This window comes from Castor canadensis, chromosome 7 (assembly GCF_047511655.1).
Source record: "Castor canadensis chromosome 7, mCasCan1.hap1v2, whole genome shotgun sequence".
NCBI classification, from domain to species: domain Eukaryota; kingdom Metazoa; phylum Chordata; class Mammalia; order Rodentia; family Castoridae; genus Castor; species Castor canadensis.
Genome location: NC_133392.1, coordinates 1,259,236 through 1,311,838, shown reverse-complemented (window position 1 = coordinate 1,311,838; position 52,603 = coordinate 1,259,236). Strand labels below are relative to the sequence as shown.

The following is a 52,603-nucleotide window of genomic DNA, read 5'->3' as shown; positions in this document are numbered from 1 at the left end:
GTATGTCCGAAGAGTCCCCTGCGATCGTGTGCAGGGCCTGCGGATACCCCAGACCCCGTCTCTGCTCCTGAGTGAGGTAGCTGACTGGGTTCATGACTCAGAGCCTAACCCCTTCAGCAAAAGGTCGTCCAGGCGAACGCCCAGCCTCTACTCAGGACATATTTTTCCCAAAAAAATCAGTGAATTTCCTAATTGTAATACCCTTTGCAACCTAGATTATTTGAGGCCAAGAGGCTCTTGAATAACTAAGTGCTAGCCTGTTTTTGCTTAATGGATCTTTACTTTTCTCTTTCCTGTGCATTTTACCCTAAGCAGTGAGAAACCAGCCCACACCTATAACACTTGGTCTGGAAGACTCCTCAACTAAATATCCAAGATCTTCACCCACAAGTTCTACTTTCCACCCAACCATTCGTTCCAGATTTCTGCCCTGTCATAATGGGGAAACATTTCCTCCAGTTTTCTACTGAAAATTTCCTCATTTTCACCCTGCCCGTGTCCCCACTACCCATCTCTTTCAGGCCTTTCAACTGATTGAATGAGGCTCACCCAGAATATCAGAGATCATCTCCTTTACTCAGTCAACTGAATGTAGGTGTTAGACCTGCAAAATGCCTTTACCGCAGCACCTAGACTATTGTTTGACTAAGCAACTCCTAGACAAGTGGACACACAGACCCATCCTACACGTGGTAAAGGACCAGCAGCACCTCAGGGAGGATGGGCACTTTGCCACGCAGATGGGAGCATTTGGATGGGCCCAGAGGAGGCCAAAAACTTTCAGCCTCCAAATCTGCCTTCCACAGAAGAAAGCTGGACTCCAGAAGGAGCGAGCCTTCCTGGACAGAGCGTTTCCATGACTGTGCCTGGGGCAGACACCTCTCAATGTCCCACCCCTCCAGGAGTGAGAGCTCAGAGGATGAGAGGGTGGCCTGTGGGCGGAGGTGGAGACAGCATTGCTGCTGAAAGAGATAGAAGCAGATGGAAGTGGATTCCGGAAGCGCTGGTCCAGGAAGAGTACCAGACCCGTTACTGTTGGTGCACACACGGGAATCTAGTGTAATGACTCAGGCACCAGGAGGTGGCAGTAGTCATCAGCCAGGCTGGCTCAGAGAAAGTGCGACTCCATGGAAAGCAACAGTCTATTAAGCCAAGAGGCCAGGATTTCCCGGCCATGGGCACAGCCTTGCTCCTCACCAGGTGGTCCCTGTGGGAACTTGCTAGAAATGCAGACTCAGGCCAACTACCAGATCCATGGAGTCAAAATATGCACTTCAAATAAAAGGTAGAGACAGGACTGGGTAGAGAGGTGCACATCTGTAATCCCAGCTACTTGGGAGATCCCTGACAAAAAGCAGGGATACTATCTAAAAAATAAAGCAAAAACAGGCTGGTGGTATGACACAGGTGTACCTCAAAAGCTCAAGGCCCTGAGTTCAAAACCTAGTACAGCCAAAAAATGAATAAATAAGTAAGATAGAAGGCAGAGACGACCAGACTGGACACAGTGCAGTCCCCTCATACGTGCTGTTTTAGAAAGGTGTGTCTTAAATATACAAGTGCTTGAGGCTTTAACACTAAAGCTAATTAATAAAGTCAAAAGTAAAAAGATGCAAACACGAGTCATGAGAAAGGTGACCTGGCTACAGCTACATCAGACAAAGTAGACTTCATCACAGGGATCTGTTTTCAGAGATAAATAAGGCCATTAGATAACAGCAAGATTGCCTCTTCAAGAATACATAACAATCCCATCCAAGTGCAGCGGCTCACACCCATAATCCCAGCTACTCAGGAGGCAGAAATCAGAAGGACCACAGTAGCAGGCCGGCCCAGGTTAAAAAAACTTGGAAGACTTCGTCTTAGTCAATAAATTGGGCACAGTGGCCTGAGCCTATCATCCTGATTACTCGAGAGGCTGACCCTGGGCAAAAAACATAAGATACCACCTGAAAAATAACTGAAGCAAAAAAGGGCTGGAGGTGGCTCAAGCAGCAGAGTGCCTACCTAGCAAGCTGAAAGCCCTGAGTCCAAATCCCAGTGCCATCACACACACACACACACGAATACACACACACAATGTATAGGATGCAGTGAAGTTTTAAAGCTTATATGAGAAAATTAGGAGAAATTTAAAATTGATGATCAAAGTTATGTCTTAACTAAAGAAGAAAGCAAAAAAAAAAAAAAAAAAACCAAACCAACATATCCCCAAATTACGCACAATTCTATCTATTAAACATATATAAGTTTGAAAAAGAAATTATGTACTTTAAAAATCACTACTAAAAGCCAGTATTAGAGATGAGAAGTTATAGTCAAGGCAGAAGAGACCAAAGATGAGCTTAAAAATAAAAACAAAACAAAACAAAAAAAAGAATAATGTAAACCTAATGTGAATAGAAAGGGGAAAGAGAACATAAATGATACAGAAAATCAAGAAATCATTGGTCCTTTTAAAAATCTATGAAATGAAAACCCTAGCCTTACAGAATAACAAGAAAGAGAAAGAAGACTCCAAAGTCAGAAACGATGGAAGAAGCAGTACCCAAGACCCTAAAGATATCCAGGGGTAACAGCAGGGTATCGTGAACACTTTGAACTCTTGTGCTCCCGGCTCAGACAAAACAGACTACAATTTGTCAAAGCTAACAGGATGGGAAACACGAAGAGCCCCATGGTGTGAGTTGTGCACAAAGCTCCCCCATGTTGAAGGCTGCTCGCCAGCTGGAGGACCCATCCTTGAGCCGCTATGGAACTAGGTCACGAAGGTCTGACTCCAAGGGCAGCTTGCCCTGGCCGCTCCCTGTCTGTCTTTGCTCCCTGGCACCCTGAGGAGAGCGGCTGTGCTCCACCATGTACCTCTGCCATCGTGATAGTCAGCCTCCACTCAGGCTCAAAGCATGGAGCCCGCGGACGATGGGCTGAAACCAAGAGCCAAAGTGACTCCTTCCTCCTTTAACTTGATGTTTCTCAAGTATTTGCCCCAGTGATGAAAAAAAACACAAAAAACTGGCAACAAAAGAAGTTCTACAATTCAGCCAGGCATAGCAGCCTATGCCTGTGACCTCAGTATTCCAGAGGCTGAGGCAGGCTTGTAAGCTCAAGGCCAACCTGGGCTGTGTACTGAAACCCTGTCTCAAAAAAAAAAAGGCAAATCATGTCATTAAACATTCCTTTACAAAGAAGAGTGAAGTTGTTGAGATAACAGAAGCACAAATGTAGGCGCTAACACTAAAAACCTTCCAGAGGAAAGCAGAGGGGGAGTTTCCATGGTTGGGGTGAGGCAAAGTGTTATTAAATGTGACAGCAGAAGCCATTTAAAACACCCTTATAAACTGGCCTTCATTACAGTTTGAAACTTTGGAACGCCAAAAAACAGCCTCAAGAAAACAAAGACATTGCACAGGTTGGGAAAAGCATTGCCAATCACATTACTAGAACAGGACCTGAACCCAGAATGCATAAGAAAACGAACAAACAGTGGATGAAAGACTTAATGGACGTCTCACCACAGAAGGTGTACGACTGGCTAAGGCACCCACGGAATTGGGATGGACAGCAGGAATCATCAGGCCAGTGGGATTTGAAGAAAGCCACAGGAGGTGCCGCTATGCACTGTGAAATGGCTATGGCCAAAAGGACAGGCAGTGCCGTGTTGGATTGGGGCGGATCTGGTGCTCACATTTTGCTGACAGAAATGTCAAACGGTACAGCCGCTGGGGAAAACACTTACCATCTTAAAATTGTATGCATAAACTTACCATGCAACTCTGTAATTCCACTCCGAGGAATCTAAAATATAGGCCAACTCAAAGAATGAATTATTCTTTATCACATTACAGCAGCATTATTTCATAGTAACTCTAAACTAAAAATAGTCCACATGTCCATCCCCTGGCGATATGCAAGCAGCATATCCTTACCTGAAATGCTGATACCTGCTACCGAATGGGTGGACCTGAGAATCATACCAGACACATAAAGCCATGTGAAAGGTTGACATGTCACAGGACTCCATTTGTATGAAAGGTCCAGATGAGGTAAATGTGGAGACAGATGGGAGATCAGCTCGCCTGGGCTGGGGTAGGAATGGAGCTGAGTGCAGGCAGGCTGTGGGGTGCTGGGGTGGTGGAGATGCTCTGAGGCTGGACCTTGCTGACTGACACTCTACAAATGCACTGAGAATCACCAAACTGAACCTTCACAGCGCGTTCTAGACAGCAGTTTCCCTAGAGTTCATCTTTACCAAGGTTTAAGTTACATACTGTGAAACCCACACTGCAGCATGGCGGTGAGCCAGGGGGCTCTGTGGGCAGGGAGAGGACGTGCTTCTTCTGGGCAAAGTGATCCTGTCAGCTGGCTGTTCCCACAATGCCTCTACATAACAAACCGCCCCAAACTTTACCCCAGTATTACTGCTTTCACTGCACCTGCCGATGCCTATGGTTTGGCTGAGTTTGGCGGGGCTGGGCTGGACTTGGATTTAGCTCAGGTCTGTTTTGTGGCTCTCGAATTCTTTTGGGACCAGGAGGCCACGGTGTGCTTCCCATGCAATCACAACAGTGCAAGAGGGTCCACTGTGGAGGGCATTTAGGACTCATTCTGCTGGCATCTCCCCCTTTGATGTCCCACTGGCCAATCAGGACTCTTTTGCTGGGCAGCCAATATTGTACTAGCCAATCAGGACTCACTCTGCCAACATTCCACGTGCTAATATCCCATTGGCCTAAGAAGCCATAGTAATCACACACAGGTAAGGTACACTCTACCCACCATGAAGCCACAAAAAGTGTGACAATACCATTTTACTGCAAGATGGTGAAAACTTGATCCAATCTTTACAGATTTCAGAAGAGATGAGGACAGCCAGAGGCTCAAGGACAAAGCAAGAAATCACAAACAGCAGACAGGGAGCTAGCCCTCCCTGGGACAAGGGAGCTGCATTGATAGACTTCCTTGGGGGGCCTCCAAGGCACCCTCGAGCATTCATCTTGCAAGGCCAGTAGTGGAGACCTACCACCAGCTTGCCATAGCAGTCAGATCAGCCTTGCTCCCTTCCTCCACACCTGCACCTACCCGACAGGAGCTAGAGGAGAGGAGAAGTTTGGCCACAGCCTCCTGTGGCTTCCGGGGCTTCCAGGCCTGAGGTAGGGCTGCGCTAGGAGGAGGGAGGGAGGGCGGTGCAGAGTAGAGAGGGACGCTGTGCTGGTAAAACGAGTATGCTTTTGGGAGCAAAACCCACATGGCCATTCAACAGTCTGAGGGGTCTGGGAGGCTCCAGAACTGCCAGGGACTCCATCCAAGCATTGGAAGAGGGGAGCCTGGGCAATCTCACACTTCACCACAGGACACACCCCAGGCTGCAGGAGAGCAGATGGCCCCATGTTGCTGAAAGTCCCATGAAGTGTAGGAGTAGCTGGGGGCACAGAGGTGAAGACAATGAGCTGGCGACAGGGCCACCATAGGAGGACAAGGTCAGGGGATACTGTGGGATCAGAGGAACCTCATAGAGGGAGCCTGGAGTAATCACATTCTAAGATGGGGGACCACAGAAGCGAGAAGAAACACGATGTGGGGTGGAGGGTCCCAAAGTCTGCAGGCAACACAGAGCCTAGGATGCTGACCGCCACTGCACACGACAGCCCCGTCCACAGAACCCTCACGTAAGCGCCCAGAGCTCCTGTGTCAGCCATTCAAGCACAGCTGGATGGAGCAGCACACAAAGGAACCACGAGTGGACACGGTTACAGCTGGGAGGCCGATCGTGCTCCTGAGGTGGCCCAGTGGAGGATTACGGGTGAATGTGGCGCCGTGGAGCACGCTCCACCTGCTGTGAACTAGAACTGTGTCGTTTCACAGAGGGACGCAAGCATTCTCATCCTCTGGCTGGTCATGCTTCAAGGTGTTTCTTTTTCTCGCTCATATCTTAACTTGAGATGTTCCAAAGCCCAGCTCTGTCACTTAATAGCTGTGTGGCTTTGACAAGTCCCTTCACCTCCCTGAACTTGAATTACAGGAAAACGAGGTTTGAGAGCATCTCATTATTGGTCAACTAAAACAATGCTACCTGTGCTCCCGCTTCTGCCCTTAAAAAATATTTCCTTAGGGAAAAGTTCTCTAAACTCTGACTTCTGACTAAATGGCGCAATCACTGCCAGTAACAGGAACAGCCTGAGAACAGGGCGGGTCCTCCTCGGTGACAGGCTGTTCCCAATGTCCCTGTTTCACTTACTTGCCCAGTCCTCAGTTCAGCTTGACTAGTTACAGGCTGGGACGTTTGGGTTCAGAATGCCTGGGGCAGGGATCCATCCCTGTGAGGCAGCAGGCTCTGGCTGAGGATGTCTTGGTAGGGTCCTGAGGACGGCAGAGCCATCCCATCCCTCCCCAGCCTGCCTTCAAATGCCACTAAGTGTGACATCATTACAGCTCCTCAACAGAGAGGATTCCTGCTACCATTGTCGGCTTTCAAAGCGAAACCTGATTTTAAAATATCCGACCACAAACAAGCACGATCACAGACAAATTCAGATGCAGAACGTGTTTGTGACAGTGGAACCACGCTATGCAACTCAGGGAAAGAGGGGAAGGAAAAGAGAATGACAGAGCAAGACTAATATTGCATAAGATGGGAAGGTAGAGGATGTAAGGATTGGAAGCTGTTGAAAAATGGAGGGGCAGGAGGTAAAGTGGTAAGCGAGAGCAATGGAAGGGGTTGAATGTGAGTAAACTCACAGAGGGAAAATTGAGAAACCCTTTTGAACACCAACTTAAATATTTAATTATTTCATTATTAATGAAAGACAGGACTGTAAAATAGGCACAGTGTGTGTCTGGGGGGGTACTAGTGGGAAGGGGGAGGGAGAATGAAGATTAAGGTGAGGTTATATGGTTGATGGACCTCATATACTTATATGAAATAGAACAGAGAAAGTTCTTTCGATTGCCTTAAGTGGGGCAGGGAGGGACCAAGGGGGAGAAGATGGGGTGAGCTAGCCAATGTGCAATATAAGCTTAATCGGAATTGTCACTATGAATCCCCCCTGTATAACAACTACATCCTAATAAAAAATTCATAATGAAAAAAATATTTTAAAAAACACAACCACATCTTTCTGGGCACCTGCTGGATTCCAAGGTGTTTAGGTTTGGCAATTTTATCTTTCCCAGGGAAAATGTCTGCTGGCTGCCGAAACCATGATTCCCTTAGTCTGGGCTGGTCCCGAAACCATGATTCCCTCAGTCTGGGCTGGTCGCCTCTGCCAGGCACCCAAGTCTCCTTACCCACCCAGTTGCTGTGATGTGGCAGAGGTGACCAAAGCACCTTCCATAGCCATTGTCCTCTCAGGAACACCAGCCATCACTTTAAGCTAAAATTAAAGTGCACATCTTGCTGGTGGCTTGTAAGAGGTGAAGACACTTGGGGAAGAAGCCCCTCCTTGCTTAGAGGCAGCCTGTACGATTACTACCGAAATCTCTAGAAAGGGGCCAAGCCGATTTTCTGCATCTGCTAGATTTGGTTCACCAAATCCTCTTTTCAAAATAGACTTACTGTCTTCATAGCTGTCTTACTCACTTTTGAAGCCAAGAAGCAAAGGTTTTGCAGTAAAATATCAAGGAAGAACTGACCAATGGGGGGAAGTCACCTGCCTTTGCTGGGGACTCCCCAGTAGAAGCTTGCCTGGGAAGGTTTAAGTTATTTACCTAGGATACCTCCTCAGAAAGTGGGACCTTCATGCTTCCACGGTCAAGGTCAGTCCCCTCAATGACCAGTCATCCGTGTGTCCCAGATGGACCCTGCCCAGCATCCAACACCAGCGAGGCCAGTGGAACACCAGGTAGCTAAGAACCTGTCCAGGACAGAGGCACCTGTCAGGAATGGAGACAGGGCCTCAGCAATAAGGTCACTCCTGCTCCAACCTGGATTCAGGTGCTCAGTGGATCTCTGTTTGGATCAAGGGTCACAGGTGTTATTGTTATTGGTTGAGTTCCCTTATATTGTGACCTTTGCTGGTTCTGAGACTCCAGAAAGGATCCCCCTAGAGACCCTGCATCTGTACTTGAACATCTTGATGTGGTGAAAGGAGCCTTAGCTGTGCTCCTCTAAGCTGTGCTCCTCTAGGCTGTGCTCCTCTAAGCTGTGCTCCTCTAGGCTGTGCTCCTCTAAGCTGTGCTCCTCTAGGCTGTGCTCCTCTAAGCTGTGCTCCTCTAGGCTGTGCTCCTCTAAGCTGTGCTCCTCTAAGCTGTGCTCAGGGCCAGGTGAATTCCCTACTTCCTCTGCTTACTTCCAGAAGGCACTGCAGCTCACCTGTGACTGCCCTACTCACTTTATTCCTTGTAAAATCAGGACAACCCCGACTTCCTAGCATTTTTGGATGTGATGTTTGGAGCCTGCCAGGCACTGAGCTGTGCGTCGTACCTGCATTTGCTCACTCAGCCATTGTACGAAGCACCTTCATTCCCTTCCCCACTCCACAGATGAGTAGGAGGCCTGTGGGATGTGTGACTGCCAGGCTCATAGCTGTAATCTTATGAATGTGGGCTTGAAACTTGTAAACAACTAAGGGGTCTCAAGCCAGGCTCAGGAATGCAGCTGTTGGATGCTAGAACAGCTGTTCCCATTATCCCTGGCCATGTCGTAACTTTTCTTTTGTTACATCATAGTGGGTGTGCTCAAAGGGATACATGTAAGGGACCAGCTAGTCCCCTGAGCCCACTACCATGTGCCTCCTTCAGCCCAGGCTGAGTCACCATGATCAATGCAGACTGAGTGACTTTCTCAACCCCAATGTCTTTCTTCGCAGTGTGGAGGCTGTGAGGAAAGATCAGTGCGGCAGAGTTGGCTCCTCTGAGGCCTCTCCCCAGCTCACAGATGGCACCTTCTCCCTGTGACCTCACATGGTTGTCCCATGTATGTCAGTGTCCTGACTGCCTTCTCTTAAGAGGACATGTCACAGTGGATTATGGCCCACCGATATGACCTCATTTTACCTTAATGACATCTTTAATGGCCCTTGAACACAGGACAAAGAGTCTGTCTTCCACTGAACTCCATCCAGGGCCTCTTGGTCCATAAAGGCTTGAACAAACATGAACATAAGTTTCTAACAGCTCAGCCTAGGATGACCCTAAACCCCATCCCAACAGTGCCTGCCTGGGAAACCCAAGGCTGCCAGAGGAATTTCCTCTTGGCTGGAAGGGCTGCTGTCTGCCTGGCTTGCTGTGAGGCAGGAGCTGACTTCCATAGTCCAGTGAGCAAACCCTTCCCTGACTCCTCCCCAGCCCAGCTCGTCCCCTCCCTCCCCCCTCCTCTTCCTTTTATGATGAGTCACCTCCTGCAAGTCCAAGTGGACCTCAGTTGACGCTGGACACTGATCCCTACTGTGTTGATCTGCCCTAACTCCTAGCAGTATCTGACTTTGTTGTTGACAGTATGAGTTTGAGGGGGACACAATGCAGCACATAATACCAACCCTGCACTCCTCCCACCATGACCTGCCTCCCCTTTCCCCAGACTTGGATGGTGGGACAGTGTTTTAGATCACACTTGCAATCATTCAGTTTTGCTTGGTGTTAAAGGTCACGAAGGTGTGAAATGCTGTGTGAGGTCTCATGGTGTCCTGGGGTGGGGACTGTTTCTTATTTGCTCCCCACAAACATCTGCATGTCTCAGCCCTGCTCTCACTGGCCCAGGGGGCCAGTTTAGCCTCTGCCTCGTGTCTTCTGAACATACTCGATCAGTTACTAAATTTCAGTGTTCTATGAAGCCAAAAAGGGCAAACGTGAAGTTCTATCTGTAAACCCAGGTGCAATGGCTCACATCTGTAATCATAGCTGAATATTACGAGGCAGAGATCAGGAGGATGAAGTTTGATTCCAGCCCAAGCAAAAATTTATCAAGACTCCATTGCAACAAATAAGCTGAGCCTGGTGGTACATACCTACAATCCCAGCTATGCCAGAAAGGTAGGTAGAGGATCGCCATCCAAGATTGGCCCAGGGCAAGAAAATGAGACCCTATCTAGAAAAACAAAGCAAGTAAAAAGGGCTGTGGATGTGTCTCAAGAGATAGAGCACCTGCCTAGTAAGTGCAAGCACCTCAGCTCAAATCCCAGTACCTGTTCTGTGAAATGCAGACCCTCTAAAGCCCAGAGCCCAGGCAGGAGCCCCTCCTGGCTCCAGGGCTGCCCCAGGTCAGGCTGACTGCCCAATCCTTCCATGCACTAGGATTGTTCTATCCTGCTGCTTGACCCTCCTGAAATAATGACTTTCCTGATGCTTAGTATTTTTAGGGCTTGAGTCATGAATGTCACCAAAGGACTGTTCATTAAAGGCCTGTGGCACACCTGGGAGGTGAGGTAGGTGGTGGAACCTCTCAGAGGTGGGGCCTCATGGAAGGAAGCTAGGTCACTGAGGACATGCCTGTGAAGGGGGGAGTGGGACCCTGGCCCCTTTCCCTCTCTGCTTCCCACCACCATGCAGTGAGCAGCTTTGCTTCACCACTCACACCCCACCTTGACGCTCTGCCTCACCACAGGCCCGAAAGCAATGGAGCCAACCAACCAAGGACTGAAACCTCTGAAACCGTGAGCCAAAACAGACCTTTCCTCCTTTGATTTTTCTCATTTTGTCACAGTGATGGGAAGCTGAATAACACAGTTTGCACGGAAACTCCTGTGGATTTTCCCACCTCTCACAGTTTATCACCAGGTCAGTTCCTCCAGGTCCAAAGCCTGGCTTGGATCTGGAAACTGGACAGGTATTGACCATTGTTGGGTGCCTGGCCTAGGCTTCCTGCCTCCCATCATCCATTTCCCTGATCATGCAGGTTGAGTAGGCAGATGAAGACTGGGAGTTGAGTAACTCAGTCTCTCTGGGTACCTGAGATGAGTCAAGGTCACACAGCTTCATGGCAGGCCCGTGAGGAGCCAGCCATCACTGAGGCTCTACAGTAGCTCGGCTGTACTCCTTTGGTCTATGTGCTCCGTTTCCATTCCCTTGACACCGTCCATGCCTGTGCTGTGTTCACAGAGGAGAAACGCAGGCTGTCTCTTCTTCACCGTCCTAGTTCTCTTCAAGGAAGGGACCCATGAGTATTCCAGCTGTTGTGTTCATAATGACCATGAAAGCAGCCACAGCAAGCAGGCCTGCTGGGGGCATTTTGAACAGCTTCCAAAAAATAACTTTTGGCCATGTTGAAATCTGTGAAACTTAGCTAGAGATGCTTACTGCACTTATGTTCAATTTTGTTCAAGATTGGAAGTGTTTGTTAAGTAGTTGCCTTCTTTTGATGTAGAGTGTTAATTACTGGGGGAAAATATCAGTTAGCAGTTTCCTAACAAGGTATGAAACAGGAAAAACTGGATCAGAGTAAAACAGTTTATTATCTCCCTCTATTGGGAGACACTGAGTCCCTCTGGGCAGTACAGCATTGTAAGCTTGTGTTTAGGGGCTATCCCATGACCCCTCTTGTCCATAGCGGCAACAGGCAATTTTCAAAAGAAAAAATTAGAAGCCATAACATTTTCAGAACCAAAAGCAAGCTGGAAACATAAGAGAGCACACAGGGCTGAGACTTCAGCCCTGTGGAACTCTGGGTCCAGTAACAAGCAAAGGTGGCTGGGCACAGTGTCCCTGAGGAATGACAGATAAAATACCCTAGAAGGAGCAGGGGACACAGCCAAGAACATCACTTAAGGTCAATGCTGAAGCAAGTCTCCCACCTCTAGAAAAGTAAGCTGAGAAAAAATACAACTTCTGCACAACTGCCTGAGGATCAAGCTGTGGCTTCCAGGGCTGGGCCTGCAATTCCGTGTCAATGCTTGGCAGGAGCCCTGAGAACCCAGCAGGACCCTGGCACAGGACAGGGTGAGCCTATTATTACAAAACCAACTGGCTGGGGCCCTTCTGCTCTACACAGATAGCAGCTGTGGGTAGGCAAGAAGCTCCTCTAGTTATTCTGGGCCCTTGCAGTATTTGCAGGTGGCAGTCATCCCTGGGCCTTTAACAACTAGGGCGGTGGCCTTAGTTGTACAGCTCCTGCAGTGGGAGATCTTTCTACTAGACAATCCTGACCAGCTGCTGTCAGTTTTACTTTCTCTGCTGCTGGTCATTGCCGCTGCACTGCTCTGGTCAGTTTTGCCACTCTGGTAAGCAGCCTTACTGCTGCCCTGCTGCCAGGGCAGCTTCCTCCCTGCCACCCTCCTGCCTTTTCTTTTTGTTACCAGCTCAGCAAAGGTGGGCAAGATTACTTAAGAGAAAGTCTTTATTGAGACCTGATGTTATGGCTGGTGGAGTGGCTCAAGGGGTACAGCACCTGCCTAGCAATCATGAGGTTCTGAGTTCAAACTCCAGTACCACAAAAAAAAAAAACCAAAGAGAGAGAGAGAAACCCGATGGTATAACACCAAGATACAGTGACAAGAGTTATCTCCCTACTGCTCACAAGGTGAAGTGAGCACCTGCTTATATAGCCAGAAGGGGGAGGGGACAAGGTGTCTGCACCCATCACAGCACAGCCATTATACAAATGAAAGGTATATTTGTACCAATCACAGGTGTTCTTTTGGGCCCAAATCCCTAGAAGCTCCTTGCTGGGGCACTGCCTTTGGTGCTAGCATGAGGGCGGTCCAGCCGCCTGGCTGGCAGTCCTTTGCCTAAAGCATCTGGGGACCCAGAGAAGGGTCTAGCAGCTGTCAATTAGGGAGTTAAGTCTCCCTAGCCCCCAACATCTCAGCACATTTAAGGGAAAAATAGAGACTTTCAGAAGGGTATATTGTTAACAGTACCTTAACAGTATTTAACAAAAACAAACCTTTTAAAGGGTGCTTACAACAAAGGCTTATCAGTACTGTAACAATATTTAACAGTGCTCTAACAATGCTTAACTTCTGTCCCAGTGTCCCAGGGAGAGGTGGGTCTCAACCATCTGTTTCACTAGCAGAGAAACAACAGAAAGTCTGGCTGGCAGGTGAATCTTCAGGCCTCCTTTCCAAAACACATAATTAGGAGGAGATAGGTTAACAGTTTTAGCAATCAGCAGGTGAAGCCATCCCTGATGGAATGAGACCAATGGAGCAGTCTGGAAATCAAATAGGCAGAGTTTAATTATGTTTAGGATTCACATCGTAAGCAAAGAAGAGAAAACATCCATGAAAATTAAAAAGAGATTATAAAACAAAAACCAGAGGAAATGAAGTCAGAAAATTTTATATAAAAAAGTAGCTATCCTTATCTCAACTAGCAAAAAACCTTGGTCCTTCCTATGCTTATACTCTCTCTTCAACAAAATTAGAGATAAGGGCAAAATAGTTTGTCTGATAGAGAGGGGGGGTAGGGGGGGAGAGAGAGGGGATGGGGTAGGTAAGGGAGGGGGCGGGGGAAAGGGGGGAGAAATGACCCAAACATTGTATGCACATATGAATAAAAGAAAAAAAAAAGAAATACAAAAGGAAGTAATTTTAAAGGCTTAATAGATGAAGCAAACTCTGGACCCCAGTGGAGATATTTAGTGAACTGGAGGATGGAGCACACAGAACACAGAGTTTAGTTCTGAATCATGTGACTTCCACTAATATGAGAATCAAGGTCAGGGTGTAGGATGGATGTGATGACAGAAAGGCTGGGAAAAGCCCAGGACAGAGAACACAGATCTCAGAAGGCAATACAAGGGTCAGTTAGCATAACTGAAAATCAGCCTGCAGTCAGAAGAACTGTAGTGAAATTTGAGAACAACACAGAAAGAGAAGCGGGTTTCCTTCACTCAAACAGCAATTAGATTGGCAGTAACTTGCTCAGCAGTAGCCAGCGAGTCTTAAAACTTCTAATATAAAATAGCTGTCAACAAGGAACTCTGCACCAGCCAAACACTCATTCAAGAATTAGAACAAAATGAAGACTGTACATTCATAAGCTGAGACAGAATCACACAAAAATGCTTGTCAAGAGAACTAGCAGACAAGGCATTTTAGCTGGCACAGGAAATGGCAAAGTAAGTTCCTATATATAATTAACTACTGAATAAAAAGACTAATTTAGTGTTTTTAAAAAGTGAGATAAAAACTTGAGGCGAGATAATAGTAAGGGGAAATGGGACCAAATGGTTGGGAATTCTGCTTTACTTGCTGGATTTCCCCTCAGAGCTGTTCCTACCCTGTCCCCTTGCTCTGGCCCCACACACTGACCTTGAGCTCTGCTATTCCTGGCCTTGGGTCATCCTTTGGAGTGACCCCACACTGAGCAAACATGTCCATCTGGACTGTGCCTCAGCTGTTAACCCATGGCACCCTTTTTTATTAAGGGAATCTAACTCAGAGGGAAGAGCCTGAGGCCAAGAGAAATATTCCAGCCCTTGAACTCTAAGATCTTCCCCCAATTGCCTGCTGGACCTCACCTGGGCCTCTCCATTTCCTGCCTATTGACCAAGAATGTCCACAGCAATCACACTAGGCCTGTCTCTCTTCTGTAGACCACCTGGAAACTTCCTTCTGATTGCATATGTCACCATACACAAGTGGCCTGCACTTCTCTTCTGCCTTCCAAATCTCTGTAAGTACCTCTTAGCCCCAAACTTTACCAAGTGTAATCAAACAGAAAAACATTCAGGGAAACAGCCATTGACATCTCTGCAGTGCTGTTGGGGCACTGGGAAAAAAACTCAAGTGATGGTTTAGCTGACAAGAGGCCACCCAGTCATATGAATGTTAGACTCACTCACTGGGTCCCCATGCCAATGAGTTTTCAAAACTTCATCTCTTGTGTGTTTGGGGATATTTTCTTGTGACCTATTCTCCCTCCCATAAACTCTCCCTTCAGTTCTAAGTAATATGCTAGTAAGGCAATCCAATGAATTCCACCTTCGTTCCTTTTTGCAGTTTCCAGTATCATTCTTGCTTTTACTGACTTAAAACATGTTTAGTGAAATTAAAGTGCATGCTTGCTAACTTCACTATCTGGACCTCCCGGGTCAGCTTCTGTTTTCTCTGGTGTCTCTTGGTCTCGGTCACGTGTTCATATTTTCCAGCATGTGACAGTTTAGGGATGAAAAAACCGTGGGGCTCACTTCAGATCCCAGGTGATGTCTCCTTCCTCCTCCAGGAAGGTGGGAAGCCATAGGACATGCAGGTGGACTTCAGTCCTCATGAGGCCAGTCTTTGGCAGTTCACCCTCTTCCTAGAGCTCAAGGCTTTGGAGCCCCAACCCCATGCCTGGAGGTTTTCCAGCCCCTCCATCTCTGCAGCAATTTATCCCTGTAGTCATTGGTCTGCTGAGAGCCTCGCTCAATAGATGAGCCCTGGATGCCTTTTCTAGGCTGAGGCTCATGGGAGAATTCCTCAACTTTGACCTTTGACCTTGACACCATCACCTTCACTCTTTTGTGGGCCTTTGTTTCTTGTGTTCACCTGTCTAGTTTCAGTGGGAGGGCTGGTCTGAATGACCTAGCCTGTCCCTGCAGACAGACATGAAGTGACCTTTCCACGAGTCGGTGGGTCATTTTTTTCAAGTACCGTGTGACTTTGGGCTGTCACGGGCTGACCCGTGCTTCTTATCACCCCAGGCCTGCAGGTGTCATCGCAGCGTCCAGCTGCGATGCGGAAGCAGAGTGGGTAGGTAGGTGGGTAGAATGGGTAGGGGCTGGACATCGCCACAAAAGGCGCCTGGGAGCCCGGCCTGAGGGACAGGTCACCGCGCCCAGTGGGTCGGACCACGGGGGAGGAACGCCCTTCGCTCGCCAGAAAGGGGGACGGGCCGCTGCGTGTCCGTGTGCCGCTGGGCAGCAGCCCGGTGCCCCTCGCAGGGCCTGTCCACAGGAAGGAGGGTCGAGTTTGGACCGGAGTGCAGCGAGCCTCACTCCGCCACCTTCTGCACGCGGCGACTTCACTCACCGCGATTCTGTCCAAGTTTTCGCCATCTCCCTCCCTTCCCCATCCTCCGCTCCGAACTCGCAACCTCCCAATCCCCATGCTCCCTTCGGTTACAGCAACGCGGCAGAAAATGCCTACTGCGCATGCGCCCTAACACCCCCACCCCCCCACCGTCTGCGGCGTGGCGCCTGCCGGCTTCCGTATGACGCCGTCTCCATGGCAACGACGTGGACGGGGCGGCCTCCATTGTTGGGCGGTGCCTGTGCCTCTGAGAGGCGGGGCTCGGCGTCCAGGGGCGGGGCCGCAGGTGGGCGGGCACGGAGCTGGCCGTGGGGGGCGGGGCGCAGCAGGGGTCGCCTGCCCCTCGAGGTGGGCGGTGGCGGAGGAGACGGCGCCAGTGTCCCAGAGGCCGCGCCCGTCAGGCGGGGAATCCGAGGCCCAAGCGTCAAGCCCCGCCCAGTCCCGGGGTGGGAAACTGAGGCGGGGCGCGGGAGACCTCGCGGTCCGCAGCCCCGGGGCTCTGCTTCACTAAGGTGTTGAGACCTTTTTCCTTGCTTTGGAAAGGAGACCCACGCGTTCCCTTCCCCCCTGGTCTCTAGACACTGAGCACCACTGGCCATGCAAAGGCCCAGAGGCCGGGGAGCTCCTCCTCCTCCCTAAACGGGAGGGAAGCGCACACGTGCCAGCCACGGGGGATGCGGGGAGAGCAGGAAGCATTGCCAGGGTGGTTGGGAAATGACACGTGGAAGTGCCCCCCCCAGTACCGCGAGGTCTCCGTGAGCCTCAGTTCTTAAACTCTGTTGAGCAAAGCATTTGCTGAACAACCAAAATTCAGGGTTATAATTTCCAAGTTTCCCCACTGCCTTCCTGGGTGCTGGCCTGATCTGGATTGGGCCAGAATGGTGAGCCCTGGCTGGATTCCTGGCTCAGGAAGCTCCAAATAGCGCAAATGGCACAGAAGGACTCTGGAAATGGAATCAAGCTTACCAGAAACCTCCCCCCAGCCATTTTATGGGAGGCTGATAGATAGTTTGCAGACTTTCAAATGTCCCACCTGTTTTCATCCCTAACATTCCTCCAGGGCGTCTGCATTTTCCAGGAGTTAAATACTGGAACTGTAAACTTTTTAAACTTTTGTTTATCGTGAGAGGAGCAGAGAATGTGAATGTCCGGAACTTTACATGTTTGAAAGTCAGATTCACCATGGTGTTTGTGACAAATATCTACCCAGCTACCCCATTTCACCTGTGTGAGTCTTGGTTGCTAGGCCTCCTGCCTGTGTTTCCAGGTGGTTCCAGACCTAGGAGGATGAGCGGTGGCCGCTGGAGGGCGACAGATGGAGGACAGCGGTGCCGGTGCAGCTGACCTGGAGGCTGCCGGTGATCCTGGTGATCCTGAGGCAGGCGCTGGCCAAGTCAGGAGCTTGTCCACCTCCCCCTGCAAAGATGTTCACAAGGATACTAAGGGGACCAGCTTTTCTTCCTTGGGGATTTTAGACTTGAGTCATAGTGGTCTACACCATTTCGGAGAGGTCTTCAAAATCCCCAACCTTCAAGTAAGTGCACTGTTCTCGGGGGTGTTTGTACAAGTGGAAGCAGCACTGGACTTGTAGGCGCTTCATCGTCAGGAGAGGTGGATTCTAGACTGAGACAGAGGAAGGGTTGATTGAGGTTACAACAGAGCAGCTGAGATCCGCACTGGGCATGCAGCTGACTGTGGATCGCCTCTCTCCACAGGGAAGTCTCAGGCACAGAACAGCCTGGTGGAGATCACTGCCCACCTCCTTTGAAAGCCCTGGGGCAATATCAAAACAGTTTATAACTTTCACGCTTTCTACTTTGCTATGTGCCAGCCCCTTCTGCAGGGCAGTCCCCAGTGACTGATGTCTTGTCCCTGTGCCATCTGTAGCAAGTCCCCTTGGAGCACAGTGCTGATGGTCAGACAGAACGGGCAGTGGTGTCACAGAATCCCTGACGCCTCTTTTGGCTTCATCCAGAATCTGGGAATTAAATATTTTCATGCGTTGCTCTAAAGAGAAGACAGTGCCTGGGACAGCTGTGATGCCTATTTCCCCGGGCAGCTTTTACAAAAACTGTGCTCTTGGCCTCTACCTGGTTGCTCACACTACCAAAGCCTGTTGTGTCTGCATACTGCCCGGCTCTGCTCTCAGGGCAGTGGTGGTCCTGCTATTTCTTTTCTTTTCTTTCTTTTTTTTTTTTTGAGACAGGATCTCACCGTGTAGCCCAGGCTGGCCTTAAACTCTCGATCCTCCCAACTTGGTCTGTTTTGTTGGCACTGACCTCTAGGAGGGACCCACATGGCCAGTGTGGTGCTCCACCCCAGCCCAGAATCACCAATGGCACTGCTCCACCCTGCCCTCAGATGCAGAGCAGCGCCTGCTCTTCCAGAGCTGCTGAGTTGTTTATCCTTCTGAGACTTGTTTTCTTGTATCCGAAGGACCTGTGGTTTCAAATGTGGGGCTAGAGTTAGCTAGCACTGAGGGGAAAAGGAGGCCTGGGAAACTTAAAACCTCTGCTCCAACAGAAGGCTGAGAAGGGCCATGATGGAGGCCCGAACACGTGTGTGTAGGGACATGAATACTCATGTGTCTGGCGGCACGTGTGAGTGTGTGCATCCCTACACACCTGGAGGCAGGTGCTGTGCACCTTCAATTGCCACTCTGCTTTCCAGAGAGCAGGCCAGCTGCCGGCAGGCAGGGACTGGCAGTTTCTGAATGGACATACTATTTTCAGTGCACTGAGAGGTGTGGTTTTTAGTCAGTGTTTCTCAGAGGCCTGTAAATGACCTGGATGTGTAAGGTTAGACTGGAGGTAGAGTTGGGAGCCAAGCTGCCATGATGTGAAGGCACAGCCTGGTGCACTGCGCGTAGACAGGCAGCATAATGGCAACGACTGGCACCTGTGCACTTCCTGTGCCACTGCTCACTTGGTGCCACCTGCAAGTTAGGTACCGCTGCCACCATTCTACAGTCAAGGACACAGCACAGAGGGGTTCAGGCTTGCTGAAGGTCACACAGCTAACAGTTTTTTGAACCTAGGCAGCCTGACTTCAAGGGCAGTACTCAGTGCATCTGTTCTGTCCCCGTAGTAATATGGGCATTGATATAAAAATGTGCATTAATAGGTACAGCCTAACAACAGAATTAGTGAAGGTATTGTAAAGATTACCTATACCTCTATTAACCCTGTAAAATTATATACACAGTGTTCCCCCTTATTCAGGAACATTCAATAGAAATTTTCAGAAACAAATACTTCATGATTTAATAACTTATTACAGTATATTTTTGTAATTGTTCTATTATTAGATATTATCATGAATCTCTTACTGTGCCTGACTTATGAGTAAACCTTGGTGTAGGTATGAGCATAGCATACAGGAAGAACAGTGTAGATTCAGTGCTCCCATGGTTCCAGGCATCCACTGAGGGTCTTCGGACACAGCCTTGCGAGGGGTTGAAGACCTAGTGAATCTACTTTACGTGGCTGGCATCAGGAGTGTGTCTTTAGTCTTCTACTCCCTTATTTACAAGGGAGACCTAAAACCCCCCTGGAGGTGCTGGATCAAGTTATTTTGCATGGTTGTTCGTCATAAATCATTGTCACCCGAATTTATCAGAGTGTCGCCCTGCGGTTTCTTGTTGACTTAGGAGGAATCCCTCAGACCAGTCATGGCTCTTGCTGTTTGCTCACTGAGCAGATGGCTCGCTGGGGCTGCCAACAGCCTTGTCACTGTGGCCCAGGAAGGAGAAAGCTGGTAAGACCCCAAGATGTTTGGTGTCCAAGGATACCCATTAGAGCAGGTGATGGGCTTGAGGTACCCCAGCACTGAAAACGGCTCTTTCCTTTCTGATTCCTGTGTCTACTGTGTGAGTTCCTCCATAGCTCTTTTGAATCTGGTAAGTGTGGTTGTGGTCACTAGTCGTTCTTTGGGAAGCACTTTTGGACATGTTGCAGTTTAAAATGCAGCTCGTTGACTGATGTGCTCTGGCTCTTCCTCCTCCTCTCTGGAAGGAGCTGCACCTGCAGAGGAACGCCCTGTGCACAATCCCTAGCAACTTCTTCCAGCTGCTGCCCTGCCTGACCTGGCTTGACCTCCGGCACAACAGGATTAAGGCGCTTCCCGCGGGGATCGGCACTCACAAGTGAGTTGTGTGCTTGTTTCCAGATTTGAGGAATGTGTGCATGCCTGGTCCTTTGCAGCTTAGCTTCTACTCTGGAGTGGGTTCTTTGGAAAGAGCACCGAATAGTTTTTTAGAGCCAGTTCTGAGGTGTGAAGACTGACCGCCCCAAGCATGCCTAACCAGTACTATAATTGGCCATTTGACACAGAGAAGAGTGGCAGTGGTCAGTGTCTCTGTTGCACGGCCATATGGTTTTTACAACAGCTGATTCCACCTCTGACTCTTCTGGGTAAAGCACCTGAGGGTCAGAAATGCCTCTGATGTTCCTATGGGCCTTATGTAATCTGAATTGGTTCTTGGAAAAGAATAAGAAATTCCTTTCATTTTGGAGAGCTGGACGCAAGCAACATGTGCCATCCTGCCACAGTCCTGCCCTGCCGTACCAAGGATATGTTTGCACTTCCACTTATAGAGCATAGTCCCGCTATTCTGGAAAGCCACATCTCCACCAGGGCTCCACCCCAGCATGGAGTCACCCTCCTTTCCCAAGCCCAAGCTCCATGACCATGTCTCTGTGCCAGCATCTCTTAGCCCGCAGAATCTGTTCTGCCGTTACCTCTGGACAAACACTCAAGACCCTGCCCCCCAAGTCAGTGCATCTGGGCAGAGGGAAGAGCACATGCAAAGGTCCTGGGGAGGCGTGTGCCTGCAGGTACTAAGGACAGCAAGGAGGTGAGCACGCTGAAGCAGAGCAGGGACATGGTAAGAGAGGAGGCTGAAGGGAGTCTGAAGAGTTTGGAGCCCGTGATCTTAGCTTTGGGATTTATGTGAAAGGAACAGGGAAGTCACAGGAAGCTTTGAGTGGAGCGGGGTCGTCCTCGACTTGGCCTCAGATAACTCTGAAGAGGAGGCTGTGGGGTGAGGTGAGGCAGGGAGCCAAGCTGGGAGGCCGCCGCAGCAGACCCTGCAGGAGGCAGGGCTGGCGGGGTTCGGGTGACATAACAGGAGTGGAAGAGGCATCAAGGGCCTCTGTGAGTTTGGGTCATGATAGAGTTCTGAGGCTGCTGTGTTTCTGGGTGTGGAACAGTGGACCCAGTCCCTAGACTGCTCTGCCTGCCAGTCCTGCCAAGTGCTGGGCGACCTGTGTGTCTGCCGAGCCTGAGGCCCTGTGCACAGGAGGCACTTTTCTCACCAGGCCATCATCATCTGGGTTGGGAGAACTCAGTGCACTTTGTCCACAAACTATTTTAGCCTCAGCACTCAGCTGTGCAGAGTAATTGCTATGAAGAATAAAAATAAAGCCAAGCCTATTTCCATAAATGCCACTTCTTCCTGAAATAGTGCACAGTTCTCAAACTTTGGAATTCTTTGATTTTGCCAGTCAAAGCCAGCTGCCTTGTGTTGTTTAAGATATAGTTTGGCCTGTGGTTTATAACCCATTATATTGTTAAAATTGGATCAGCTTGCTGAGGAGTTGCAACATATTAATTAGAAATTTTAAGTAATTATGGGCTTATTAAACCCTTAAGCCATAATTAAAACAATGGTAGTATCAGTGTTCTCCATGACTGTGTGAGCTTCCTCAGACAGAGGAGGTTAAAAATGGTGGGTCAGTTTATTTGCTCCTGAGGAAACAAGCCCAATGCACTACACAAGTTTATATTCATTTGAAAATCTGAAACGAAATAGCCAGTGAGTAAATCTATCAGGAATAGTTTAGTATATTACTACAGAAGATAGAGGACCCTCCTGCACACTTTCAGCTTAATATTGGTAACTATTTCCCCAGCATTCCCCCCAAAACACAAGCTACATATATATTTTAGACATAGTCAATTTTCTACTTCTGAAATTATTTTGTTTTGTTTTGTTTTAAAGGCATTTGAAAACTTTGCTTTTAGAAAAAAATCCTATCAAAATGTTACCTGTGGAGCTGGGTAAGTGTTAATAAAATAAAAGCTTATTTTTAGCATGCTATCTTTTGAAGTTACTGGACCTTGTGATGGAAATACCAGGTATTCAGAACCTTCTGTGCTGCAGGACACGCTGTCCCTGAGGTGCAGTGCACGCGGAAGGGGGGGGCATGTGAATGCTGTGCGAGGAGCCATGGGTGTGGAGACCGCTGGCATGGTAGCCTCAGGAACCTGGCATGCGTGTACTCCCACACACAGCTCTGCCTTCCGTGGGAGTGGCCATTCATGGTCCCTTGGTGTTGTTTGAAGGCCTACCTCTGGATTGTCAATATGTCAAGCTTTCCCCTCTGGACTCTGTGCTCTACCTTCTTGGCTCCCCGTTGCACTTTTGAGGTTTTCCCACGTGGACGTGTGACGTAGCTCACTCATTGGGACACATTGTTGTGCGTGAACGAGGAGGAAGCTAATTCTCTCTGTTGTGCATCTGCTTGGTCAGAGATTTCTGCTCTTTGTCTTTTTGTCTGCTTCATTTAGGTTTGATTTGCTATTTTCAAACCTAATTGAGTTGAAAGACAGGCTTAAAATTTTTCTTTTCTGATGCATGATTTACAACTACACTCTTGCCCTAAACTGAATCCCATGTTTTCATTCAGCTGAAGATGTTTTCTGGTGGAATTGACCTATTGGACTACTTAGGATTTTCCAAGGACCTGTTGCTGAGTCCTACTTTAATTGCTATATAAAAGACAGAAACTGCATTTAAAAAAAAATAGCAAGACACAACATAGACTGCCTGCTAGCAATGTATTGACAACACAGAGAGCTTGAATATTGAGAGACTGAAAATCAAAGACTAAAGAAGCATACTTTGCAAACAGCAGTGTGGGAGAGCTGGAGTGGCCGCAGAGGTGCCACCGAAAGCTTAGCAAGCAGCCAGCACCACGTCATTCTGTCAGTAAGGTGCTGTGCATGGGGAAAAGCGATATTCTTTCTGCTCTTTAGAGAAGGCGGGTGACCGTCCTCGAGTTCAAGAGTCTTTTCCCATCATCCCCAATGGGCTCTGAAGCCCATCTCGTGATTTTTTTTCAGAGACTGTCTTCATTCTTGTGCAGCCAAAATCTTCCAAATGGAGCACTTAAAATACTAGGATTGCTCATAGCACGTCCAGGAAAAGCTGGTATCCAGCAAGTTTGTAACTAGAAGATGCGGAAGGCCTGAGCAGAGGTTCTCAGCAGGGGTCATGGGGGTCAGTTTTGCACCCTGGAGACCATGGCAATGTCTGGAGACATTAGTGGTTGTCATGACTGGGGGTGGGGGTACCACTGAACACCCCCAAGACATGGGACAGCCCCCAGAACTAAGAATTGCCTGGCCCCCAATATCAGGAGCACCTGAGGCTGTGAGCTTCCCTAGTCCTCAAACTTGCAGCATGTTCACCAGTGGAGTGCACACTCTGTGGAATTTCTTACTGCAGCTGCCCCTGGAAGAGAGGACTAGGGAAGGATGCAATGACACATTTCCTTTCTCATCTTCAGATTGTGTGATTTTTGATGGTTTCTTCTTGTGTCTCCTGTCTGATGTTGAGGCCCTCTCATGAACTGTTCACGTCAATTATTGCAATTTTCAACTCTTAAAGCTGTTATTGAGTACTTTTTTATAGTTTCTGCTTTTATTAGCATTCCGTATTTGTTGTCATTTTATTATATTTTCCTCTGGTTATTTAGACTTTTTTTTTCATTTCTTAGATGTATTTATGATGGCTGCTTGAAGTCTTTGCTAACCCCAGTGTCTGGCCTGCCCAGAGGGTTTCTCTGAATGGCTTGTTTCCTGAGTCACATACTCAGGTCACTTATCTGCTTTTCTTTTTCTTCACGTGTTATGCATTTTTTATATTGTAAATGGGTATTTTAGCAACTTTATGCTGTGAACTTTACCTGAAGGTTGTGCTGCTGTTTGTTTGCTTTTGTAACTAGACTGCCTTAAATCTGCCTCCCCTGCAAAGTTTTTAAAGGCAGAACTCAGACGTCCTCATCCTCTTTCACCTCAAACCCTGACCAGAATTGTTTATAAACATGAGGATAGTTGCTTTCATCTCTCCTGCCATCCAGTGTGTAGAAAAGCATGCAATGCTGACACTTCTCTGCTCCCTGCAGGGCATGTGACCACACTGAAGGCCCTGAACCTGAGGCACTGCCCTCTGGAATTTCCTCCTCAGCTGATTGTGCAGAAGGGCTTGGCAGCCATCCTGACCTTCCTGCAGATCTGCGCAACCACGCACTCGTTCCCTCAAGATGCAGCTACTGGAGGTATGTGAACAGTGCTTACAGCCAGCTGTGCAAACTGGAGTGAGAAGTGAGAACTTCCAAGCGTTGGGGCAGAACTTGTCTTCCCTGATGTGGTGGTGCAGGCTCACACACTCACATGACAACTGCAAATCCCTGTGCTGGCTGATCATGTTTCCTGTGGCTTCCTGCTCTATTCAGGGGTTCACATCCGCGGTGTGCAGCACATAGCCTGTCTAGGTGGAATTAGTGAACGTCCTTGGGGAAAATCAATGGAGCAGTCATTACCTCCAAACCACCAGCAGGCAGCTGCTGCTGGAGGCTCTGGTACTCCACTAGACAGCTTTAAAATCAGCAAGAAATGTTTCCTGTCCTATCTAGGTACAAGAAATCAGCATAAAAGGGCTTTGTAAGCATGCTGTTGAGTCCCCTTTCTGGTGGACTCACTAAACTGTTCCATATTGACAGCTGTTTTCCAATGCTTATGATATGTGTTGGTCTTGTCTGGGTCTTGTAGTTACAGTCAGAAAAAGTAAAATAGAGATAAAGGAGAATCATAATGAATGCTCACCAAAGAAGTAAATATTCTGAAATAGTAACTTGAGAGTATCTAAAAGTTGACATTTTTGAGTGCTATGCTCTATACTTTGGAACATGCATATGTTAGCAGCACTTTCTCAAGAGAACAGTATATGTGGTGCAAATAAAACGTGCAAATAACTATGATTAGGTCTATGTCACTAGCATATGGCCTTGCACTGTGACCCAGGTGGCCCATGCTTGGAAATGGTATTTCATGGTCATGACTTACCTACCTCCTGCCCCAAGTCTGTTGTACTCTTGTTGAAGGCTTTTCACAGTGTTCAAAAGGCTGCCTGCCACCTCCTGCGTTGCTCTGGAGTCTCACAGTCATGCCCACCTTTCATCTGTAGCCGTGGAGGTTGTCTACAGAAAAGATTTCCTCCCTTCCTCCCTCCCTTCCTTCCTTCCTTCTTTCCTTTCGTGGTACTGGAGTTGAACTCAGGGCTTCATGCTAGGCATTCCTCAACTCTACCGCTTGAACCATGCCACCAGCCCCAGAAAAGATTTTCTTGCTTCTAGGTCTTGAAGTTAGAAGTCAGCCCCAGCCCTGGGCTGCTGTTTCTCTCCTAAGGTTTTAGAGCAGGTGAAACTTTCAAGAAAGAGGGTTTTTTACTTTTTAACCAAAAAAGCAGTGAAGAAAGGCATCTTTTAGTCATCGGTCACACTTCCCAAGTAAAAACTTCTGGCATTAGTTTCTCCTTTTTTGTTTCTGTTTTGTTTTGTCTAATCCCTTAAGATAAGGTCTGTGAATGCCTTTAAGATCCTTACGCTGAGGGGAGGTGGTCTAGGCTGATGACTCCTGGAGGTGTGGAATGGCAGAGACAGAAAGAGCCTGAGGGAGGAATGAGAGAAGTGTTTTCCCGATCCTGAATAGGTCCTAAGGCCAGATGGAAAACTCTTGCCAATCCTGGCTACCTGGGAAGCTAAGATAAATTCAAGGCCAGCCTGGACAACTTAGCAAGTCTGTCTTAAAATGAAGCAAAAAAGAGGGCTGTACGTGTGGTTCAGGTGTTGCTAGCATGCGTGACTCCCTGGTTTCAATCCCTAGTATCAAGAGAAAATCATACTCGTAAAGTGTCTTAGTTTGGGTCCACAAAAGCAGCTCTGAGACAAGGAATGAAGGGCCAGTGGTGGCCAGTGGTTGATTTGGGAGGCGACCACCTCCCAAATCAAAAAGGGTGGAGGGCGGCAGTGGGGGGTGAGCAGAGCAGGTGAAGAGCACCGGCAGCAGTCTGGATCTGCGGGGATTCATGCACAGGGAAGCTACAAGTGCTGATGAGGTGGTGCCCAGCTCCAGGATTTCAGGCCTGCCTTCAGAAGTGAGGAGGTGACATGTGGCATTAAAGCTACCGGGACATCTGTGACAAGGACAGGATAAGGAAGGCAGCCACTGGAGAGCTATGTGCAGGGCACTGGCCAAGGGAAGGCAACAGCAGGGCCTTCAGGCAGCAGCAGCAGGGCCCATGTGCAGTGTGCTTGAGAACACCATGGTACACCCCAATGGAGGAACATTCTTCGAGAGTCTGTGCTCCTGCAAAGGAGAGTGCTCGGAAGAAAGGAAAGGTTGAGGGTCCATTCCAACTGGAGGAAACCAAAGACACAGGAAGCTGAATGCACCGTGTAACCCTGGATTAGGTCCTGGGCCCAGGAGAGGTGAAGGGGACCGCCGTGACAGCTGGTGAGCACAAGGCAGGTTTGCAGAGTGGAGGGCAGGTGTTGGTGTGACGCTCCCAGGCTGTGCATGCTGGTGCAGTGCTGGCAGTTCCTGCCTGAGGGTTTGGGGCAGGATGTCTGGATGGTACTGTGACACCCACGTGGGGAGGAGGGCGGGCAGCGTGGGGCTATGTTTTCTGTATGTTCTTGCCGCTTTTCAATGAGTTTAAATCACTTTAAGCTACAAACTTAAAAGTACTTCAAATATTGATCAAAGCAAGTATTTCTGACTTTTTTTTTTACCATGTTAGTATTTTGGGGGCCACATGAAGTGTTTTTCCAGTAGCCGTGCAAGAGCTGTTTTTGGTGACATCCTCCTGTTTATTGTGGTCACAATGCTCACAGTTTGGTCTCTGGCCCTAAATCAATTGCTCACATCAGATTGCTCAGATCTGTGTGTCTGAAGCTACTACAAATACACTAGCATTCTATAACTAATTAGGACTTGATTTATGTATTTATTTATTTAGGTTTTTTTTTTTTTGAAACAGGGTCTGTCTTGGAATTCTCCATCCTCCTGCCTCCTCTTAAGTGTTGGGATTGCAGGTGTGCCCCACCACAGCCTGCTAGTACTCTTGAAACCAGATCTTTGCCCGTTTTGTAAACTGTTTTTCTTTTTTTTTTTCTTTTATTCATATGTGCATACAATGTTTGGGTCATTTCTCCCCCCTCCCTCACCCCCTCCCTTACCACCCTCGCCCCCTCTCTCTCCCCTCCACCCCCTCAATACCCAGCAGAAACTATTTTGCCCTTATTTCTAATTTTGTTGTAGAGAGAGTATAAGCAATAATTGGAAGGACCAAGGGTTTTTGCTGGTTGAGATAAGGATAGCTATACAGGGCATTGACTCACATTGATTTCCTCTGCGTGTGTTACCTTCTAGGTTAATTCTTTTTGATCTCACCTTTTCTCTAGTTCCTGGTCCCCTTCTCCTATTGGCCTCTTTCACTTTAAAGTTTCTGCATTAGTTCCTTTGCATTGAGGACATCAAATGCTATCTTGTTTTTTTTGGGTTTCTTGCCTATCCTCACCCCTCCCTTGTGTGCTCTCGCCTCATCATGTGCTCAAAGTCCAATCCCCTTGTTGTGTTTGCCCTTGATCTAATGTCCACATATGAGGGAGAACATACGATTTTTGGTCTTCTGGGCCTGGCTAACCTCGCTTAGGATGATGTTTTCCAATTCCATCCATTTACCAGCGAATGATAACATTTCATTCTTCTTCATGGCTGCATAAAATTCCATTGTGTATAGACACCACATTTCTTAATCCATTTGTCAGTGGTGGGGCATCTTGGCTGTTTCCATAACTTGGCTATTGTGAATAGTGCTGCAATAAACATGGGTGTGCAGGTGCCTCTGGAGTAACCTGTGTCACAGTCTTTTGGGTTTATCCCCAAGAGTGGTATTGCTGGATCAAATGGTAGATCAATGTTTAGCTTTTTAAGTAGCCTCCAAATTTTTTTTCCAGAGTGGTTGTCCTAGTTTGCATTCCCACCAGCAGTGTAAGAGGGTTCCTTTTTCCCCACATCTTCACCAACACCTGTTGTTGGTGGTGTTTCTAACGATGGCTATTCTAACAGGGGTGAGGTGGAATCTTAGTGTGGTTTTAATTTGCATTTCCTTTATTGCTAGAGATGGTGAACATTTTTTCATGTGTTTTTTGGCCATTTGAATTTCTTCTTTTGAGAAAGTTCTGTTTAGTTCACTTGCCCATTTCTTTATTGGTTCATTAGTTTTGGGAGAATTTAGTTTTTTAAGTTTCCTATATATTCTGGTTATCAGTCCTTTGTCTGATGTATAGTTGGCAAATATTTTCTCCCACTCTGTGGGTGTTCTCTTCAGTTTAGAGACCATTTCTTTTGATGAACAGAAGCTTTTTAGCTTTATGAGGTCCCATTTATCTATGCTACCTCTTAGTTGCTGTGCTGCTGGGGTTTCGTTGAGAAAGTTATTACCTATACCTACTAACTCCAGAGTATTTCCTACTCTTTCCTGTACCAACTTTAGAGTTTGTGGTCTGATATTAAGATCCTTGATCCATTTTGAGTTAATATTGGTATAAGGTGATATACGTGGATCTAATTTCAGTTTTTTGCAGACTGCTAACCAGTTTTCCCAGCAGTTTTTGTTGAAGAGGCTGCTATTTCTCCATCGTATATTTTTAGCTCCTTTGTCAAAGACAAGTTGGTTATAGTTGTGTGGCTTTGTATCTGGGTCCTCTATTCTGTTCCACTGGTCTTCATGTCTGTTTTTGTGCCAGTACCATGCTTAAACTGCTTTTTTTTTTTGCCAGTTATATATTTATAGAAAGATAATCCCCTGGCTTTAAATAGATATATACATACAAATATGAACAAACTTAAAAAAATGCAAACCCTTGGATCACAAGGGGGCTTCTGGAAACCCCCTTATCATTCCCTCTCACTCAAGGGTAGAGGGCATGAGTCTGCTTTTTAGAAATTATTAATTTTGGCCATCCTTGCAACAACAAGCCTGAAGTAGAGTTATTTACCCACACAGTAACAGAGGAAAAATTCAGTTTCCATTTTCTGAACTCTATGCATCTCCAAACTTAGGGCTTCATGCTTTCTCATTCTGTCTTTTGACTAGTTTATCAGGGTAAAAGAGGGGGCTCCCCCTAAAACAGGTCAAGAAGTAAGTTATGCTCAGTTTAAAAGGGAGGATTATCATCTGCTCTAAAAGCAAATGACAAAGACTTGCAGACCCCAGGGAAATACCCAGTTTCCACACCTCAAAGGAATATATTGTCCAGCCTAGGTTCAAGCCCTAGGTTCTTTGCTCTAGTCACCCCCTTTTTCTTTGGTATTGTCAGAAGACAAGATTCAACTCCTGGGTGCTGAGGAAGGAAGTAAAGTAGTTAAGAGGCTTCCTACAAGTACTGAGTGAACAATTTAAGCTTAAAATTTTCCCTTTTTAAAATAGTTAAAAATAAACAAATCAAACTCCATCTTTGCTGTACATAGCCCTTTTGACTCCCTGACATTGATTTGAGGAAACAAGAGAAGGGGTGTCAACGCTGGAAAGGCCTCCTCACTTTCTTCCGCCACTTCGGCTTGGCTTCTCCCTTGGGTACTGTGCTGTTGGGCTTGGAAGCTGTAGTGGCCCCAGGACCAGGCTGAGGAGCTGCAAAGAAGTTCCCATTGGACATCTGGCCTGGGGGTACTTGAAATATTCGGCTCAAGAAATCCTGAAGGTCAGCAGGAGGGGCATCTGGGGTGGCTCTCTGCTGACCACTGGTTCCTGGCATCCGAGAACCAAATGAGATGTGATAGGGAACTCTGTGAGTATCTGGAGAGATTCCCACACGCTGGCATCCAGCCCACTCTGTGATGTCATAGACCTTTCCATCCATCAGTGCAAAGCAGGTGATCTTGAGGCCCAGCATGCTTGATTCTGCCCAAAAGTCTCCTTCCACAGCTGGATGCAGCCTATTACACTCAGCACAGTATCTGGCACTCTTAGGTTCCCGGTCCATTTCAAACCTTCTATGATTTCCTTGGCATCGGCTACACATCATAGTATTCATTGCCTCCTTGAGGTCATCTTACAGCTTGGACAGAAACTCATTCACTGACCGGCTCAGTTCATTCTCTGCCATTCATTTCATCTCATATTCCTTCCGCCTTTCAGGGTTGCTGACAATGTCCCAAGCTGCCCTCAAAACCTTAAAGGCCTCCTCAGACCGGGGATGATGATTTTTATCAGGATGAACCATCACTGCCAGCTGCCCATAGGCCTTCTTCAGTTCAGTATCTGATGCTGTGGCTTCAACGCCCAGCACATGGAAAGGATTTAGTTCATCCTCAGGAACCCCAGCCATGGTCAAAAGTCGAGCCACTTCTTTTTCGGGCTGACAGTAGCGCCCACTAGCTACAGATGCATTCCCCTGCCTATTAGTCCTCTGCTTGACCCAAGGCAACTCCAGCCAACCCCACTGAACTAACCTTACCAGCTGCTGCCATGGCCTGCTGTCTCTCAACAAAGTCAAGCAATGCTGCAAGGCTGGAGAATCCAGCCAAGAGAAGAGCCAGGTGGCCTTATCCCAAACCGGTCACCTAGTCCGACCAGAAATCGCCAGCCCAACTGTAGACAGCCTAAAAAGAGGGCCAGAGCCAGAAGCAGCACAGCACCCAGTAGCCTAAGGAAACGAGTGAACAGTCCTGCCCCACAGTAAAAGCCCTGGCTTAGAAACTGAGACATCACCTGGGCCCAGCCCCCCAGCCTCCCTGCCCAGACTCCCACCCAAACTCGAAAAAGGTCCAGATCACTGCCTTTCAGCTGCCTACATGCATAGGTGAGATGGCCACAAGTTTCCACATATTCTCCCACCAACACCAACAGTTCAATCAGCCACCAGAAGCCTGCCTGTCCAAGCTGACATAGTTCTTCTGCTCCCCACAATCCCAGGCCTCTGCGCTTATCTGCCTGACTTCGTTTCCGGCCCAGCAGATGTCGACCAGGGGACCTGGGATCTCTACGTCCACCATCCCGAGTATCTTCCTTGGCTGGAAAACGGTGCCGCTGTCTCCGGGATGGGGGTTTCTTTCCACTGGACACACGTGAAAAATCGGTGGGGAACTTAAGAGGTTCCTCATCATCATATTCCTCTTCCAACTCTTCATCGTCTCCCAAGGCTGGAGAGGTACAATGGTGGCAAAAGTTGCTAGAAGAACTATCTCCTCCTTCAGAATAAGGACCTTCAGGGATCCCAGGGGTTCCCTGGCAATTACAAGCAGATGGAATGGAAAGAAAAGAAGGGTTCCCATCCTCCTGGTACCCAGCTTCATTCTCTCTTGAGAGTTCCTGGTCCACTCCTGACTCTTCTTCTGAAGATGCCTCACTCTGATCAGGATCCTCTCCTCCTCTTGGTGGTCCTGGACCCCCTTGGGGGACCATGGCTTGGATCCGACCAGTGGGCTGGGTTTGGGGGCTGTGTGTACTTAGGACCGGAGTGCTCTGCTAGGCAGCGGGTACCATTAGCAGCAGTCCCTGCTGAGTCCCTGAGTCCTGAGAATGAAAGTATTTCAGGGTCCATGGAGGGTCCTGAAGTCCTGAGAGAGGCACCACCACTATGGTGGGCTCCACAAAACCCTCTTTCTCTGGGGTGCTTCTGGGCCATGACCCTGGGACTTCCTGAGGATTTTAGGTCACAGCCATCATGGTAAGTTCTAATACCGAACAGCGGCGGTAACTCCTCCCCCTCGAGCAGCTGGGCCTGAGGCCAGGGGGAGCTATGAGAGCAGCTCCCCCGGCTCCGCCTCCCGCTCACGCTCTCTTAAACTGCTTTTCTTTAAAACCTGCAACCCCATACGTGTAGCAGTCAGTATCGTGTGGTGGTTGAGGACATGTCCTGTGTGGAGTACACCTGGTCACACCCCTGGCTTGGGGTCAGCAGGGGAGGGAGGCCCCTGGGGCAGGACAGAGGCAAGCAGTAGTGACAGCCCATGTTTCCCTTGGCACATGGAGCCCCCTCCCAGGGAGTGTGCTTAAAGACAGTCTTCTGCTTAAAGGGGGGAATCATGAACCACTGACAGTGGAAGACACATTTTAGAATTCAGTGTCTAAAGTGCAGCTGGCATTGAAGATAGACAGTGTTCTTTTGCTACATCCTTCAACCTTGGCTTAAAGAGAAAAGTATCTCTCTTTAAGTATATGATAGCTACATAATTGGCTTGAAAATATGGTGGCAAGTAGTTAAGTAAACAAATTAAATGTAAAAGGCTGAAGTGAGTGTATTTTTTACTTACTTATTTATTTTGGGGTTTGAACTCAGGGATTCATACTTGCTAGGCAGGTGCTCTCCCGCTTGGGTCATATGAGTATACTTTTGCACAGACTAACTTAGAGTAGTCAGACTGTTTAAAATCAAAGATCAAAAGGCTCAAAATGACGGAGTGGGACTCTCCATTTAGCCCACCCCTCAGCTCCTGCTTTGCACTGCAGGGCCCTGCATCTGGCCTGACCCAAGTCCCCTTGGCTGTGGTCTGAGTATCTGCCTGTCTGTGGACAGTTCTGCAGCTTATGTCCATGGGACAGGAGTGACACCAGCTATAGTACTGGACTCAGTGGTGAATATGCTTTGAGACAATTTTCTCTCAATAGTTTATGTAGAATTAAGTCTTTACAAAGCAGGCCAAGTGTGGTTTTTATCTCTATAATCCCAGCTACTCAAGAAGTAGAGACCAGGAAGGTTTGAGGCCAGCCTGGGCAAAAAGTTAACAAGGCCCCACTTCAACAAATAACAGCGTGGTGGGGCACGTCTGTAAACCCAGCTATGTGGAGGCATAGGTAAGAGGATCTTGTGGTCTGAGGCTGGCCCTGGGTAGAAATGCACAACCCTACATGAAAATACATTAAGGCACAAAGGGCTGGGATGTGACCCAAGCAGTAGAATGCCTGCCTAGCAAGCGTAAAGCCATGAGTTCAAACCCCAGTACTGCCAAAAACAAACAAAAAAAGACAGGCATAATGGGCTACAACTGACTGAAAATAAAGAGTGAGGAGCTTGGGGGCAGAGCCACAGAAACATCCATAAGTGAGGCAAAAGTACCTCATGTAGACATGCAGAAATTTTCCCTAAAGTGGAGAAACTGACAAGGTCAGGTTCCTTGAGTGCTATGTCCAGGCAGCTGGCTCTGGCTCCATGGCAGCTTGTGGGGAATGAAGGAGCACAGAGCCTCCCAAAGGAGGCTCCCTGCATGGACTGTTGGGTTGGTCTTGGAGGGGGGCTGATGTGCGGGCAGCTAAGATGTCTTTTCCTCTGCCAGAGGCCTTGCTGGGCAGGAAGAGGAGCCTGAGCGAGCTTCCGGCCTCTGTGCTGGCTTTACCCGCTGACTGCATGTCTGGAGACCAAGCCAGCAATCATCAGGCAGCTGCGGTGAAGGAAAAGGCCGACTTCTTCCCACCTGTCGACAGGCTAGACCTGAGCGAGCTCAGGAAGTCCCCCGACTGCTCAGAACACTGGCCGAGCGAGGAGGAAATCAGGCGCTTCTGGAAGCTGAGGCAGGAGATCGTTGAGAATGAAAAGGCCAAGGTTCTGGAGAAACAACTCTTACCCATCGAGTTGCCTCCAAACCTCAGGGCGGCCTTAAACACGGAGGGGAAGGACCCCTCAAAGAGAAGACATGCTGTCAGGTAGGACGAAGACCACAGAAGTGTTGCCCTGGTCTTTGCAGAGTTGTAAAATTACTTTGTAATTATCTTTTAAAACATGAGGTCAGTGTTCTAGGATGCTTCTCTGCATCGCTGTCACTTATTATGGGTCAAAGCCTAGCCTTGGGTGTAGGCCGACAGCAAGTGGAAGTCCCCATGAGAACAGGTTCAACAGAGGAAACCACATGGGAGAGAGAGAACCTGCAGGTGTGGTGTGGTGCGGGTGTGTGTACATGTGCAGTGTGGAGTGTATATGGAGTGTGCATGTGTGGGGGTGTGCATGAGTGTATCTGTATAAATACACCTGTGTGGAGAGAGAATGTGGCAAATTGATAATGGTGAGTCTAGCTCACGTGCTCTCCAGGGACCAGTCATCACACCCAAGGGGACAGCAGTGGGCTCCTGGGGTGATAGCACCTCAGAGGTAGAAGACTCTGTGGTCCTGCAGCACCCCAGGCAGCAGGAGCAGAAGCACAGGTCTGTAGGGTGTTGGGAGAAGGGGATGGGGGTGGGGGAAGACAGGTAGAGTAAGGGTCTGGTTGGGGGGTGGCCAACAGTTGTGGCACTGACCTTTCAGCTGTCCCGTAGGCTTGAACAGTTTAAAAATAAATTTAAAACCTGTGAGGCACCACTGACAGATTGCAGCCTGGAAGTCACTGGCCATGTCACGGGCTTCCAGCTGTGGTGTGGCCTTGGAGGCCAGAGCTGTTGGCGTGTTGTCAGGGAGTGGAGAGAGCAGGAGTTTTCTAACCTTCACTTAGCGTAAGGAGCAGGAACATGTGTACTCATTGCTCTTCAGCAGCACTTCACACCTTGCCCCTCTGTCCAGTCAGTGCCAATCCCAGCTTCCAAGGTTGATTTGGGCAGTGTGGGCGGTTGGGGCAATCACTTCCTGGGAACGATGTGATTGATGTCTTTTCCTACACACATGTAATTCTGTAGTGGTCATTTAGGGTAGAATCCTTCTGCAGTCCATTATCTCCATACCGTGCCTCAGTTAACACAGATCAGTAGTGTGGTTTTCCTCAGGGTAACTGCTCTGTATTCACTGTGACCGTCCTAATGAGCCGTTGGCCCACAAGCCTTACCTTTGGAATTTTAAGGGTTAATTTGTAATGATGTTATATTTTGCAAAAACATAACTGGTCATCACAGGGTTTTAAGTATTCAGTTAAGGACATTTTGTAACTTTAGGAGGAAGGCTCCCTCTTTCAAAAACATCCTACCTGCTCTCGCGGCACTACACCAAACAGCGATTCCAGCAAAACGACTTGAAGAGGGTCGTGTGGCAGCGCTCAGAGAGCTCCGGGAGAAGCAGGCTCTGATGGAGCAGCGGAGAAGGTGCGTCTGTAGAGCGGGTGTGGCTCCCTGGGCGCAGGCATGGGCCTGGGCCTGGGCCTGTGCGGTCATCATAGTCATCCTCCGAGCAGGTCTCCGGCCTTTTCCCCATGCCTGCCTGCCTGCCTTCTTGTGTTTACCTTTTTTGTTGCTCTTCATAATCCCTTCCCCTCACCACTGACCGACCATCCTTTCCTGAAGAGTGCTATTTAAAAATAACGTGGTCTTGTTGAGGTCCCTCTTGTGTTGCTGACCATACTTACCCACTCCCATGCTCTCGGGTTCCTGGTGACTGCCCAGGCCCTGTTCTCAGTGTCTTCTCTGTTCTGTCCTTCAGCTCTGCTGACCACCCAGCTGCACCCTACTTTGGGCCCCAGGAGGCCAGCCAGCATGAACTTCGTCCACAGTACCCCTGTGCTCTGCAGCTTGTGGTTGGGTTTGGCCAATGGGGCGCCCCAGCAGGCATCAGGGCAATGTCCCCGGCCTCTCTGTGAGCTTCTACAGGCCTGCCAGTCCCACACACTGCCCACTCAGCCTCTTTCCTGGCTCTGGCAGCTACCCCTTCCTTGGCAGGCCATCCAGGGCCTGCACTGGCCTGCACTTCCCGCTCCCTCCCCTCAGAAGCCTGGCTGTGAATAAACCCTCCTGAAGTGTCTGTGGGGAGTGCCAGTTTGTTTCTCTGGGACTGCTGGGGACAGACTGTTCATAAGACAGCATCTGTGGGCACACCTGGGGGTTGTCTTCCTTCAATAATGGGTCCCGTGCCTTGTAGAAGAAAATACCTTGAATACAAAGAGCAGGTGAAACCTCTTCTTCATTGCCCTGTCTCAGCCCTGAGACCTTGTCTGTGCCTTCTCACTGGGCAGCTCAGGAGGCCTTCAGTGTAGTTCTAGACCTAGGTACAGCCCCTGGGCCTCTCTCCTCTCACCTGTCTAGGAATATTAACCCCTTGCTCCTGAGAGGCAAGCAGCTTCATCCTGCCCCTGGGACAGAGAGCTTGTCCAGGAACTGAGCGAAGGGATGTAAACAGCACCAGTGTACTGGAGCTGGGGTCCAGAACCTATGTAGGCTCCTGGGAAGATGCACCTCCGTGGTGGAGCCCAGGGAGAACCCCATCAGTTCTGAGAGCGCCTAAGCCAGAGGCAAGCCCAAGGAAAGCAGAATCCCTGTGTCCACAAAGGAAGAGCTCAGGAGGCAAGGCAAGCAAAAGGGTAGGATGTGCCAGGTGTCTGCTGAGAAGGGTTGACCGAAAAAGGCTGATCTGGGGGAGAGGGTACACCCACACAGGAATTGACAGCAGAAGGGGAGTTGGTTCAGACAGGCAGGGCCCTGGGGCTGCAGAAATGGTGGCAAGGCCTCATCCCATCCCCAGCCACACAGAATGACTTAGAAATTCTGCTTTCTTTAGGAGCTCAGCCCAGCTGCACCTCCCATGAGCCTGACACACAAAACAGACACAGAGGGCCTGGCCCTGCCCCAGAGATTAGGGATCTGGGTGTTAGGGAAAGACCAAAGATGCTCATTGTTTAAAGGGAAAGGCAAGTATCTAGCAGGAAGTTTACTTGTGAGTGAGTCTTTGAAGCTTCCTGTGGACAAGGCCTGGAGGTCTATGGTGCAGCACCTGCAGCCTGGTTGACATCCTCCCAGAGACAGGGTGGGGCCTTTGTCTCAGGCTCTTGGCACTGGGGCTGGGAGAGCACAGCTGCCTTGCCAGACATCAGCTGACCGTATGCACACAGCCCCTGCCCAGCACTTCTCCTCTAGGGATGGGTGGACAGGAGAACACTGTGTGACACTGAGAGGACAGATAGGGAGCCTTGTAAGCTTTGCTTGTGACTGTAATTTGACCGCGTATTTTCTCCAGAGACAAAAGAACTCTGCAGGCATGGAGGGAGCAGGCCCAGATGAGGAGGAGGAAGAAGGAGCCCAGTGCACTCCTGCCTCTACAGAGGACCACGGTACGCTGGTGGGGCGGGTGCTGCCGGCCCTCACACGTGCTCAGGGCAGGGCTGGCTCACATGGCCTGGGTCAGCCCTGTAGGGCAGGGCTGCTACACGTAGCCCTTGCACAGATGGGGACTGAGACTGTCACCCTGGCTGTGAGGCTGGCTGAGATTGGAGCTCTTCGCTGGCTGACTTGAAGTTTCTATCTGAGGAACTAGGTGCTCCAAAAAGAGGAGCAGAGAAGGTAAGGAGAGATTGAAAACCATAGTCAAACACCAAGCTGTGTCCATATGCGACATTACATCTTGTCCCTGACTTGGCATCACCAGCTCTCAGGTTGTGTGGCACAGGCTACTCTTGGGGCAACACTCCCTTCCCAAGTCCCCCCAGTCCATTTAGAGTCCTGGTCCAGCAGGGCACAGTGACATTCAGGTGCCTGGGAGCTGGCCACTCCTCCAGGATGCACCTGATATCCTCTGTGCTTGAGCTTAGGCAAGCAGGGGAGCTTCTTTTTTTTTTTTTTTTTCATTTTTCTTTTATTATTCATATGTGCATACAAGGCTTGGTTTATTTCTCCCCCCTGCCCCCACCCCCTCCCTTACCACCCACTCCACCCCCTCCCGCTCCCCCACTCAATACCCAGCAGAAACTATTTTGCCCTTATCTCTAATTTTGTTGTAGAGAGAGTATAAGCAATAATAGGAAGGAACAAGGGTTTTTGCTGGTTGAGATAAGGATAGCTATACAGGGCATTGACTCACATTGATTTCCTGTGCGTGGGTGTTACCTTCTAGGTTAATTCTTTTTAATCTAACCTTTTCTCTAGTTCCTGGTCCCCTTTTCCTATTGGCCTCAGTTGCTTTAAGGTATCTGCTTTAGTTTCTCTGCATTAAGGGCAACAAATGCTAGCTAGTTTTTTAGGTGTCTTACCTATCCTCACCCCTCCCTTGTGTGCTCTCGCTTTTATCATGTGTTCATAGTCCAATCCCCTTGTTGTGTTTGCCCTTGATCTAATGTCCACATATGAGGGAGAACATACGATTTTTGGTCTTTTGAGCCAGGCTAACCTCACTCAGAATGATGTTCTCCAATTCCATCCATTTACCAGCGAATGATAACATTTCGTTCTTCTTCATGGCTGCATAAAATTCCATTGTGTATAGATACCACATTTTCTTAATCCATTCGTCAGTGCTGGGGCATCTTGGCTGTTTCCATAACTTGGCTATTGTGAATAGTGCCGCAATAAACATGGATGTGCAGGTGCCTCTGGAGTAACAGTCTTTTGGGTATATCCCCAAGAGTGGTATTGCTGGATCAAATGGTAGATCGATGTCCAGCTTTTTAAGTAGCCTCCAAATTTTTTTCCAGAGTGGTTGTACTAGTCTACATTCCCACCAACAGTGTAAGAGGGTTCCTTTTTCCCCGCATCCTCGCCAATACCTGTTGTTGGTGGTGTTGCTGATGATGGCTATTCTAACAGGGGTGAGGTGGAATCTTAGTGTGGTTTTAATTTGCATTTCCTTTATTGCTAGACATGGTGAGCATTTTTTCATGTGTTTTCTGGCCATTTGAATTTCTTCTTTTGAGAAAGTTCTGTTTAGTTCACATGCCCATTTCTTTATTGGTTCATTAGTTTTGGGAGAATTTAGTTTTTTAAGTTCCCTGTATATTCTGGTTATCAGTCCTTTGTCTGATGTATAATTGGCAAATATTTTCTCCCACTCTGTGGGTGTTCTCTTCAGTTTAGAGACCATTTCTTTTGATGAACAGAAGCTTTTTAGTTTTATGAGGTCCCATTTATCTATGCTATCTCTTAGTTGCTGTGCTGCTGGGGTTTCATTGAGAAAGTTATTACCTATACCTACTAACTCCAGAGTATTTCCTACTCTTTCTTGTATCAACTTAAGAGTTTGGGGTCTGATATTAAGATCCTTGATCCATTTTGAGTTAATCTTGGTATAGGGTGATATACATGGATCTAGTTTCAGTTTTTTGCAGACTGCTAACCAGTTTTCCCAGCAGTTTTTGTTGAAGAGGCTGCTATTTCTCCATCATATATTTTTAGCTCCTTTGTCAAAGATAAGTTGCTTATAGTTGTGTGGCTTCATATCTGGATCCTCTATTCTGTTCCACTGGTCTTCATGTCTGTTTTTGTGCCAGTACCATGCTGTTTTTATTATTATTGCTTTGTAATATAGTTTGAAGTCAGGTATTGTGATCCCTCCTGCATTGTTCTTTTGACTGAGTATTGCCTTGGCTATTCGTGGCCTCTTGTGTTTCCATATAAATTTAACAGTAGATTTTTCAATCTCTTTGATGAATGTCATTGGAATTTTGATGGGAATTGCATTAAACATGTAGATTACTTTTGGGAGTATAGACATTTTTACTATGTTGATTTCTACCAATCCATGAGCGTGGGAGATCTCTCCACTTTCTATAGTCTTCCTCAATCTCTTTCTTCAGAAGTGTATAGTTTTCCTTGTAGAGGTCTTTCACATCTTTTGTTAGGTTTACACCTAGGTATTTGATTTTGTTTGAGGCTATTGTAAATGGAATTGTTTTCATACATTCTTTTTCCGTTTGCTCATTGTTAGTGTATAGAAATGCTAATGATTTTTCTATGTTGATTTTATATCCTGCTACCTTGCTATAGCTATTGATGATGTCTAGAAGCTTCTGAGTAGAGTTTTTTGGGTCTTTAAGGTATAGGATCATGTCGTCTGCAAATAGGGATATTTTGACAGTTTCTTTACCTATTTGTATTCCTTTTATTCCTTCTTCTTGCCTAATTGCTCTGGCTAGGAATTCCAGTACTATGTTGAATAGGAGTGGAGATAGTGGGCATCCTTGTCTGGTTCCTGATTTTAGAGGGAATGGTTTTAATTTTTCTCCGTTAAGTATAATGCTGGCTGTAGGTTTGTCATATATAGCTTTTATAATGTTGAGGAACTTTCCTTCTATTCCTAGTTTTCTTAGAGCTTTTATCATGAAATGATGTTGGATCTTATCAAAGGCTTTTTCTGCATCTATTGAGATGATCAAGTGGTTTTTGTCTTTGCTTCTGTTAATGTGGTTTATTACGTTTATTGATTTTCGTATGTTGAACCACCCCTGCATCCCTGGGATGAAGCCTACCTGGTCGTGGTGAATAATCTTTTTGATGTGTTGCTGAATTCGATTTGCCATTATTTTGTTGAGGATTTTTGCATCAATGTTCATTAAGGAGATTGGCCTATAGTTCTCCTTTTTGGAGGTGTCTTTGCCTGGTTTTGGGATAAGTGTAATAGTGGCTTCATAAAATGTGTTTGGCAGTTTTCCTTCCCTTTCTATTTCATGGAACACTTTAAGGAGGGTTGGTATCAGTTCTTCTTTAAAGGTCTGATAGAATTCAGCAGAGAATCCATCAGGTCCTGGACTTTTCTTTTTGGGGAGACTCTTGATTGCTACTTCAATTTCATTCTGTGTTATAGGTCTATTCAGGTGATTAATTTCCTCTTGGTTCAGTTTTGGATGATCATATGTATCTAGAAATCTGTCCATTTCTTTTAGATTTTCAAATTTATTTGAATATAGGTTCTCAAAGTAGTCTCTGATGATTTCCTGGACTTCCATGGTGTTTGTTGTTATCTCCCCTTTTGCATTCCTGATTCTACTAATTTGGGTTTTTTCTCTCCTCATTTTAGTCAGGTTTGTCAGGGGTCTATCGATCTTGTTTATTTTTTCAAAGAACCAACTTTTTGTTTCATTAATTCTTTGTATGGTTTTTTTGGTTTCTATTTCGTTGATTTCAGCTCTTATTTTTATTATTTCTCTCCTTCTATTTGTTTTGGGATTTGCTTGTTCTTGTTTTTCTAGGAGTTTGAGATGTATCATTAGGTCATTGATTTGGGATCTTTCAATCTTTTTAATATATGCACTCATGGCTATAAACTTTCCTCTCAAGACTGCCTTAGCTGTGTCCCATAGGTTCTGGTAGGTTGTGTTTTCATTTTCATTGACTTCCAGGAACTTTTTAATTTCCTCTTTTATTGCATCGATGATCCATTCTTCATTAAGTAATGAGTTATTTAGTTTCCAGCTGTTTGCATGTTTTTTGTCTTTACTTTTGTTGTTGAGTTCTACTTTTACTGCATTGTGGTCAGATAGTATGCATGGTATTATTTCTATTTTCTTGTATTTGCTGAGGCTTGCTTTGTGCCCTAGGATATGATCTATTTTGGAGAAGGTTCCATGGGCTGCTGAGAAGAATGTATATTGTGTAGAGGTTGGATGAAATGTTCTGTAGACATCTACTAGGTCCACTTGATCTATTGCATATTTTAGATCTTGGATTTCTTTATTGAGTTTTTGTTTGGATGACCTATCTATTGATGATAATGGGGTGTTAAAGTCTCCCACAACCACTGTGTTGGCGTTTATATATGCTTTTAGGTCTTTCAGGGTATGTTTGATGAAATTGGGTGCGTTGACATTGGGTGCGTACAGATTGATGATTATTATTTCCTTTTGGTCTATTTCCCCTTTTATTAGTATGGAATGTCCTTCTTTATCTCGTTTGATCAATGTAGGTTTGAAGTCTACTTTGTCAGAGATAAGTATTGCTACTCCTGCTTGTTTTCGGGGGCCATTGGCTTGGTAAATCTTCTTCCAGCCTTTCATCCTAAGCATATGCTTATTTCTGTCGGTGAGATGAGTCTCCTGTAAGCAACAAATTGTTGGATCTTCTTTTTTAATCCATTTTGTCAAACGGTGTCTTTTGATGGGTGAATTAAGTCCATTAACATTAAGTGTTAGTACTGATAGGTATGTGGTGATTCCTGCCATTTAGTTATCTTAGTTGTTTGAAGGTTTGATTGTGTGTACCTAACTTGATGTTACTCTCTACTGTCTTGCTTTTTCTTATCCTGTGGTTTGGTGCTGCCTGCCTTTTCATGGTTAAGTTGGGTGTCACTTTCTGTGTGCAGGATCAGGGGAGCTTCTTAACATGGTCACAGACATTTCTTCAGCTCTTTTTTTTTTTTTGGCAGTAGTGGGGTTTGAACTCATGTCCTCACACTTGCTAGGTACGTGCTCTACCACTTGAGCCACTCCACTAGCCCTGTTTTTGTGGTGGGTATTTTTCAAGATAGGGTCTCGTGAACTATTTGGCTGGGGTTGGCTTAGAACTGTGATCCTCCTGATCTCTAGCTAGGAGTACAGGTATGAGCCCCCAGCACTTGGCCAAGCTTTTTTTTTTTTTTCTGGTGCTGGGGACCGAATTCAGGGTCTTGCACTTGCCAGGCAAGTGCTTGTCCACTGAGCTAAATCCCCAACCCCGAGCTCTTTCTTTTTTTTTCAGCCTGTGCTGAAAGGCCAGGGGCTGCCTCTATGGCCCCTTAGCTAGGGAAGGTCCCCTAGGCCTTATCCTGGCTGAACTGGCCATGGCCTCCACTCCCAGCAGGGAGTGCCAGCCTGCAGGTGAAGTCAGTTTGCACAGTTCTAGTCTTCTTTTTTCTTAAATTTTGTATCAAACTATCAGAAAAGTGGGAGTGCAAATAACTCTATATGCCCCTCACCCAACTTCGCTCAGGTGGGCATCTTAAGTGATCACAGAGTAGTGCTTAGGTAGGCATTCATTGTGGTGCAGTACCAGGAAGCACACGAAGCTCCCTTTCACGCTCAGTCCTCGCGTCCCTCCAGTGTCCTCCAGGCCAGAGCTGTTCGTCTTCCGCTGTCTTTCGTGGCCTGACACCTTTGAGGAACACTGATGGGTCACTTTGTTGAGTGCCTCTGAATCTGGGTCCGTCTGAGCCTTCCTCGTGTTTAGACTGAGATTTTGCACATGGGGCGCGGATGCTACCCCCTGTATGTGGTATGTCCTGAGTTCAGGGTGTGCTTGCCCTTTCTCCCACTTCAGAGACCTGGGGACTTTGGTTGCTGACCTCTGGCGGGAACTTTCCTGCAGCACATTAAGGCTCTTGTCACCGAGTTCTTTTATCACCTAACATCCTCCAAGTTGCCTTTGTCCCTCCAAACAAAACAATGGTTTGTTAACATAAGAACCAAATGGTAGAGCCTTTTACCCTCCTGAAATGTGCCAGTAGAATGACAAAATTTACAAAGTGGGTTTATTCAGGTTCTGGTGCTATTCGGGTCCCTGGGGTTTGCCTAATGGCTGGGTCCCCTGCACGTGGCCAGGAGACACCTTGATGGCTTTGCCACACTCAAGGCCTGGCCTGCTCATGGTCTTTGAGTGAAGGGGCTACCACCCCCTGGGGTTATGGCTCAAGATGACATGGACCCCTCTCTCCCAAATAGGACCTGTCAATTCATGACACCTGCTTCTTACCAACGAGGTCTTTCTTAGGGGTAGAATTAGAATAGCTTGTTCCTTAAAGACATCCTAGACTCTGACACAGTGTCACCTGTGAGCTTCTGCTCCTCCGTTGTTGCAGCTTTCGAAACACATGTGGTGAGCTCATCCTCTGTCACTCAGTGCCTGTGCAGGTGGCCTTTTGTCCCTGTTCAGCATGCATGCTGTTTTCTATGTGTTAATAATGTATAGGTAGAATTTTATGTTCTTTATTTGCTTAACATTGTATGTTAAACCATGCCAGTGTTTCATTTTTGCTATCACCTTTTTCCTAGTTTTCACTACCTCTGTAATAATTTTGAAATACGTTACATTGCTTCCAGGACATGTACAAAATTAGGTAATTTTTTTTTTGGCAGTGCTACAGATTGAATACAGGACCTCATGCTTGCTAGGCAGATGCTCTTCCCCTTGAGCCACTCCACTGGTCCTTGTTTGCATAGCTTGTTTTTGAGATAGGGTCTTGTTTTATGCCCAGGTCAGCCTGGACTGCGATTCTCCTACTGTGCTTCCCCGAAGCTGGATATGTCAGGTGCTCTGCACTGTGCACAGCCATTGGCTGAGATGGGATCTCAGGAACTCTTTGCCTGGGCTGGTCTTGAACCTCGATCCTTCTGATCTTTGCCTCCCAAGGAGCTAGGATTACAGGTGTGAGCCACTGCACCCAGCCTTAGATATTCTTAAGAATGCTTTCAGAACCTGATTGTAGCAAAAAATGAAAATAATTTAAATGTCAGTAAATGGAAATGGCTAAATAAATGGTTGTATCCAAACTCTGAGGCACCTGTTAGAAAGGCTGAAAGAGGGCTCACATCTACTGACTTGAAGATGTCTGAAGAAATGACATGAGTTAAAATAGCACAAGTTGCAGGGCTTGCACAGAAACTGTAACATCGCTTTATCATAGATATATACCCCCAAAGCAATATAACCCCCAAAAGAATATAACCCTCAAAAGAACATGACCTAAAAATATGGCCCCCCCAAAATATAGTCTCCCCAAAATAGCCCACCAGAAGTATATAACCCCCAAAAGAATATACCCCCCCAAAGAATATAACCCACCAAAAAATATACCCAGACTGCTAAAGGGCCTAGGGAGAGGAGTGTAGCTGGTCAGGGCAGTGGGTTGATGAGAGGACTTGGTTTTGGGTGTGCTTCTGTGTCTGCACACATCGACCATGCAGCTTCTTCAGATGGAGACCCATCTACACACAAGATGGACCTGCTCCATTAGACCCCTTTTGGGAGCCACTGCAGCAGTGATGGGGATGGAAGGCAAGAGGTGTCGCGTGCTGGAGGGAAGCAGCTGGGGCCCAGAGCAGATGCCATCAGTTGCTGCCATTCCCATAGATCCTGAACAGAGGCCTCAGCCTGTGGGAACGCACCCCTCCCAAGCCTGTGCCCACCCCAGTACCCGCAAAACATTTTGTATGGCTCTAAATACCATAACCAAAATTCAGTTAGGGGAAATATTTGTGACAAGGTATTGATAGCTAATTTGTAAGAATGACTACAAGATGTTGATATCTAATATATAAAAATTACTACAAATTGATATTTAAAAATCTAAGACTCTAACAGAAAAATGGGTAGAGGGTATGGCTGCTTGCAGGAGGAAATCCAGGTGGCCACAAGTGCAGAGATACTGTCTCTGCTCAGGCGTGGGTACAGTGCACAGGGCAAGCCGTCCCCCGTGAGGGCAGCAGAAGGGAGCAAGGATGGGAGCTTTGCGTTGCAGCTGTGGACCCAGCAGTTTCCTGGCAAGTCTTCTTGTGTTGTGTTAAGAACATGTGTTCTTTGAGCACTTTGGGGAATCCATCTCACCGAGCTGAAATCCATCATATCATAAGCAATTGTGAACGAATTTGTTTGCAGAGGCAAGAGTTAGGAATAGAACCCAGGATTTGTAGGTCCATAGTAGACTCATCACAGGCCCAAGATGTGCCTGTCCTGCTGCTGGCTGAGGGGAAGAGCTTCCAGCCTATGCCAGCACCTGCAGTTGGGCAGGCAGACACAAGAGGGCGCCAGGGCCCTGTGCATGGCCCTGTGTGTGAGCAGGTGGGTCCTACAAACATGGGGCTGGGTGTGGCACAGGGCTTACTGGCTTTGTGGCTTGGCTCTGAGGTGTGCCCAGCTGCCCTGCATGTGCCTCAGCTGATCTGTAGTGTGCAGGTCGCTCCCTGTGTGCATGGGGTGGGGTGGGGTGGGGTGGGATCTACGATGCTCTGGCTGCTGAAAAAGACTTCTGCTGCGGACACTGGGTGGGAGCCTCTGGATCCATCATCCTCTCTGAAAAGCCGTACGTTTTTGTTTTCCACATGGCTCTGAAACCAGCAGCTTTGCCACTGACCTTTGAGTCCATGTTCTGGGCCCTCACTGAATTTCATGCATGACACTCCCATGTGAAGCTGGGAGTGGAGCCCCTCACAGCCACTGACACGCCTCTGCACCCCATTTTCCCGTGTTTCAGGCCCTTGCATTGATTCTTTATGTTCTCTTCAGAGAATCCGATATTTGGATAGTCTTTCTTCTCTGTACCTTGTAGTAACAGTAAAATATGTCTTAGTTGGCTTCTTTTCAAATATATGCTTTTAATATTTAAGACGTTTAAATGTCTGACTTTAAAAGGACACAACTCCTGGATTTAACCCTGTGCATTTTTTCTGTTGGAATAATCTCTGCTGAGTCCTGACTCACTGAAGGTGTGCCAGCTCTTAGACAACACATTTAATTCTGTCTTGGCCCAGCCTGGTGTACTTCCAGGGTGAGGGTGGTTATAGGAAAAGGGCGTGGTGGCTCCTCTCCCCCTCCTCCCCCGCCTGGTTATTAGGTCAGGGTTAAACCCAAAATGTGGATAAACAAGGTTCCAACACTGTTTAACCACTTAGAGGAGAGGGTGCAGATTGAACAGAGCCCAGTAGAGCCCTAGGCCAAGCCTTCCAGACTCTGGAGGGATCCTTCCAGAATCCCGTTCTGCACCTAATACATACTCTGTTTCAGACATCCTTTGAGTCTTGACAGTGCCCCTGACAATAGGTACCCACGCGTTCCCATGCACACACACGCATACAGGCATGCACTCCTTCATGTGCACATGCAGACCAAAAGCTCCCATTGTGGGGGTCAGGCTGGAGTCAGCAGTGAGCAGCATTGGTCATGTTGCCTGTGGTGCCCTTGCCCTGCACCTCGGGTCCAGGTTGCACTCCGACCCGAGTATAAAGGCCCCAAGTCCTCCCCACCTCTGGTGCTGAAGCTGCAGAAACAGGTCAGGACCCCTGTGTAATGCTGTCTAATAACCCCAGTGATAACCCCTGCAGGAAGCTAGCTGCTGCAGAGGGTGTGGGAGGGGGGACACGGGGAACTGGTCAGCACATGTTCAGAAGGAGCAGACCAAGCAGACCTGGGCAAGCCCAGCGAAAGAGGGTTGGGAGAAGTGGGGAGGTGGTTCAGAGCAGGATGGAGCTCTGCCAGCACAGGTTATAGCTGGAAGAGAGTTTGGGGAAATCTAGTTTGGAGTGGTGCATCTGTCAATGGGAGTGGAGAGGCTCCAGAGGCAGCAGTGGTCATGAGATGTCAGGAGCCATGAGTCCTGCCATCTGCTGGACATGACACAGGAGGCAAGGAAGAATGGGGGGAGGCAGGCAGGGAGACTGGCATTTCTGCACTGACCACAGGTGGGTGAGGAAGTCAAACGGACGCATGTGTGCATGTCCCAGGTGCCCAGAAATGTGGGTGACGTCAGGCTGTGGGAAGTGAGGAGCGTGCCACATTGCACCGCTGTCTACACTTTCCTGCAGTGCTGTGCCTGCTTGTTCCAATGAACGCACGTGATCTGTTCATCCTGGCAGAGGTTCTCTTGGTGACTCCTCCTGGGTTGGGCCCCACTCACCATGCGTGCTCTGCCTACCTGACTGCCTCCCACACCCACTGAAATCAGAAATGGGCAGGGCTCATTTCCCCTTGGCAGGATGGATCCCTTCCAGGAATGTCCTAGAAGGACACTTGGAACCACAGTGGTCCACGGCAGTGCTTGGACCCACATGGCCTTCGTTGGCCCCAGCTCCAGAATATGAGAACAGAGTCCAGCTGCTCACCTGACAGGGTGGGCTGGCCGTATCCACAGGCACAGTGGACATTGCCTGTCTTCCCTCAGGCTGCAGTGGTCTCAGCCAGGGTAAGCCACAATGGTACATGTCTAGGGTCTGGTGATGCGGGTCCAAGGCCAGTGAGTTTCACTATTCAGGCTCTCAAGTCCAAGGCTGTCCTTTCACTCTAACTTGTTTGTATAGCATTTATGTATTAGCTTGAAACTTTATGATTTAAAAATGTGGTCACACTTGTATGAAAGACTTGGGGCCCATTTTCAACTGTGTCCTTTATGTCTGTCCTAAGACAGAATTTCAGGGTGTCAGCTCCCTCCCTCTGCACCTTCAGCCACCCCAACCTGGGCTGTTCAGACACCTCTGAGAGATGTCCAAACTGAGTCAGAGGTGGGAATGACCATTACCCAAGACCCAGATGGTGACCCAGTGTAAAGAATGTCCCCCTCTGGATGGCAATTGGTTGGCCTAAAGATGCTGATGTGCCTAGAGGTGAGCGCAAGTTAAAAGCAGCCTCTTGGATTCCTGAAGACATCTTGCTGCATTTTCCTAGGTGGCGTCAAAGATTCCATTCGCCACAGATCTGATAGATCATGGGAAAATTCCAGCAAATCCATTTGGGAAAACGAAACACAGCAAAGAGAGAATATCAAAAGCCAGCTCAGACTTAAGGTTGGTGATCACACAGTGGGGCAGGGTTCCGCATGACAGTGTCACTCATTGGCCGGTGCATTTGTTGCATGCACTGAGCACCTTGTACAGGGCTGTGGAGGTGGAAGGGTAAGCCTGAGAGACATGGTCCCCACCTAAGGTCCACCACTGCCAGATGATCACCAGGACCTAGAAAGTTCCCCGGACCCCCTGCAGGGAGGCTGCTGTGGGGGCTGTGGCCCTGTCCTCCAGATCTCTGTGCCCTGAGTTCTAGTCTCACTCCTTAGTCCTGACATTCTTAGATCTGACTCAGGGCTGTGTGTCCAGCCTTCTTGTGATGGGGAGCTAGTGAAGCTTCCAAGGCCACATGACCCCCAACTGCAAGACAGACTGATGGAAGAGAGGCAAGAGGTCGCACTGGGAAGCCTGTCTGCAGGCATTGAGGCACCTAGGATTGGAGTCTCTGGCCAGGTGTTGGCCAGGCTGCTAAGTGGGGCTTTTGTCCTGAGAGGCCAGCTGGATCCACATGGAGCTCAGGAGAGCAGGAGGAACATTTGGGAAGCAATGTGGCAGCCAGGGGCCAACACATGGGGGAGAATGGGAGCACCTCTCGGAGACAGCACAGGTCATAGGGCCTCAGAACAAGCGGCCAAGGACTGACTCAGTGGAACGGAAAGAGGAGCTCACACTTAGCAAGACCCTCTGGCTTCTCTGCCATTCTAAGTCATTGTATTTACATTCAAAAGAATAGCAGTGGCAAGCCCTGAGCCCTAGGGCTGACAGAATTATGCTTAAAATCCCACCTTAGAGGGTTTTTTGTTACTCTGCTTCAAGACGCAGTACACCTGAGTTTTCCACATTGAAACAAAGGGTGCTGCCCTCTGTCTGTCTTGGGTGCAGCCTCCTAACTGCACTACGACAGATGGATTTAGGGCTTTCGGTGCAGAGCTTTAGGGCCACCTAGGAAGGGGTAGAAGAATGCCAGGCCCAGGCTCAGCATTGGGAGTAGAAGGGCGAGGACAGCCCGGGAGCCACATCTGGCCCCATGGAGCCTCAAGCGGTGCACAGTCTGCAGAAAGAAGGTTGGTATAGGGACTACTAGGCGAGATTCCCATGCCCAAGCGGCCAGATGTCCCTGTGTTCCCAGCGCCTCCCGGTTGGCGGATCTGGAGGAGAAGATACGGAAGCACGTACGGCAGCTGCATGCCCGCAGGCGCTTCCAAGGAGCAGACCCGCTTCAGGAAGTGAGGACGGCCGCCCAGGACCTTCAGACGGTGAGCATTTCTTGTTCCAACGAAGTGGACGGGGATGCGCTGTGCCTCTGCAGGGCATGTGCCCTCTGACACTCGGTGGTGGGGTTCACTGACGCTCCAGATTCACTCTTGGTCAGATAACAAGAAATGTTCCGCCTGTACTGTGGGCCTTCAGGTGCCCTGGGACTGATGGGACTGGCATTGCAGCCTGTAGCCTCTGGGGACAGAGTGGATAGGACAGGTCCGCTCTGAGAGCCTGCATGGTCCCTGCTTGAGGCATTGCTGCCAGCAGACCAGACCGAGCCCAGGGCTAGCCGTGACGGTACTGCTCGGTGGGGGGCTTGGCCACAGCTGCTGGACCCTGGCAGCATGCTGTCATCTCTGTGATAGTGAGGTTGGAACACCCAGGATCCAACCCCTCTATACCAGGGTGCCCGACACAGCTGCTCCCAAACCCCTCCCCGCTGTGCACGTCCTGACCATCTGCCCCACAGCGGCTGATGGTGGTCAGCACCTGCCGCATGCCTGGACATACTTTAAGCGGGGTGAGGAAGGCGGTCCTTCCTGCCTGGACAGCAGTCAAAGGAAGCAGAGGCCTCCGGATAGTGACACCCGGATGCCTGTGTCCTACCCTTCTCACAGCCACAGAGTCCTCACCTGTCCTCCCAGGGCACCCAGGGCCCTGCTGGTGGGCTCTTCCACACCAGCCTGCCTGCCCTGATGCGGCCAGTGGGGGTCGTGGTTCCTGACACTGATCCCTGGTAAGCAGCACTGTCCCAGGAAGGATGTCCCTGGGCTGTGGCCCCACAGCCCATCTGCAGCTCCATCTCTGTTGTGCACAAACCAGCCAACAGGTTGACCCTCCAAGGTCAGCACAGCCCATTGTGCATCTCCATTAGCCTTCACACCACCAGACTGACCATAAAGGGAGCAAAAATAGCATGACTCCTGGGGTGCAGAAACTGCAGGGTATGGCTGCTGTAAGAGGGCCAGCTTTCCTGTGGTCTTTCCTCATAGACAGCACAGGACAGCCTGAAAATGGCACCCTTTCCAGCCTCCTTTGCAAGGGCAGGTGACCATATTCTGATCAACAGGATGAGAACAGAAGATGTGTTCAAATTCCTTGAGGCTTGTCTTCTCTCCCTCCTGGCTGGGATGCAAACATGATGGTAGGAGCTGGGGCACCAGCTCAGACCTTGAGGTGAAAGCCGCAGATGTAGGATGGAGAGTGACAGTCTGTGGGAGTCTAAGTCTCCAACACTAAGCGCTCTCCTCCCAGAGAAACCACTCCACCTGGAGTGGACAACCGCTGTCCTCTGGCCCTCAGCATAGTAATTGAGCCTGTCTGCTAATACTGAGACCAGCATAGTTTTGCAAGGAGACAGCCTTGAGGTGTAACATTCAGGCCGGCTGAGAAGTGATTTATCCCACACAAGCCGAAGCCCAGGAATGCAAAGCTAGCAGTGGGTTGAAAGCCCAGTCTGCACCAGATTGGGTTAGGTCCCTGGTCAGTCCCGCAGGCTGCAGCACCTGTCATCTCTAGGGAATTCCAGTGACCAGACACCACAGGTGTGAGGGTAGTGGTCATGTGCTGCCTTCCTGTATGTGTATGCCTGGCATGTTCAGGACCCAGTAGGGGTCAGCACAGCCTCTCCAGCCTCGGCTGGCTCTCGCAGGCCACATGGTGTTCCCAGAAAAAGGTCTTGTGCTGAGTGACTACTGGAGGGCCCACCATGACATCCACAGTTTCTTCTGTGGTCTTGGACATTGTCCTGATGAATGGGGGACCAGAGAGCACTCTGCCTTTGGGCAAAGCCCCAGAGTGTAGGAGAGGCCTCAGCAAGCCAGCCAGGATGTGAGCTTGGGATTATAAAGACCAAAGTCAAAACAGCAAGCTAGCATTGAAGCTCTCTGGCAATGATGAGAAGTACTGCTGCCATGAAACACTCAGCCCAAAAAGAACTCTTTGGCAGTAAATTAAAAGTATGACAAGGGCTAGTGGAGTGGCTCAAATGGAAGAGTGCCTGCCTAGCAAGCATTAGGCCCTGAGTTCAAACCCTTGTACCGCCAAAAAAAAAAAAAGAAAAGAAAACCCGAAAAACTAAACATATGACAAAAATGGTAAACAATCTATAGATGAAGTCAAATAAGTGCCCTGGGCACCTCACCACTCACCCTGGGAACCCCGAGTTCTTACCCCAGGCGTCTGATGGCACAAGAGAGGGGGCATTGGAGTCCAGCCTGCCTCATTTCGTCCCCTCCTCTTCTCCCCAAAGGCCAAGAAGCTGCAGGAGGAGGTAATGAAACTGAGACTGGAATCGGCCCTGCGCAAAGAGCACCTATTTTCAACTCTCGGTGGGAACCTCTCACTTTACCCTCCGGCATCACGGCCTCACAATCTATTTTTTAACACGAGATACTGAGAGACAGATGTTCACAGGGAGCAATGACGAGTATCTCCAGGGGAGGTGCTGTCGCCTGCCTGCCAGGCAGGAGGTTGGGGTCTCATGGAGTCTGCTGTGCCTCACAGGCAGCCCCTGGTTTTCATAGATCATGGCCTTTCCTGAAGTGAGAAAGTTGAATTAGTCAAACTGCATTAAAAGAAGGAAAATGCTGTGTCAAGCGCCATCCTTTTCACTCTGCCACCACTTTCCTGCCAGTCCAGGTGACAGCCAGTCATGAGCACTGCCCCAGCCACAAAGGTGACTTTCATTAACCTGTTCATTCCAGTGGGGGCGTTTGCCCAATTCCTGCCACACTAGGTCCTGCAGTCCCCACTTAGCCCACAGGGGGCGATAGCCACAGGTTTCCAGGAGCATTTACCCTGTTCCCTGTCCAGCAAAGGTGTCCTCTGGCCTCAACTCTTTGGTCGCACATCTCGGCCTGCAGGCTCCTCACCACTGAGCAGCCCCATCTAACCTCTGTGTTTCCCGCTAGTACACCTCCTTCCTCCTCCCTCTGCCCTGTGCTCAGGGCTGCACAGCTCTGGCTCTGATATGGAGCGTGCAACTGGACGTGAAGAAAGGGCTTGCTGTGCAGACGTGGGACTGTTCTGTTTCCTTTTGTGCCAGTTGTGATAACTGGCTGGCTCCTGACTGGGCCTTGCTGCCAGCTGATTCCTTGTCTCCAGCTCTTTATCCTTAAGGTGTCCGAGTGGGTTAGGGGTGCCCCAGCAACCTGGGAGATTTGGGGTACACAGTCTCCCTGGGGTACTTGGGGTGTCTGGGTAGGGTGGCCCCTCCCACTGAGAGACTTGGGGTACCTGGGTGGGGTGCACCTCCCCCT

The 52,603-nt window shown here is 48.5% G+C and overlaps 1 protein-coding gene and 1 pseudogene across 3 annotated transcripts; one reads left to right on the top strand and one right to left on the bottom strand.

Moving 5' to 3' along the window:
* Positions 1 to 16,241: 16,241 nt before the first annotated feature.
* Lrrc27 (leucine rich repeat containing 27) lies at positions 16,242 to 51,953 on the top strand. Of its 3 annotated transcripts, XM_074078029.1 has the most exons (11): positions 16,243 to 16,396; positions 17,152 to 17,418; positions 19,898 to 20,028; positions 21,886 to 21,944; positions 24,074 to 24,226; positions 33,288 to 33,654; positions 34,867 to 35,013; positions 36,875 to 36,968; positions 47,968 to 48,086; positions 49,213 to 49,339; positions 51,595 to 51,952. In XM_074078029.1, exons 2-11 carry the CDS (start codon positions 17,200 to 17,202, stop codon positions 51,739 to 51,741), a joined length of 1,563 nt encoding a protein of 520 aa, XP_073934130.1. In that variant the 5' UTR covers positions 16,243 to 16,396; positions 17,152 to 17,199; the 3' UTR covers positions 51,742 to 51,952. The 3 variants fall into 3 exon arrangements, with proteins under 3 accessions (XP_073934131.1, XP_073934132.1, XP_073934130.1); XM_074078030.1 differs by lacking the exon at positions 47,968 to 48,086 and having other exon boundaries at positions 16,242 to 16,396; positions 51,595 to 51,953; XM_074078031.1 differs by lacking the exons at positions 36,875 to 36,968; positions 47,968 to 48,086; positions 49,213 to 49,339; positions 51,595 to 51,952 and adding an exon at positions 35,348 to 35,683 and having other exon boundaries at positions 16,242 to 16,396.
* Positions 28,792 to 31,797, bottom strand: LOC141424728 (dnaJ homolog subfamily C member 14 pseudogene; annotated as a pseudogene).
* Positions 51,954 to 52,603: the final 650 nt, after the last annotated feature.

Bases quoted from the DNA above. Each gene is read 5' to 3' on its own strand.
- Lrrc27 (XM_074078029.1), top strand. From the start codon at position 17,200: ATGGAGGACAGCGGTGCCGGTGCAGCTGACCTGGAGGCTGCCGGTGAT. The intron at 24,227-33,287 runs GTATGTGAACAG...TTCCTCTGCCAG, and splicing joins TCAAGATGCAGCTACTGGAG to AGGCCTTGCTGGGCAGGAAG. The intron at 33,655-34,866 runs GTAGGACGAAGA...TTGTAACTTTAG, and splicing joins AAGAGAAGACATGCTGTCAG to GAGGAAGGCTCCCTCTTTCA.